The 60,948-nt window shown below is 39.4% G+C and overlaps 3 protein-coding genes and 1 long non-coding RNA gene across 5 annotated transcripts; 2 read left to right on the forward strand and 2 right to left on the reverse strand.

The window, feature by feature from the left end:
• Nucleotides 1-19,842: 19,842 nt before the first annotated feature.
• MAIP1 (matrix AAA peptidase interacting protein 1) lies at nt 19,843-26,965 on the reverse strand. Its single transcript, XM_005519916.3, has 5 exons — nt 26,654-26,965; nt 24,582-24,653; nt 22,680-22,806; nt 21,555-21,705; nt 19,843-20,268 (listed from the first exon to the last, which is right to left on the reverse strand). The coding sequence occupies exons 1-5, from the start codon at nt 26,963-26,965 to the stop codon at nt 20,190-20,192; spliced, it is 741 nt and encodes a 246-aa protein (XP_005519973.1). The 3' UTR covers nt 19,843-20,189.
• A 108-nt stretch (nt 26,966-27,073) lies between these two features.
• Nucleotides 27,074-36,792, forward strand: TYW5 (tRNA-yW synthesizing protein 5). Its single transcript, XM_005519917.3, has 8 exons — nt 27,074-27,841; nt 28,719-28,873; nt 31,847-31,916; nt 32,797-32,841; nt 33,328-33,465; nt 34,064-34,151; nt 34,624-34,740; nt 36,438-36,792. The coding sequence occupies exons 1-8, from the start codon at nt 27,755-27,757 to the stop codon at nt 36,692-36,694; spliced, it is 957 nt and encodes a 318-aa protein (XP_005519974.1). The 5' UTR covers nt 27,074-27,754; the 3' UTR covers nt 36,695-36,792.
• Nucleotides 36,793-42,413: 5,621 nt separating this feature from the next.
• On the reverse strand, nt 42,414-47,875 carry C8H2orf69 (chromosome 8 C2orf69 homolog). Its single transcript, XM_005519918.3, has 2 exons — nt 47,573-47,875; nt 42,414-45,880 (listed from the first exon to the last, which is right to left on the reverse strand). Exons 1-2 carry the CDS (start codon nt 47,873-47,875, stop codon nt 45,041-45,043), a joined length of 1,143 nt encoding a protein of 380 aa, XP_005519975.2. The 3' UTR covers nt 42,414-45,040.
• Nucleotides 47,876-48,071: 196 nt separating this feature from the next.
• Nucleotides 48,072-60,586, forward strand: LOC148183867 (uncharacterized). Of its 2 annotated transcripts, none has more exons than XR_015773122.1 (4): nt 48,072-48,255; nt 48,874-48,973; nt 57,949-58,318; nt 58,871-60,586. It is a non-coding gene; the product is annotated as an uncharacterized LOC148183867 (long non-coding RNA). The 2 variants fall into 2 exon arrangements; XR_015773121.1 differs by having other exon boundaries at nt 57,972-58,318.
• The last annotated feature ends 362 nt before the right edge of the window (nt 60,587-60,948 follow it).

The raw sequence follows: 60,948 nt of genomic DNA on the forward strand, positions 1-60,948 counted from the left end.
CATGAAATTTTTTTCAAGTAGTACAGCAAGCACTTTGTCCTAAAGACAGCAAAAGTCACATCAACTATTCTACTTAAATACCAGTTGAGATCACTACTGGGAGGAGCTATGATCCATGCAGACAAACAAGTGGCCCTGAGTGGAAGTGATGTATCAGTGGGACACTGTCCTTAAAACAGGACACATAACACAAAGAAGTTTGCAAACAGCTGGCGTTTTACATACTTGTAGGCACATACTTGTGGGCAGAACAAGCCCACACAATCTTGGACCAGTACTGTCAAACCACTTCTTCTGCAAAACAAGTTTTGGGCATATGGCCATGTGACTAAATACAGGGATGAGTCAATCCTAAAACTAGAGATGCTCAATAAACTAAACAATCAAAGGGCTTACACACTAGTGAATTCAGATAAACACATCTATAACAATTTAAACTTTGTAGGGCTTAAGATCCAACACCTCTATAAAAATACTTCTTACTCTGTTTACTCCTGTGTAATTGCAGGTTTGGTAGGAATCCTAAACACCTTGGTTGAGAAAGGGGAAAAGGTACAGCAACTGACATGGAAAAAACTGACCACCATTATCAGCTATACCTGGTATAGAGATCATTGCAGGAAAACACAGGCTTCAGTTGCTCAACAAGCAAATTACTTCCCACTTTTGAAAGTGTATTTCTGGCCTCAAAAATATATAGAATATAAGATAAGTATTCAAAAATCTTAGATATATATATAAAAGCTTAAAGAAAAGTATATAAGCCATATACGAAATTATCAATTTGTCCAGTATAAAACACTATGCCCAAGGCAGGGGGGGAAGTCTCCCATGTTTGATCACTTGAAAGCCAGGATATTTGCTTTGTCCAAAATGGGCTGGTTAATATGAATTGATGATTTCCACTACTATAGCTTAGCTACCCATCTTGTCTGCTTTTATGTGCTGTGCAGTCTATCAAGATTCAGCTAAGTACCTTCTTCTTTCTGGCAACTTAAATGAGGATAGGACTGGAAGACAAAGATAGAAGCTTGATTTTTTTAATTACTTTCTGGTGCACATCAAGCAAGTGTCCCAATTATACTAAACTTACACCATCTGTGACTCACAAACATCAGTGTTTTCACAAAGGTGCACAAGTACATCTCAAGTAGACAGACTCATTCTTGTACTGTGGGGTCCAAGGTGCAGTAGGCAGTGAAAAAAAGGTGATGCCACAAAAGTGTCAGCAAAGCAATATTTATGCTTGACATAGGCAATGTCTAAAGACCTGGAACAACCTCCTGTTAGTATTATTTGGGGGGGAAAAAAAAGTGCCAAAACCCACTCCCCTCTCTCGACTCGTTTAAGAAGAGAGTCCCATAAGGTTATAAGACCTACCCTTAGCTGGTGCCAGAGACTAAGTGATTATTCAGGGGACAACTTCCAGCTCCAGGTCAATAATCTAAGCCATCCCCTCAGTGTCCTGAATGTCTCTGGGATGAAGATTAATTCTGGGAGCACATTTGGCAACTCACTTAGCACAGGTTGTGCCACAGCTGCTCTCTGCACAGCTTTGTCACTGAAGCTGGGAGATGCCCACACAGCGCTCTCCAGTGCTCTCCTGCATGACAAGGCAGTCACAGCAGCCAGCCCAGCTAACCTGCACCGGTCTTTAGAGCACAGGCACTACAAACAGGATAGCCAGAACCACATCCTGGACATCTGTACTTTCCCCTTGCTACCTCATCTCCATCATGTGCTCTACCATCAGTCTTGAGCTCCCATTACTACCCCTGTTTCATTTAACAGCTTAGAGCAGAGATCAGAAAGGAAAAAATCCCTGTAGGGAGTATTACTAATTTAGTGAGATCCTGCAGGGACTGAAAAAAATCTGCACTAAAATGAAGCATGCCCTGGAGTTTTCAGAAGACGAGCAGAGTTTGAGAGAAAACAGGTACTCTCAAGCTGTCACTGCTTTTCTTTGCAGAGATCCAGCTTTGTGGAAAAATGCAACATTTTGATTTGTGAATCTGATCCAATTTTTTTAACTGGCTGCTGTTCAAAGTAATGTATTAAAGAACTTCCTCACTTCAAATTATTTTCCCATTTTAGTTTTCTGGAAGTATATGCTCTCCACTGACCAGATTTGTTATTTTGGTTATTCACTGTTTCCAAAAGTAATGACATGTTATACATTTAAGGGGTTTAGTTCTCAACTCACTATTATGCAGTCATGGTTAAATCAGTCGATCATTGATGTGAACTTGAAAACCTCAATTTTATTTTTAAAATGCTGTTCCAAACTGCAGTGTATGCAGTTTTTAGTGTGTAACAGGACATTGCATTGGAAGTATGGCAGAATTTAGTCAGAAGCTTTTTGGCACAGAGCCTCTCACACCTCTTGCCCTTTTCCTGGACTAGGCAGTTTTCCTGGAGGATCATTAGGCACATATAACTAATCTCAGTGACTTTCTATCAAGAACTGAAAAAACTGAGCTAGCTGATATACATAGATTACTTCATAAATCACACCAGTCTCAAAGGCATTGCTTGCTGAGCAGTTTTAGAAAATACATCCTGAATGGCTTTTGGAAGCTAATGCAGTATTTACAAAACTGAATTAATAAGACTAACAGCTTCACTTTGTGCATCAAAATGTTGAAAACTGGCACATCAATTCTCAAAATAAAAGCTTTAGGAAAAAAAAAAAAGACACTTCACAGAGGCTAAACTCTGAAATCCCAGATGACATCATGACATCTCCTGAAGGCAATGCCCAGGATCACAGAGTACAGAAGCACAAGACCCTTCTGCCCTACCCAAAGATCAGGGGCTTGGACATGTAGAGTTATTCAGATATCTTTTGAGACTTCCAAGAGCATCTAGCCCAGTTTTGTACTTAGGTGAAAAAAAAAAGAATTTTAAGATGCCACCCTGTTTGAGCACATCTGAAATATTTGCTAGCAATTATCAGCTTTAGTGACCTGTACTGTGTACGACCAATTTCTGGTCTCACAGCTAAAAGCTGATCTGAGTATTGATAAATGTTTCTGTCCAAAACAGGTGACAGACAACCACACTTTATTTTCCAGCATGGGCCAGCCATATAGAGTCTGAGGGTCTGAGCACCTATTTGGTGCAGAGAAAGCCTATTATTTTTTTACTGATTTTCACTGTATATAATATGGACAGAGATCATATTGAAGAACAATTGTATGTCAGAAGCAATATAGACTCAAATCCTAGCATTTACCCTGGAAACCTCATAGATATGATCAGAAGAACCTCTTAGGAAATGGCCTCACCGGCCTGCCCCTGGTAACTTCAGAAGACTTAGCTTGTGGGAGCTCTTCCCTGTTCTGGTACAGCAGCTCACATATGGACATGCTTTGTGCTTGTAGCAACACAGCTTTAAAAGACATTAAGTTAATGTATTGAGGATTTATGTACCTCCAAAAGAGCCAGGACTAAAAGCAGAAAGAAGAAACGATGGTCCAAAACACTTGTGTTTTTTTCCAAAGCCTAAACCTGCAACTCAGCTACAATTTCTCTGAGGAGGTAATATCATGTTTGCACTGCAAGTTTTGTCAAGAAGAGATAAGTGATGGTTACGCAACAGTGTGAGAAACATTTCTAATCTACCTGATGCCTTTAAAATTGCTTCCCCTGCAGCCAGCCACCAAGACAAAAATAAACACTGTTGCCACAACCATCAAGAGAAAAAAGTGCTGCAGCATTAGTTACAGAGGGTTGGAAATCCCTTTGAAGGTCTCAAACCTCTGTCCCATGCCCAAGCTGCTCTTCAGGCTCTGTGTGGGGGCCATGGGCTACTGCTCAGAGCGCATCACAGCCCACTTGCTCTGTGCTGCTCACACTACACAAACAGTGTGAGAGAGCTGGTGCTGCATAAAGTAACTGCTTTCATGCTGAGTAGGCAAAGGAAGAGCTTGCTTTGTGCTTAAAGAAACAAAATTTGGTATTATTATGTTACTAGGGTTAACTGTGCTTTCAGTGAGCCACTGTCCAGTTTCTTGTAAAACACAGCAAAAAACATAACCAGAAAAAGAGAACCCAGCAAAAAATATAACCAGAACAAGAGAACCCTCTTCTTCAGAATGGCATTATGTGATTTTATGCTTTTAAAAAGGCACATTGCTAGAGATATAAAATATATAAACACAGCCATAAAACCCTTTCTCTGTTTGTACCTCTAAACCTTTCTCTGGGTTTTAAAATGAAGGACTCCTCCTTTGTTTAGAGAACATTTCCTCTGCATTTCATGAGGTGGGGGCTCCCTCTTGCTTGAGAAGGTTCTTTTATAGAAAGTTAAACAATGAGTTTGGAAAAGTTTTGATTGATAATAGCTTACATATGGAGCTACAGAAAAGGAGTCTATTTTAAGTATCCTTCTACTCCAAGAAGGGATTCTAAAGAGGCACCACGTGTTCCAAACTTGCTGGCAACGTTTAAGCCTGCTCTCAGAGCCTGCCTCTGGAACTGCTCAGTGGCTTGTGATGGAAACCATAATCCTAAGAGCAGTGGAAGTACATTTTATCTCCTGTGCTTGTGAGGCTTTGAGAATACAGCAGGACTAGTGTGTAACACACGCCGTTCTGGAGGGGATTGCTAAGAAACGTTCATACACTGGTCTCAGGTATATGAATACAGAGCCACAGATGTATGTCTTCCACACATAAACCCTGAGAAAAGGAAGGGACACTTGGCTGTCTACTTTCCTCCCTAGTGTTTACATTTTAAAAAAATATTTAGTGTATATTATTACAAGGAAATGCATTTTGGCTAAAGAGACATTTTGCAATCTATTTGACCCAACTATCTGAGGAATGAAACTGCATGAAACCATTTGTATTAAGATGAGTCTTCAGGTCTTTCTCACTTCTCATCAATATCTAATCCTAAAACATAACGTAAAGGGCATCAGACAGGGTGGTTTTCAGATAAGAAGCTTGTGTTTCTGGCCATAGTCAAGAATTCCAGGAATTCTTCTTTCAGCAAATAACAGGCAGGAAGGACATAGTGACCTTGCAACATTCAACCTGCATCAAGAGCTGTCTGCCAACTTAAATCTTGCCTATGATTTCTGTGATTACACAGCATTTCCTTTTCTAAACAGTTCCATTGCTTTGTGCAACCATTTAGGATATTATTTACAGAAGGGTGAAATAATCCCTATCAACTTCAGTGAGTACAAAACTTGCCTAGAATGAAGTAAGATTATCCTCATCAAATTTTGTAAGAAAAGAAGTACTAGATTATAGTCATTTAAAAACACTTTTGCAATGTCTACAGCTATGACAAGTCACTTGGAACTAAACTGAAAAACATGCAGAAGGAGGTTTTTGCTTATGAATTCTCTGAAGTAAATATGCTATACTAAATGCTAATATTTTTATAATATACTATTATTATACTATAATATATATACTTTTATTATATACTATTACTATTTCTATAATAAACTAATGCTAAATATTTCTATCAATACATTATCAGCATTGTTTATGTACAAAACCATTTGATCATGGCAAAAAGAGTCCTAACAATTATCTGTCAGCTGTGATATGTCACTTGACAATGCAGATCTTAGTGTTTCTGTTTTCTGGGTATCTGCAGCTATGTATAATGGAAGCAGAACTATGAATACAAAGAGTTAAAGTTTAAAATATTATCTGAGCTACACTTTTCCATTTTCAGTATAAGCTGAGAAGTAAGAAAAAAAAGTTGTCTGCTTTACTTACCCCAAAAGGCTTTTGACATAACGATCATCAAATGTCAGAGGTTCATAAGATGACTTTCACTGTGATGGAAAAAGATGGTGGTTATCAAAACAGCAAACCATGTGCCTGGTTTTGGTTAAACTACCTCAGTGCTTGCATACTTCTTCCTAGCAGCAGCATGAATTAACTACCATGGAATTTCATAAATATACAAGGCCAAAGTTATCTCTAAGGTACAACAAAAATTATTTTGGTCTAAATTTAAACCACCTGAATTTTAATGCAAAATAATGAAAGTGTCATGTGCAAATCCACTCATCCAAAGTTCAATATTTTTGAAATTTCAAATCAAAGACTGTATTGGAGCCCTCTGTCTGACTCAAAGAAATATTTTACTAAGGATATTAACTTCATTGACCTCATAATGCATGAAAGTGAACAAGACAACTTGGAATTGGGCAGTTTGTAATGCCAGCACCACTGTTCATATTTGTAACTAGAGATATTCATGTTCCTCAGTCCTTTAAGTGATGGATGACTGTACAGTATTCATAGCAATAGCTTGTACTGGGAACATCAAATGCATTAGGCAACATTTTAAGCTTGGCAGAAGGGCAACCTTCACATCATAATCCCGTGCAATTAATCCTGCCATTGTGAAGGATTGTGAGATTAATGGCTCTCTGCCAGGTCTTCTCATTTTTGAGATATTTAACATTGTGATATTGTTCCCACCCTCGTGAGAGCTTGTCCTGGTTAAACCATGACAGAGCTCTTCCTCATCCCTCAGTAAAGCTTTCCTTTTCCCTTGTGGCACAAAGGTAGTTTACAGATCCAGGCAATATCTAGGCACCCACCCACAACTCCTTTCCCTTGATATTTCCAGCTCCAGGAATGGTGTTTGCTGGAAAAGCAATTCATCTCCCTAGAAGAAAACAGGGAGTGGATAAATGCTACCATTAGGGAGCATTTCACACTCTTCAAAAATAGTTAATTCTAGCTAGTGCATGCAGACTCACAAAATACAACTGCTAAGGAAGAACATGTGCTTTGCATACACAAACAATAAAAACTTTCCAAAACTGTCTTTCAAGACTGTCCTTCTTCTTCAGCCTGAGCCAATGCATTCTAATCAGGGAGTTGTCTGCCTCAAGTGATGCTGCATTGTTCCTTGCAGCCTTCTGAAGCAGTTTCCTTTTCTGTGAGCTATGCTTATCGCATCCTGTGCTCCATTATGTTTCCAGGAAAGGTTCCCTAGCACAAGCCAGTTTCTCTGGAGCCGTTTTGCTCCATTCCTTTCCTCTGCTGCTTCATCATGTGAAGGAAGTACAATCACCTCAGGGAGAAGAGATACACCATGGCTGCTCTGCCCCCCTTTATTACAACCCCAGCTGGTAGAGAGGCCAGAAGAGAGTCTGGGTATTGCATAACTTGAAACTTAACATCTCAAAACCTAGGACTGCAACTGACGATAGCTTCAAACCAACACTTCCATCCACTGTTTCCCTGCAACATCCTTCTTAAAGCACTTTAAATGTGTAATTCATGTACATAAAAACCCCCTGTGGCTGCCTTGCAGGAAATAGGAAGTTTTATTTTTTAAGGAAATAAAGACAGTAGGGTAGCTTTCAAAAAGAGACACCAAACAGATTTGTCACCTGAGAGAGAAGCACATGGAGCTCCAGACAGGGATGTTTACTTAGGCAGCCAGGAGCACAGCACTATGGTCATCAAGATAAACCCCTTCCAGATCTTCTAGCAGTCATGTTAACAAACAATAACATTCCTAACAATTTGATCCCAGTCACCTTAAGCTATTTAAAATACACAACTTTTCAGTTTGGAGCCTGCCTCTCTCAGTCAAAACTCCAGAAGTGCTAAAAAATTCCAGGTAACTGGAATAATAACTGGAATAACATGGCTGAGGGTTAGGAATTTATTCTTGAAAATTCCCTAGATTACTTGTTAATTCCTCCAGCCTTCCACAGATGTATGCAAGCATGTATGAATAGAGGTAAAGCACACAGATTATATTCTAGGGCAGGAACTAAACTGGTCAAGAGGATTTCCTGTTCATTGAAAAGAGGTGATCCAGTTTCATTGTGTAGCTACTTCTTTGTCTAGTGAAAAGTAAATTTCATAATTGTCATTAAAAGTGTTATATTATAGACAGGGAAATACAAACTGGGTTAAGTTAAATACAAAGGCATCCTTTTTTCATTTGGACACAGATCAAACATTCTGAAGAACAGTCTGCCATACAGGAACACCCTTCTACACTCCTTTTTTCCTAACACAAAAAGTAATGGTTGGGTACTACTTATACTCGAGACTATTATGAATTTTGGCCCTGCCTTATGGAAGATGCAGTTTTAGTAAAAAGTAGGGAGATTTGTTAGTAGTTAGGTTTTTTTTTTAATATACATATATATAAAATACATATTGAAGGGAATACTGAGAGACTGTCACTGTTCCCAGTGCATTAAAATTCTCCTGAGCTGGAAGATTAGAAACACTTTGCCTTCCTAAGACTGAAAAATGCACACAGGATAAACTACTTTCAATACTGTAAAACAGAAAAGGTGAAAAAGTTTAAGCCTCAGGAGACAGCAACCTGTAGAACTGCATTTAGATGGTTTTTGACTTACAAAGTACAGTTTGGGCAAGAATGTCACCGTGTCCTTGAAGCAATGTATGTGCCACTCAGGAAAAGAGGATCTCAGAGGCCAATGCACAGATGAAAAAATCTGAGCATGTTTTTTTGGTTTCCACAGGCAGGGCTGGGTCAGCTGGTTCATGCTTATGTATTGTCCCCATCTGCAAACACAAGTAAACCCTGCTTTCAGGTCCTGGGATTCTTATCATGCCTCACATGGAGCCTAAATCCTGATTTCCTACAAGCATATGAACTGGGGACAGTCTTGGTGGTACTGGAATACCATACTTGTCTTCAATACCACAGAGAAAAGCTTTCCAAAATGTGGCTTTAATGAGCATATAAACTCAGAAAATCAGAATAAAACAAACCAAAAGCAGTCATATCTCAGAGTTTAATTCATTTAACAAATACTAAGCCTACTGTCATTTTTGACTGTTTTTGTTCAAGAACTGGCTCAGAATAACCACAAAAAAACTAAGGGGGAAGATGAGTATGTAATTTAAGATGCCAGCAACTATACAGGTGATGGTCTGATGTAACAAGACTCATTTGGGGACAGGAGGTTGCCTAAGCACTGGCTGAACTGCAGGGATCAGGCTCCACAAGGGAGAACCACTGCTGAAAGAAGGCAATCCGGTACTGCAGGGCTGATCACGTGCAGAGATGCAATAAAACTGGTTTCTCACACTTTCACAACACTCACAACTGCTGAGACATGGCAATATCTGAGCTAAGAACCCAATAACCTCTGAGCATTTGTACTTCCCTTGAAGCCCAGCCTAGGAGTTTTTTAAAAATTAAAAACAACAAAGAAGTAATAGAGGGAATAAGGTAGCCAACAGTGGGGCAAGGAGGATGAGTAAAGCTTTCTTTGCCCACAATAGAACTGTTTTCAGTAAGCTTCACTTGAGAGTGCTGTGGTGAGTGCTGCTACGTGAGGATCCTGGGGAGAGGCAGCTCACACTGCAGCAGTGCTCCCTATGAGGGCGAGCAGGGTGAGTTTTTATCACTACTGGCTATTCTCTCCTTCCTCTGAGAGGCACAGCTGTTAACCAGATACATGAAGCAGGAAGTACTTTCTTTTTCTAGTGCTTTGGGAACAGTTAATGAGAAGTCTGGGTCAGGTCTTATAAATAATATGAAACTTAAAGTAAGCTAACAAATTCCTGCAGAAGAGAGCTTTCAAGGGAAGAAGTGCTGTGTTTCTTCTTTTTTGGCAAATAGTACAGTACACAATTTGATTGCTGAACCAAAATACTCTGTGAGTTGCATGGCAATTCAAGCTCTGCCTCTTTTCATAAATGTCCTTCATGTGCTTTTTCCCTTCCCCTCATCCTGGCTGCTACGAAGGCCTGACTATGGCCCTCTGCATTTCCCAGAGAACTGTTAAATAAGAAAGAGAATGATAATGTAAAAAAATAAGCCACTGATGCTTAAGTCTTAATATTAGAACAGGAAGCTTTAGTCTAGAGTATAGGTCAGGGTAGTATTTGAAATACGAACACTGGACAGCTTAGTTCATGGAGAGGGCTGGCTCAGAGAGCTCTGCTGCCCTGAGGAAATCAGGATACAGCTCTGCTCCAGGCTGTCCCTCACAGAACACCAGAGAGACTATTTCACTACTCCAAGACTATGACGGGGTAGAACAGGCCAAGTTTCATGCAAAGTTGAGGTCTGGACTGCACTCAGAGAAAAGAGGAAAATCATTGCTCCTGTTTTGAGACAAAAGCCACATGGACAGTAAGGCTCAAAACCATGTTCCTAGCAGTACTTAAGAAAACTTATCAAACTGGGAAACTGAAGCTCAGATTTCTGAAATAAATCTAAAACTGAAATTATAAAGTCTGCAATGTGACAGCGCTGTGGTCATAATTTTGATCCAAAAAACCCAAACAAAAAACTGAACCCTACACAAACAACAAATTCCTAGGAAACCAAAGAATTGCAGCACCAGTGAATATTCTGAAGCACATTGAAATCAAAGAGTCATTTATAAGAAGTTTTGAGTCATTTTTTTTGCGAGCTGACTTCAGTGAATAGTGTTAGGCAGCTGCACTGCTGAAGTCACTGCAAAACTTCAGGTACTGAGGCTTTTGGAAACAGAGTCCTCAGGCATCAAACAAGCAAAATGTGCACTTTAAAAGCACAAATACTGTCAGGGAGGCTTTGACCCCACAGAAATTGTATTCTCCCATTGACTTTGGCAAGTGAACCTGGATATAGCCAAGAACTTGTCCACCCAACCCCATTTCCATCTATAAATGAGCATAATAAAATGCTCTGAAAGCTGCATGCAAAACAGGTTTTTCATTTCTTAGTGGTTTAGAATGACCAGTTACCATGGTTGGCATATAGGGCAGACATACATAAACAGTTCTGTATGAATACACCACCTTTTCAGTGGTGATGTATGTTTGGTGTCTGCACCTTGTCCTCACTGCAAATGCACTAAAGAGTTAGTGCATGAGATGTACCACTCTCTGTGATCTGGTTAAACAGCCATAACCAGGAAAACATCAGGCTGTGTAGCAAGCAAAATGGACAATTCTTCTCATTACACCCAAGAGCTAAGCATGAGGAAGATGAGCAAAACTGAATCAATACTTTAAACACCAGGATTATTGTGCCACCATGTCATATATTTACATGTGCTTTCTGACCCCTCTGAAGTGTTTATGCCTTATGCCACATGGAGACTTACTTTGGTACCTTTGATTTTAAAAACTGCCTAAGGATGCCCACACACAGCTCTACAGTCCATGGTTTAAGAATTCAGGCAGACTCATCCCAGGATAATCCTAACTGTGCAGTAGCTTGTACAGTGCCTGAAGACTCCATGCAGCACAGTCTGCTCCTTCCTGGGAAGACAAAACAAAACAAATCCCTATCTCTCATCAGTGCTCTCTGACCAAGGACAGTGTTTCTACACTTCCAAAGTGACTTTTCTTCCACGTTTATTTGGTTTTGCTTGTTTGCATTGGTAGAAATCACCTTTAAGTATATTAGGATGGAATATGGCATCGAGAATAACAGGATGTGAACAACAGAAAGCTATTCAAGTAAATTATAATAACCATGCTACATTTAATCCCCTAACACATACAGTGTATTCTTTTCAGGAATTTTGATCTGTATTTAGGGCCAGACATACAAATATCTACTGACTAGACAATCTTTCTAGACAATTTCTAGGGGGAAAAACAAAAACAGAAGAGTAGGAAGTGAAGCACGGAAAACACAGAAGCTGAAACTCAAAACCAGAGCTGTTTCACAAACTAACAAGCATAAGAAATTAATCCAAGTTAAGCTGCTACAGCAGACTGTAGGACTAACATGCAAGTGTTTGATGCATACCAGAGAACCTTGAAAGAGAAAAGGCATGTGAATAAAATATGATTCAATAAAATAATTCATGCTGAAATGACAAGATTTTAATTATATGCAACTTCAGCCTTTTGAATATGAAACAGGAAGTACCTCAGGCATTCAAGGCTCTAATGACAGAAGTTACAAATTTATTCAGTGATTTGCTTTATGAAACATTAAGTTGGATACAGCATTTGGGAAAAAAAAGAAAAAAAATCATAACCAGCAAACCCAAACCCAAACATAAAAACCAATACACAAGCAAACCTACAAAGATCATAAATTTAGATGTGGTCTTCATCAATAATCAGGACTACCAGTTTAAGAATAACTGAAGTGACAGCATAAAGCCACTTTCCTCAGATACCTGTGTGTTCCAAACAGCTGTGGCTTCAGCACAGACACTGCAATAGTGCTGTCAAGACTCTACAAGTAAATGTAACAGAAAGGCAGGCAAGAAAAAACAAAATACATGAAAGTGCATATGTGGATTTCAAAACAGACTTGTTCAGGACTAAACTGGGAACATAAGAGAGCGCATACACTAGGGAGAGGGATGTATATCTGGATAAAGGCTCCAAAATAGTTCCCAAATCATTCAGGAAGAAAGCAAGAATGGTAAAACAATTACATATGGTGATGTTCACAAAGAAAACAGGAAATATAGTCCACTGGGGAGAAATACAGAAGACTACTAAAACAGGCAGCCTGTTGTGAATGCAAACACGAAATTAGAAGAGAAAGTGATTCAAAACTCTCCCACAACAGCTCTTATAAGCCACAAAGCCCAGCAAACCAGCTAAGAAGCAAGCAGGCAACACTATGTATCTAAATGAATCCTTTTAAAATCCTCTTTGCTTTGTAGCTCATTCTACACCCAAATGGTATGGGGAGGGTTTTTTAAGTAAATGTCTAGTGAAAGTTCAAGAAAAATTTAAGCAAAAAGGAAAGATCGTGTAAATATAAGTTAAAGGGTCACTGTTTTAGTAAAGCAGCAGGGAAGCTAAAGCAAACAATTAGGTCTTTTGTGCTCAAACAATTGGCTGGATTAGGGCTTGAATGGACACAGAAATTTTATGTATCACATAAACTGCACTGAGAGTTGGGGTATCCACTTACATATGAAGAATATGACTAGAGATCAGTGCAGGAGGGGGTACACAACTGTGACATGGTACACTGGCCAATTCTCAGAATCACTGGCATCTAGACAGGCCTTGACTTCAAGTGACACAGCTCTGCCTGTCCCAGCAGAGACATGCATGCAGACAGGCAGCAAGATAAGAGCTCATGAAAATCTGAGTACAGGAAACTAAAGCTGGCCTTTCTCTGGCATTTTTTGAATGTCTGAATCAGCAAATCTTTTTATAAGTAGCTTTGGGCATAATCTTTGAAACACAGATTTTATCTTTTTTTCTGGGCACAGGATGAAAGAAATAATCACTTAATGCACCATAAAGAAAGCAAAAGGAACAAGAAAGAAGGGAGAGCATACTGAATATAGTAAAAAGAGTAGGAATGTGCAAGGTTAAAAACAAGGGGAGAAAAAAACCTATGGTGGTAATGTGTGATTGGACAAAAGAACCCCAGTTAAACAAGGAAAGAAATCCCTACTGGTCACACACAGGGGCAGAAATAATGCTGGGGAGAAATCTCAAGTACTCTGTTACCATGCTTAACAGAAGAAATGAGATCCTGCAAACAAAGCCTGAGAATTCTTAAATATGAAATTAGAATAAATTATTCTAACACACTGGATAAATACAGCAGGCTCATCTGCAGCAGCATGCTCAGCTCTGGTTAGGCTGTTAGAGACACTGAGATTTTTGAGAAAAGACAATCAACTGATTCTGAGACTGCAATGGGATTAATGCATCATCAGCTCATCTTCTCAAATACCCACTGCTAGATCTGCAAGGTTAGGAAAGAAGAGGGTTGTGTGACAGTAAATAAAGTCACAAACACCATTTGCCTGCAGACTGAATATATCAGACAGTCTCATGAGAAGGCACTGACTATGGCTGGAGAGAAGCAATCCCTGGCTCTTGCAAGTGAAGGTTTCAGCACATGTGTCTTCATTTTATGAAGTGTTCCAAAGACCTTGCTCACAACAGAGGCAAGTCACTGTAAATCCTCTAGAATTTGCTTCTTCCTGATTTCCAGGATACCACTTCAGAATACTACAAGAAATTCTCCTTGCCTCAGAAGAGAGGGAGTTCTCCAGCCTTTTATCTCAGAAAACATCCCCCAGTCAGAACATCAACCTTCTCACAATTTATTTTTCTCAAGTTTTCTAAATTTACTTTCATTTCATGGGTGCTTCAGCTTCTGCTCTAGAGACAGAATACATAGAGCTTCCCCTTTATGTGAATCCTGCATTACCACCCACCTTTGATCCCCTTCCTCTCTCTACTTCTGCTATTATAATTTCACAGATTTTGCCAGGAGGAACCATTAAATCACTTAAGCAGATCTCCAGTATAATGCAGGCACTAACTTTCACCCAGCTACCCCTGCTGAAACCCAAACACTTCAGTGAAATGAAAGCAAGAGATTAAATTGTACACTGAAGGAGACCCTGCAGCATGAGCTGCACTGGCAGAAAACTGGGCAAAAACACATGCAAATGATTCCATCAGGAAACAACAGCCTCCACTGCAGAAAAAGCCAGTGAATGTTACCAACTCAGCATTAAAACCCCAGTTCTTTCCAACACAGAGTCTAAAAGTAGAACATGAAATATGTTCTACTTAAACATACAAACGAATGATAATCTAATTTTCCCTTAGATGTCTATGCTATGTCTTATGCAATGAACACTTTCCCTAGCCTTGACTAACTGCTGGTGTTTAGGACAGAATAAAAAACAAAACACAAACAAAAACCACCACAGAACAATGTGAAAAAAGGAAAAAGCCCTCCCTTACTCACAGCAGAAATTATGCTAAGATTTTATTGTAGTTACTGTCTTCATGCAGCTGATACAAATTCAGACTTAACATCTGATCCATATATTTGCTTCTGAAACTTTTAAGTATATACACAGTAAGTTTACAATTCAAGCCACAGTGGTCCTACCATCTTTACAAGTACTGGTACAAACCCTTTACTGCCTTCTCAAATGGAGGGCTGGGACCTCATGGCAGATGGAAATCACACAGTTTAATTCCCACACCACTAGGTTTGCACAGTGCTTTCACAGGCAGAGACTGCTTCACAACAGCAAGAATGATGCCTTCCAAGAGCACATCCCAGCAGAAGTCCAAGCAGGATTCCTACACCAACAAGCAAGGCACACTGCACCCAGAGGATTAGCAATCTCTCTACTGTTCTACCTTATGAAAAATATCTAAGAAAAAAAAAAAGTAACTTAATGACACTAATGACAAAAATGTAGGAAACAGTCTAACAGCTAAGAAGGTTCTGCTATAGGGAGCTGAACCTGAGGTAGGCCTAAGGGACAGTGACCCCACTGATAATTAAAAAGGACAAAGTACTTGACTAAGCTGATTACAGACTTTAATAATGTATGCACTTTGAAAATACAAGGTAAGAGATTTCAGGCAGCTTCCAATGACCTTTTAATGACAATTTCTATCCCAATCATAACAATAGTAATTAGATGTTCACCTAGTTAATGGTCAATGCCTTGCATGACATGAGTTCTGGACTACAAAAATTCATTTTCACTAGCTTGTTTGTCACTTTATATTGCAATCTCTCAATCCTGTTCCATTTGAAAGTATCTTTAAAAATATCCCTCAAAGAATTATTTATATTCATCTGTTCTCAGTTTATGAAATGAAATACACATTACAAAAAAATAACATTACAAGTAATGACCCTGTCTGGCTGTAGTGCAGATGAGCAGTGTGAAGCTCCTCGAACAGCATTAACACCTTAAGTGAGCACAGAACCCAACACTGTGTTCCAGCCCCACAGGCTGGAACAAGCTACCCACTTAATCCCAACTGCACCACTGAAACTCCCACTTCCAGACTTGGCAAATGGCACTGACTTTAATGTCACCTGCCAGCTGGTTCCAGAGAGTCCAGAAGAGAGGAATTTACCAAGGCATTTTCCCTGTGCCTCTCCTTTTTCACTCTAGAAAAACTTTTTCTTTCATTTCTAGGGATGTGCCAGCGGCTAATTAGCATAAGGCAGAAATAGCCTTTAGTTGCTCTGATGTACCCCACCTTTACCTGGTAGCTTCTCTCACAGCTCCCCAGTCAGACTAGGAAATCTCTGCAGACTTAAGGCAGGAGCTTAGCTCTAACCTTGAAAAGTCAGACTCCTTCCCCATACACAAGCAGAGCTTTTTATACGAAAGGTTAGTGTCAACTGCAAAATATAATTTAGAGGAATATTCAAGCCACCACTTTTTTCCAAACACCCCATGTCCTTAAGGCAAAGGGCTGCATCCTTGGTGAAATGCTACCTCCTCTGCACTTCTCTTTGCTGTCCTGCTTCTTTGCCTCATAGTGCCTCTTGGCACTACAGTACCAAGCTCACTATGAAAAGCCTTGTTCTGTGACAGCAGAGGAGGGATGAAATGGCACACAAGAAAATACAGCATGTCTAACTTTAGCTTCCCTCTATTTCTGATGAAGTAACTTCAAAGGCAGCGAAGAAGTTGCAGTCTGCTCCCATTAAAATGCAGAACAGATTCCCCTGAACAACTTCAATAGGAAAACTTTATATTAGGAAAAGCACATACCACTGAAATCAGACAAAATACATGTAAGAGAAACATTGTGATGGAGTGTTTCCAACAGTGCTGCACAAGTTCACAGTGACTTACCCAACCTCTATACTATGATAATACTATAAAAATCCACTGCTGGCACACCAGCAATGGAAAAGGAAGGTAAAATACAAGGAGGGGAATTCCTGAATTCCTACGACATAGGGTGGTCAGTACTCACTGTGCAACAGCTTTTCCCTTAGAAGAACAAAAGCACAGCTGTATAGGCAATGCTGGCTTTTTTAACAGCTAAATACCTCTTCCTGTGTCTACATGTGATCCAGTGCCTAGAGATCAGCTAGGACACTTAAGAGGGAGAAATGAAACTGAAAGCACTACACAGTCTTGTATCCCATCTCTTAGAAGCTGTGAGCCATCATGTGACTACAGCCTGTGAGGAATCTCAAAGCCCCCACCTGCACCCAGTAGGGCACATGGGGCAGAAATCAAGTTTAACCACCCAACAAACAAAAAAAGCAGGGGAGCTGTGAAGTTTTGAAGGAGTATGATCACTACTGTGATAAACAGTATGACTTTTACTACTAAACAGATTTCCAGCCGTAGGACCTCAAAATAATTAACTAAATATAACCTGAAGTGATGATAAGGTCAACTTTGAACACGCCTTAAAAACTAGAGAAAGCTGAATGTGTCCCTTGAAGTAATCAGATAATGCTGAGACAGGAGGGAAAGGAGCCACAGTCAACATGATAAACGTATTTTAAAAAGTGAATATTAAAAATTAACTTTGCTACTGTCAGACACAGAGGTGCCTGTGTGAATTCACACGTACAGCACATCTTTCCCACATTAAGAATGCAGATAAATTGCGACTTCAAAATGGGCAGGCACTGCAGAGAGAACACAAGACACTATCGTTGACTCACAATGAAAGCCAGGAAAAATACAGACTTTTTAATAAGACAAATCTAAATTATTTAAATAGCACTTAATGCTTCTACCATTTTATCCTTTACCCCACTTACATTCTCATTAATATCAGTTACTTCCCAGACACAATAGCTTTGTGGCCAAGGCCATCTACTGGTGAGTGGGGTGTGTGAAATAACGGGAGGTTTGTTGACCAGATTTAATTAGAGCTTGTAGAGATTTAGGCACATGTATTGAAATCCTGCCAGGCAGCTGTCAGGAATTACTAAATACGATTACAGTTTTGGATGAACAAATAAAAAATTAAGGCTTCCCAACTCCACATGGACCTAAAGAGCCTTGATGTTGCCAAGGGGAGAAGAGTGTGGTACTTGGAATCTGCATCCTGTTGTAGACCAGACACCACGTCACCTCACTGCTCTGTGTAAAATGAATCAAACATGTCAGTGTCACTAATAGAGATATGAATTTTACCCCTAAAACCACTACAAACCTGATAACATTGTTTTCAAGAATTAATGGGGTATGAATGGAAACATTTGCAGGCTAAAACTGCAAACATTTTAAATGGGGATTTTAGATGGGGATTTAGTGGCTGCACACCATAGTTACAATTGTACTTGTCCCTGATGGCAACAGAAATGGACACCAGGCAAGGAAATGGAAGGGAAATTAAGCACACCCACATCCTTACACACTGCCATTTCCAAGGTGATGTCTGAGACTAATCAGCAAGGGAAACTGGGAGCAATAGCATGCTATGACACAGAGATCCCCACACTGTTCTACTGTTACCTGCTGAGCATCATTATTCCCAAATCACGAAGATGTTTTTAATAAGACACTTCCTTTAGCTCTTTTTTAAATTCTATAACACTTAAGTTAGCATTATGATTTTTAGAGTAAAGTATTTGAAAATCCCCAAATTATAAGACAGTATTTTCTCCATCTTTGAGATGAAGTAAAGTTAACCCTTACTCATCTTTTTTGCCGCAAGAATTTCAGGCAATCTTGACAGCATAGAGAAATATATTCTCTAGAAACAAGCTTGAAGGAAGTAAAATAATTTCTTCTTGCTACTTTTGGATGGCAACACAGAAACCAGAACTTCTTGTTTTGCTTGAACAAATGACACAGAAGAAAAATATTTCCACAAGAGAAAATGTGGATGCTGGAGAATGACAAATGCCCTTCAGTGGCCATCACTTCAATCTGATTAATTGCTATGATGATCAGATTCATGACAGGGAATTTATGGATAGCAGGTAAAAGGAGTCAAACCTTCCACATTTTTCCATTACAAGTTGGGTTTGGGGCTGATTTGCGAGGGTTTTTCTGGGGTGGGGTAGTGTTTTTTCTTCTGAACTATAAATCCAGTTCAATTACACTGGTTTTATTCAATGCAGGAGATTGCCATCTTCCAGTACAGCAAGCTTAGTAATTTATATGCCTTTCTATTTATTTATGGTGCAATAAATCCATAGGCAGTTCTGTATCTGTTGGAGATCTGCAGTCTCCAGTATAATTTTTTAATTGAAGATCAGAAGCGCGGAAAAAACCCCAAACATCAAACTGCTGCCCCCTTTGGCTCCAACTCACAAGACATAAACAACTTCGAAAGAATAAAACAGTGTATGTAAATTTCCAATCACACCTTTTGCAGCAAAAGTGTTATCAACTAGTTGATAAGCTTTAGATGTTCCTCTCGTTTAGTCATTGGATCAAAAGTGCTAAACTATGGAAATTTAATTTATACCTTCAATTACAACTACTGTGAATCACAGTAATTACACTTTACACTTTCAAAATACTGCACTAATGTTTACAACATGCCTTGGTAGAAAGTTAGCTTTATATTTGAAGCTAATATAGAGGATGAAGAAACTTGTTATGATCTCCTGTTGATTTGCATAGAAAAGCCTCCAGCTACTTACACCAGGATTCTCATGTTCCAGAAACCAGAGATAAAGTGACAACTAGGAAATTGTTCAGTTGCAACATCTAATTGTAAGGATTTGGTCATTTCGTTAACACACATTCCAAACAGAGGACTTCCTTTAATTTCACTGTCAGATCCTCTTTTATATTCATGTTTTCAACTGATTTTTCTTCCATAATTCTCTAAACTTGGAATTGCCTATATATTACTGAATTGAAAGGAATGGCTTGTTGTTTTTTTTTTTTTAATTTTCCAGAACATATATATCTGTTTGATCCATTTTCCCAGTGCAATGTTAAAAGCTTTTTCTTTCTCCAATCCTATAGCAAATACTAATAGCAGCTCCAACTTTCTTAACCTCAAATATATCCAAAAAGCAATATTACCTCAAAATGAACTGCTGAGGCTAGACAAGCTAAGAAGTCCATCTACCTCTATTTCATCTTGCATATTATTCAGTTATATATTGTACAGTCTCTAGGGAAAAAAAGAAACACAGTAAAGTAACTCAGAAGGGCCAACAATCATTTAAGTGTTGTTTATTTTCAAACAGTATCATTTCTCCTCAGAATATAAGAAAATGACACATCCATTACACCTGCCTGAATGAAACTGTGCTGTCTAAATGCCTTGGATGAGCACTGGAACCAATTCAATTTCTACCAGTCTGTTCCAGGGCAAAGGCTTTGCTTTAACACTGCAGCACAGTGCAAGCTTCAGAAAGAATTTTTGGAAATCATACGTAGAAAATTCATTTTCAAATTTCCTCTTTTGGACAAAAGGGCAGGAAGGGAAAAAAAGACCCAATAAAGCCTAGTATTTGTTACAACAAAACAATTACAGTGGTACATAAAAGGCTGTAGAAGGCATTTATTCTAAGAGCCTTGGATGTTCAATCCGTGTAATAGTCCAGTCTGGTTTTGCTCCTTCTGTAAATTCCCTTTGGAACCTGAAAAAGGAAAGATAATACGTGAAGAACTGTTAAAACTGCCTTTACCTTAAGAAGCCACTAATACAACAAGAAATCATGAAGAAATATTTTACTTCAAACTTATTGATGTAAAAGCTACTTAAAATTTAATGCTTATACCCCAAAATTGAAGATAAATAACATTTCTACAGTAAGAAACAAAATGCACTGACTTCAGTGTTTTGGTTCAGATCCCAAAGACAGGACCAAGCAGCAACAGTAAAGACCCTGATATCAAGAGAACTTTTCACAGCAAGAATATGAATAAAGCTTTATGGGAGATCTTGATCTGTAAATAAAGGGTTGCATTTAATGGGATGATAAGTGAAGGGAAATCATGTGCTCCATATTTTACTTGAAAATTTTCATCTTTCCTGAAGTGTAGTTTAAAAAATAATGTATTTTCAGAACTATATCAAAGATGAAGTTAACAGCAGTACTGAGTCTCCCTTTATCTAAAGATAAGTCTGAGCTTCAAGCTGAATTCTCATGTTATCAAATAACCTGCACGTCATGGACAAGAGCAGTATATCATTGCTTTGTAATCATGTGCAAATCCACGCCTGCAAAGTGGGACTGGGAAGATATTTAAGCTTTAAGGGAAGGCTCTCAAAGTTAATGGAACCTTAGAAGCCTCTAACTCTAAGGAAGATGCTGAATTCAGCTAAGGGATGGATACACAACAATCTATCCAGGAAAAAAAGTACTGGTCTCCTCATGAGTGTTACCTTTGTTTCAGAGCTCCTCATCACCTAGACTCCATATTTTCAATTTCAAATGTGGGTGCAGAAATCCTTGATCATACTGCATTTATCACACAAAAATCCTCACTTCTCCCAGCTTCTGAGAATCTTATTTTCAATACATTTTGCCAACCGTGTAGATATTTTCTGCACTGCTCTGACATCAGTACACCAACACAGACATTATTTATAAGCATTCCTATGAAAATCCATCTTCCTAATGTGTGCTTTGAGGATCAGGAACCTCATTCAGTGCTCCAAATACTGCTCTTCCTTATAGAAAAAGAGTTTCCATTAATGTCAACACAGAACCAAGGAAATAACATAATGATCTTAGGGGTATTTAAAAAATCTGGTCCTAAAATCAAAACTGGAAAGCTGAATGAGAATTAACTTAGATTAGAATCAAGGTAAATTAAAACCACTGGGTTCTGCAGTGGCACTTTGGGGGAGTGCTTGCAGAACTGCCTACCCCACAGGAACCTCATGGGCACGGGAAAAGAAAGGGACAAGCAAGCTTACTCATAGTTTGCCGTTAAAAGATGTTTCTTTTCTTTTGTGTTTTCATCTCCAAACACAATCTGGAAGACTTTGGCTTCACCTGGTACTTCATCAGGTAGATTAGCACCATTCAGATACCAGAAGCACATCAGGATGCTAACAAACTTTCTTCCTGTTGGAAATAATCAAAACTTAAATTAGATCTCATGTTTCTCATTGGTCAAATAATCCTATTTGCTACCTAGCATTCTAGCGAGAGCCTGGAAGGTAAGATGACTTTGGCCATAAAGAATACAGTATAGAATAATGAGTGATAAAGATATTTTATGCCATACTCATGCTGTTTAGCAATAAAAATGCACTCTGTAAAAAAATATGTATTTTACTGTGAGTGTGCTGTGACAGTGTATATAATGAAATTGTATAAAAAGTTAGTTCCCACAAATTCCAAAGCTAACTACTCATACAACAAATACATGTAGAGTAGTACAAACATGGGAGCAATCTAAGAGGGGAAAAAGAAATTCCTATATCCCAAACCAGGAAAAATGCTTACTGGATCTGACAACTTGAAATGCTCAACTGAAGATCCAGGGTTAGGCCCACATATCATCTCCACTGTGTCTGACAGTGAACAGAGCACACAATGCTGGTATCCAACCAAAAGAAAAACTTGCTTGAGCTCATCACTAGCTTTAAAAAAACCCAAATCAATCAATGAGTCCTAGAACAAAGTGTATTTCATGATGGAAAGACTAAACCAGCAACATTTATTTCATTATCCAGCCTTCACTATTCTTCTTGCAGGATGCATTTTCATTGTTGAAGCAAACAGCTTTCAGCATATATTAGAATAATTGTTTTTGAGTGGTTTCACATTGCTGAGGACTAATAATACAAAAGTCTGTAAAAAAGAAGAGGAGTAAGCAAAACAGAAGTCAAAACAGTACCATGATCTATAAACAATAATCTCTGTCTCTGGTTTAAAAGGAAATCAAGAAATTTTATATGGGTGAATGACAAACAGAGAAACAAGGAATGAGAAACAGGACCCAAAACCACATCTGCATGGAAAATGTCTGTTTAGTAGCAAAACCAGGAAATAAGACTGCTCATTGCTGAAATGTTTTAGGATTCTAAACATACCATCATCATCATAGTAAATGCGAACATCTCCTTCTGTTGTGTACATGATTGCATCAATGTCAGCTGCTAAAGCATCCCTGTGGCTGTCAGGGAGCAAAGAAATCTTTTCCTTCAGCACCTGAAGTACCTAAATTCAGAAAAACTGTCACTTAGTTTTTTATTAAGAAATTTAAGTAACAATCTATTTCTTCTGCAGTTAATAAAATGAGCAGTATTGCTAAAACATTCATCTAAGACATGTAACAGCTGAAGGGAACAAGCACTGGGAAACTTGGGCATTCCTAAACCCTAATTCAGCAGCATTGAAGAAGGTCCATTTACTGCTCAAAACAAATAAAAACCAAGCATCTTAAAAAATGTTTAGAAAAGGTACTGTCAGCAGCAGCAACACAAGCCATGTCAGCCCAGAACAGCCCAGAGAAGCTCGCTCCCACAATCACTCCCTGCCTCCTCACCACTGAATTCTCACTGTGTGCAGGTTCCTAAGCTGTTGATTCAGCATCTTTTAGCTATCTTTCACAAATTTCTTTGAAAAATTTGTGATAATTTTCATTACTAATGAGTTTATCTTTGCCATTTTGTGATCCACGCTCTATTTAGAAAAAGTTTAAACACTTGCAAATCAGAACAGACTAAAAAATTGTTCCCCTGGTACTTAATGTCCTTATGACACTCACGTAATACTCACATTATCTATAATCCACACAGCTGTGTTAAATAGAAAATGGTGGGGTGCAAAAACTGCACAGAGGTAGCACCTCAAACACCACATGAGAAAGTCACGAGGAAGGATGAAACTGCAGAACTTGTTTTTAACTAATACTCTTTTTACCCTAACTTGATCTATCATTTTTGAATAATGAACAAATGCAGAGGTTACATGGAAGCAAGAGTCAATCTTCACAAGGAGACATTGGTTTCTAATACATTTTGCAGGTACAAAATTCACTGACCAAAGAAATGACGAAGTAGTGTGGGATCATAGACTCATCTACTACATCCTTGACTTACATGAGGTCTCTGCATCATTGTAAACCTGAAAGATTTACAGCAAGTTCTTTGAAGAGGAAGCAGAGGAGATGCCCTTTCAAAACAACTGCAAGAAACAAACTCACGTTTTATTGCTATCTCTGTTCAGAGAGAGGAGGCAAGACTGTTCAGAGGGGATGCACTAGAACAGCACCAGAGTTTTTGCTGCAAAGGCATGGCTGGCAATAGGACAGGCCACGCTGACATCCTGTAACAAGGCAGACATAGACCTGGAGTGTCTCCTCCACTTGACTCTGATGCATCTGCTACCTCCATTCCCTGGGAAGGCCAAGACAACTTCAGCAATTAAAAATTCATAAAAACACAGAAAACACAGCACTGATGTTTAACCAGGTCAGTCATATCCCTGAGACCATGACACAAGACTGAGGCCTTCCAGCCAAAATCGATAATCAGCCGTATGATCTGATGGGGGTGGGAATGTATTAGTGCAGCAGGGACAAGCACAAACCAGTTTATTTCTTCAAAGGAATTCTGGTACACAGAGTCAGCCTGACTCAACTTCAGCCACCTGCCTACACCTAAAGACACACAATTCCACCTGCCCTCTGCCTTTCCATCCTTCCTGGTACACCAGCAATCTTTCTGGCATTTGGTCCTTATGCTCAACAGCTAGAATGCATTTTATTTTGCTTTAAATACAATACAATAACTTTGAATTAAGTTTTGTGCTTTGAAAATAAACAGAAATAAAAGCTGTAGGACAAAAAATTGCCCACCCTATGTCGCATTACGCTGTTTTTCCCAAATTAAACCGAACTGGCAACTTGCAGATAACGACAGGCTGAATGCATCCACGTTACCTTATGACAGACAGTCAATTGTTAAGAGTAGGAGATGGAAAGCATTTACCTCTGCTGATACAAGTTCTTCCAGCAGGTCAAGTTTACGTTGAGACAGCAGCTTTGAAACAACAGAAAAGGCCTACCAAATTAAAACAGAAACAAAACCCAAACATGAACAAGTAACTCGAGGTTGGCTTGTTTTACAGACAAATCCATAAGTATATGACAAGTTACCCAAATATTCCATGATTTAAGATTTCAATACTTGCAGAGGGTTTCACTATTGAAATGTAATCCCTCCAGCATTACAAGAGTGATTTCATAAACTGATAAAAATACATTATTTCTTTTCAATCTCTTGTTTAAAACATCAAAGCTTCCAAGAGGTAAGTGAATTCATAGTTTACAAAAGAAAAAAAAAAAAGCTTTGCAGTATTCTGTATGTTTCTTTTACTCTTTCTGATAATTCAAACAGTCTGTGTCTTCCCCTGTAAGTATTTTGTTCCCCTGACCTCTTTTGCAACTTATCTTCTGGTTTCAGTCAAAATTGATGCTGCAATTTACAAATTTTCTTTAGAAATCTGATTTAGTCTCTAGACTTCAGGAAGCTCAACTCTCCTTTCTCCCCTTATGTAAACATACATAATTGTATGTACATTTACATCCAATTATGCCTCTACATATTCAAGTCGTGCACTTGTGAAGGGCAGTGTATTTAAGATTCTACACCAAGTAAAAACAAGCAAACACCAAAACAAAACCCACAAAAAACCAGGACAAGGTAAAACAGGTGGTTTTGCACATGCATCAAATTATTTGTTGTAGGTTGTGGGTTTTTCCTCTCTTGAATTGATAATTTTAACATTCTGTCCTCTGATGTGTTATTTTGAGCTGTTTTTTTTTTTTTTGTTAAAAGTAAACATAATAATAAAAAGTTTCCCAAGAGATAACAGACTGTACTTTTCATATGACTAACTTTGAGATACTTACCTCTTTGACACATTCTGTTGACAAAGCTTACTGGCCTCATAAATTTGGAGAAATAAATATATACACCAGCTCTATGTCTGACTAAACTTTATCATTCCAGGAAAACCTGCTAAAAGGAGACACACTTCTCCTTAAAATCTCTGTAACATTTGGAAGCACCTTCCTTCACACTGCTATGGGGAATGGCTTAACCAGTTCATTTTAATTGTGGAATCTGGGAAAACAAGAATTTCCTGAAGAAAAGTACAGCTCTGCTTACATCATTTGCCTCAAAGTGTGGTGCTTGGAGCCAGCAGTGGGGAACTCTGTGTGTTTTACACACAGGAGTGCATTAGTGCTACGATGCCCACATGCAGTAACATCAGGCTGGACATCAGGAGGAATTCCTTCATGGAAAGGGTTGTCAAACATTGAAATGAGCTGCCCAGGGAGGAGGTGGAGTCATCATCCCTGGAGGTGTTTAAGGAATGACTGGACATGACACTGATGCCAGAAATTGGTCGACAAAGTGGTGTTTGGTCATAGGTTGGACTGAACGTACAACACAGACACGGAGCTCCTGGAGTAGGTCCAGCAGCAAGGACTGGGGGACTGGAGCATCTCTCCTACAAGAAAAGCTTATGGGACTGGAGCTGTTCAGCCTCCAGATGAAAAAAAAAAAGAGAGATGGCTGAAAGGGGTTTCAGCAATGTGCATAAATATTTAAAATGGGGGAGTGCCAAGAGTATGGACCAGGTTCTGCTCGGTGCAACGGGACAAGAGGCAACAATCAGAAACTGATGTACAGGAAGTTCCACAAGGAAGGATTTCTTTACTGTGAGCATGACCAAGCAGTGGAACAGAATGCCAGAGGTTGTGGAGTCTCCCTCACCTCGAGTATTCCAGACCCGTCTGGACACAATCCAGTGCCATGTGCTCTAGGACGGCCCTGCTGGAGCAGGGAGGATGGAGCAGATGACCCACTGTGATCCATTCCTACCTCACTTGTTCCGTGAATCTGTGATTGTCTACGAAGTCTTCTCCTAGCCTAACTGGCTCTATAACTCCACGGCAATAACCGCGAGCACCGGCAGCTCCTGGGGAGGGTCAGCAGGACCTTTCCCCTCAGGCCGGCCGCTCTCCTCGCCCCAAGGTCCCAGGCCCGCTCACCTGCTTGGCCCCCCGCGTGAACTCCTCGATGCTGAATTCCTGGTCGAAGTAGAGGCGGATGAGCAGGTAGTAGAAGCGGGTGCGGAGCCAGGCGAAGGGGCTAGTGATCCTCACTACTACTACACGCCGCTGAGGGCCCTCGGTCCCAGATCCGGCGCTGCTGGCGAACCGAGAGCCGGGCTGGGGCGGGCGGGTCCGGGCGGGGCCCGGAGGGCCCGCTGCGGCCGCGGCCGGCGGCAGGAGCCGGGCGGAGCCCGCCAGCGCCCGCGCCAGCCAGCGGACACGGCCCGGAGCCGCGCAGCGCAGCGCCATGACAGCCCGGCCCCGCCCTGTCCGCCCGCAACTCCCGCTCCCCGGAAACACGGCCGCGGCCGCCGCTGGTTCCGGCGCAGGCGCGAGCGGTCCGGGCGGCCGGCGGCTCCGACCGCGCCGGGTCAGGGGAGGCGAGCCCCGGTCACCTCCGGAGAGGGGCGGCGTCCCCTCTGCTGGGCTTGGGGACGCCGCGTCTGGTGTACGGTGTCCAGTTCTGGGCTTCTCAGTGCAAGAGAGATAAGGAGCTGCTGGAGAGGGAGCAGTGGAGGCCACAGAGGTGATTAAGGGCCCGGAGCATCTCTCGTTATGAGGAGAGACTGCGGGAGCTGGGCCTGTTCAGTCTGGAGGAGATTGCGAGGGGATCTCATGAGTGCATCTAAATACCTCAAAGGCGGTGCCAAGAGGATGGTGCCAGACACTTCTGAGTGGTGCTCGGTGACAGGAGGAGTGATGGCCATAAACTAAAACATAGTAAGTTCCAGCTCAGCTTGAGAAAGAACTACTTTACGTTGAGGGTGGCCGAGCACTGGAACAGGCTGCCCAGAAAGTCACGGAGTCTCCCTCTCTGGAGACAATCAAACTCCACCTGGACGTTTTCCTGTGGCACCTGCTCCAGCTGACCCTGATGTGGCAGGGGTTGGACTCGATGGTCTCCAGAGATCCCTTCCAGACCTGACAATTCCGTGATCCGCGAGCTCCAGGACGTTTCCCAGAAGGAGAGGCAGGAACGCTTCTGCGCGGACTCTTCTTTCCGGGGGAAGCGGCGGGGCGGACGCGGCGGATGCGGCCATGGAGCGGCGGGAGCGGCCGGCGGTGCCCGTGGAGCGGCTGGAGCGGGTGACGCGGGAGCGCTTCCTGCGGGACATCTACCCGCGGGTACGGCGCGCTCGGAGCAGGACCCTCCGGAGCGGTTGGGGCTCCGCGGGGACACAGGACAAGGCAGGAGGTGTCCGGGGACCCCTCAGCGGGCACAGCTGGGGCAGACAAACCTCAGGTCTGGGTTCGTGTGTTCCCGGAAAGGTGCCCTGATCCATTGAGTGGCATGGAAGTTTAGGAGCTTCTGTAGGCAGATCCTGTCTGAGCTGCTGGCAAATTCCGACAGGTGATCTCTGTAAGAGTCCATTTCCTTCGGCAGTGGCTAAGACGTATGATAGTTAATTTTGTTGCTTTGTCATCTTTTGTTTTATTCCCCCTCTCCTTACCCCCCCACCCTCCGAGGTCCCAATTAAAAGGAAAAGTGTTTTTGTTTCTTATACTTTTTGTGTGTGGCCTGCATCAAACCTGTTTGTGGTTGTGAGCAAGAAGGAGCCTTGAAATAGGCAGAATGAGCTTCTCTTGTGAGAAAATAACAGCATCACCACAGCTCACAGTCTGCACCTTAACTGTTTTTAAATGTTTTGTGCTAAGCCTTGGCTAGAAAGATTAAATCTATTCATTCATCTGGCTGGATTCCCCAACGGCCCCAGCACAAAGTGTGGGCTATAATTGTCTTTGCCTCTCCATATCCTTCCTTACCCAACTAGGCAAGAACACATAGTTAATAGAGAAATAGTTCCATAATTTACTGCATTTTGTTTCAGCATTCAGCATTTGTTTCACATTGCTTGTGAACAGATCAGTTGTGACCTTGTGCAGTGGGTCCTGGCATTCAACTGACTTGTTTGCTTTTATGTAATTTGAAAATTCATTCTGTTTTGTTTTCCATTGGATGCTGTGATCATTCACTACTGAATATTTTGTTGTTGCTCCTTAGAGAAAGCCAGTAGTGCTGACAGGACTGGAACTGGGCACTTGCACCACCAAATGGACAATAGATTACCTGAGCCAAGCTGAAGGACCCAAAGAAGTAAAAATTCATGTTTCTGCAGTGCCACAGATGGATTTCCTCCGTAAGAACTTTGTGTATAGGTACTTCACTCCAAGGCCTCTTGTATTTTAAAGGCATGTGCTTGTAACTTACAGACATACAGTGCATCTGTTTGAAGCTGAGGGTGGGGATAGGAAGATGTTTGTGAAAACATTACATTATGTATCAAAGGGTTGTCCTACATTTCTCCCTCTTCTATTAATTCTACACACTGAATTAATACAATGAGAGTGAAATGAAGGGCCAAACAGCACCTTAAAAGTGATATCATGAAGAAGTGTTGTGAAGGTATTTTGTCAGAGCATTCTTGTAGGAAATTTGAGCCTGGCACTTGCAGCTGTTAGTTAAAAACAAACCGGAACACCCTTGATATCTACAGTCGATGACCTGCTATTTTGTTCTAGTTATATAGTGCATTCTCAGTGTTACTGAGTAGTGATAATTTCTGACTCACTGTGTGTCTGATCCCCTTTGAATGCTGGTGTGTGTGTGTGCCAGCCATGGCATTCCACTCCAGAAAGGGTGTAACTAATTAAAACCAAGCACTTATCAAAGTTAGAATGTGCTGCTTTCAGAATGTTCAAACCACTGGACCACACATTTCACCAGCTCTTTAATCTTGATGTGGGGCACAAAAACCCTTGATCTCCTCTGGAGCTTCTCTTATGTAACTGCCAAAACATTTCTTCAGAGTTCATCTAATCTCAGTCATCGTGTTGTCCTTCAAGGGTAAATGCCTTTATTTCAGCAGTCCTTTGTTTTCCTCAAGTGGGAACAGGATGTGCTCAGACTGTTAAACTTCTAAGCAGGTGGGAGTCTCTGCTGTAGGTGTAAACAAGCTACAGGTCTCTGAGTGGAACCTGTTGTTCTGGGGATAAGCACAAGTTACAATCATGATGCATTCTGCTCACTGCATAGTGAATTTTTGAGTCTCTGAAATTATGTTGTACTTGACTAACTTTGTCTTATCTCCATACTTCATTTTCCCTGCTCTGTTTTGGGGTTTTTTTAGTGTCTCTTGCTGTGAGTTCACATACAGTTGTTCTGGAGTCTTAGTTTTAGCAGGTTAGTAGACAGCCATACGGACTCTCTGATGCTCTGATGGTGTTTCATTATAGCAGGTGTCAGGACTTTCACGTACTTCACTTGAAATTCAGGAAGCTTTGACCTTTTCCACAGCAAGCACCTCATTCTAATCTGAAGGGACTATAAGTAGAAACAAAAGGATAGAAACTCTGAGGACTTAACATGCAATTCCATTAATTTAAACTGGTGAACATTAGTAGTACTGCAGCTCTGTTTTAAGTTGCATGCTCCTACCCCTTTTTTTGTGCTGGTTCTGGAACTCATTCAGCCAGGTTGTGACGTGCTGCAGAAATCTGAATGTTTTTCTGCTGTTTTAGCTTTGTAAGCAGGTTCACAGAGAGGTCAGATGAGTGCCAGTGCCACTGTAAGGGGGGAGATAGGGTGATTTGGGCAGATAGCATGGGCAGAGCTGTGGTAGCACCAGAATGCATCTGTTAAGCTGTAGTAGAGCTGTGCTTTCTCTTCAGCAGCAAATGCAAGTGGAAATGATAGAACAGTTTGGCTGAAGTCAGAGCATTGGGTTTTGTTTGGTTTTCCATTGACTTCAGTGGGTTTTGTATATGCCTATTCCAAACAAGCCTAAAATGTTTAGAGAATTGGTTTAAGTACTGTCAGATGCAGATTCACATTCTAGTAAAAAAGATAACAGGTTTGCTTGAGAGGCTTCATCTTAACCCTGGGTACTTGGTGGTTGCTCTGAAATGTGATGTTTACATGCTTAATTGTGTTTAATTCATTAATTCATTATCCAGTGACACTTAGTGTGAGATGGTGAGCTGCATGAATGTAACATTGAATTCATCATAATGAATACATGATTGTGCTTGGTTTGCCATTCAGCTGTCATCTGATACCAAAATCTGTAATGGGTATGAAAAGCTCCTGTCATGTAGATAAATATGTAACACTCTTACTGACTTTGGAGGGACCAGCTCGAATTCCCAGTGACTCTTCTTGAAACTCTGGAAGTTGTGTTTAGTAAATTTAAGGAAAACTTCAAATAAACATTTGAAAATATCAAAATTCCTGTGTTTTGAGGAGCTGAGAAAGTATATATTTTTTCCAGAAATCCATATAACTGAAATAAATTTTATAGATGTACAAATGAAGGTAGTTATCTGTGTTCCTGCACTAATTCATAGCAGAAAATGCATAGATATTTACATGTGCATCTTCCCTGTTGAAGTTTTCTTGGTGCTGAGCTTTTCTGCAAATTTATAAAAATGTACAGTAAACAAGCCTAAAAATGACACATTTAAAGAAACAGTCAAGCAAGTATCACCACAGTTTGACTCTTAATTTGACTGGGAAAAATGTTTTGTTCTGTGACTCAGACTATTCAGAACTCCTGAGCTTAAGAGGGGGATCTTAACAAAGTGTTAACAGTTGATGAGCTGGATTCTCAGTGGTTTATGGTGTCAGGACAAGAGGCAATGGGCACAAGCTTGAATACAGGAAATTCTGCTAACCGCTTTATGACACACAGACACACACTCTTTTACAGTGAGGATAGTCAAACAGTGGAACAAATGGAACAGGTTGCCTAGGGAGATTATGGGGTCTCCATCCTTGGAGAGACACTGAACTGGATTCTGTCCTATGCAAGCTGCTGTAGTGAACCCTGTTCTTGGCACGGGGCTTGGATCTCCAGAGGTGCTTCCAGCCTCAGCTAACACAGGTTTCTGTTTGGTTTTATATTGGAACAATTCACTAAAGTAGAGAAGTTTCTAAGTGTAGGATTTCTGTCTTGGGAGAACTCAAACATCTGCTGCAAAGCCTGATTAGTCACCATGTTAAGTTAAAAAGAGAGCAGCCTATTGCATCTTCCATTATACCTGATATGTTAAGGGAGCTTATTATAAATCTAGAGTTTAGACCATGTGTTGTTACACTGATTCATGGTAGAAATTCGAATATTTGTATTTCAGAACTCTGCCTTTTGATGTATTTGTGCGAAGAGCAGCTGAAGTCAAGCACAAGGAGTACTTTCTTACTGAGGTAATTTCCTTAGTGTCACAGTTTCTTCTGTTGGTTATTTTGCTGGTATATGGAGAGGAAAGTGATGAATTGTAATTTAAAGTCTTACTTCAGTAAAAGACTTGATCTTTAATTTAACCTTCCTGTTGCTTGATGCCAAAGGAAAAAATGTGAGAAGTAATTCTTCTCAGAAGTTTTTTTGTATGTGTACAGTGTGGTTAACTTCAGTTGTCCTGTTTCTCTTAAAAAAAACTGCTTACATGAGCAAAAATTCCAGTATAAAATTTAGAAATCAAACCTTGCTTTAGAATAACAACCTTATCATTTGTGTGTTTTGCAAGAAAACGTCATGAAGATATTTTAGCATTTCATGACTATCAAAATACAAATCCAAATATATGGTAACATAATCTGTGAGTAGAAAATGCGTGGTTATCTTCACATATCAGTGTTCAGGCTAGGGATTTTTCAGATAACTGTGATTGGCAAGCAAATAATTTTGAATGTAGACATGCTTTTTTCCTTTTATGCTGCATAGAATGCTGTAAGTTTTGAAGCCAATCAAAATAGTTTTCTGCATCAATATACTGAAGAACTTAAATTATAATCTGCATTTGCTTTGAGTCTGTTCAGTAACAGCAATGCTGAAGTAGTTGACCAGTCTCCCCACACTTTACTCTTCTCCATTCAGTTAACTTATTTTTCCCATTTCTCAAGATGAGCTGCAGGGATCAGTAAAGGGCAGTATAACAAAGTAGCTGAATTTGTAGGTGCCCTTTATTTGTATCATATTTTAATGAAACTGCATTAGATAAATGAGAAAATACAAGCTCTTTGTTTAAGTGTTTTGGTAATTCTTATTTAAAAACCCCAAACAATTCTCTTTTTGTGTTCACTTCAGGATGAAAAGTACTATTTGCGATCAGTGGGTGAAGATGTTAGGAAGGTAAGTTACTGGAGATTACAGTTCTAATTCTGTAAAGTTGCAGTTTAGAAGTGTTTTTTAAAGCCTGTTGTCATGCAACTTGCTTAGGGTCACATGGTTTGTGAATCTGACTGGATTTAGGTCAGAGTACTTCAATGTGTCTAAAACAGTTGTTGTTGCATGGGAGCTTAGCTGATCACTGAAGAGTACATTGCTAAACTCCCATTCTTTAACTTCTGTTGTAAACTAATCTAAAAAAGATTTATGCTGATCTCGTGCTCCTTCAGTGTGATTCCTAGCAGCCATGGTTAAGAACAGCTCTCTGGCTGTTCTTATTGAACAAGTAAATGCTGAAAAGCATTGCTGATTTCAGGTGTTTGCCAATTCTGAAGTTGTAACCCATGTTACACATGTTTCACATAATTGGAAATGACTGTGAAGTGCTCCCCCATTTTAAATGTGCATAGATGGTTCTCTAAGAACAGACTTTTGCCCTTTCTGTTTCAGGATATTGCAGATATCAGGAAGCAGTTTCCTGTTTTAGCAGAAGACGTTCATATTCCAGAGTATTTTGAGAAGGAACAGTTTTTCTCTAGTGTCTTCCGCATCAGCTCAGCTGGATTACAGTTATGGACACATTATGATGTAAGTAATATGTGGGTTTAAAATGTTGCAGATGGCATTACAGAGTTGAGATAATAAGGTGCAAATCTCTGTCAAAGATTAGAGAATAATAACAAACTTCACATATTTTTAAATAGTGAAATGAACCACATTCAGTGGTACAGTGATTTTTAAATGTTACATTGCTTGGGCATAATATCTTAACTGGGTTTATGTCTAATTCCAGATTTGTATAGATTGAAGGATGTTTAATTTTGTTTCCCTTTTTTTAACTGTTTAGAGTTTCAGTTAAAAATCTGAAACACAGTAACTTTCAATATTTTTGTCTTCAATTTTTTTTTTCTTTCTAATGGCCATATTTGGATAAATTCTAGTTGTGCAATACACTGCCAGCTGTGCAATGATTGTAGTGGTTTCTGGCTGCAATGCAACAGATTCCAAATAAGGTTGTCTTCTAACATTGTGCAGTGAGTTCTGAACAAATTTATTTATAAGATAATTCTTAACATATGAGGGTTTTATTAATTTCCTTTTTTAAGCTAATAATTAGATTGGTTGAAGTCTATATATTTATTCACTCAACTTTTGGCTGATATTTCTATTATTACACTCATCCCAGGTAATGGACAACTTCTTAATCCAAGTCACAGGGAAAAAACAAGTTGTTTTGTACAGTCCTCGAGATGCACCATATTTATATTTATCAGGTATGCATGTCATAGGTGACTAGTTCTGAGTCTGGTGATCTTGGCTTTTCAGCTCACAAGTGTTGCACTATAGAAAATAATCACTAACAGGTGACTTGGTATAAGAGAAGTCATTTGTTCCTTTGGTTCTGTGTGTTTTAGTCAAAGTAAGGAGAACAGCAGCTTTGCCTGATTATTTGCCTGATTACACTTAACTGAAGGAGTACAATGTTCTGTCTGTGTTCAAAATGTTTTTTCAAATGTCAGGAAAAGTGGTTTTTAATAATATAATATATAATAATAAGGTTGCAGTTACAGAACAAATACAACAGGAGAACATCTCTTCAGTAAATGAAGTGTGCCATCAGGTTTCCCTGGTTTTGAGAAATAAAGCAGTGCTAAATTTCATTCAAGAACTGCCATTTCCAGCAATATGATAAAGCTTTGTTACTATTAGAAGAATGGGAGTATTTATTCACTGAAGTTTTCCTAGGTACTAAATCAGAGGTGCTGGATGTGGATAACCCAGACTTGGAGAAATATCCTCTTTTTGTGAAAGCCAAACGCTATCAATGTGTTTTGGAAGCAGGAGATGTGTTATTTATTCCAGGTAAGTAGTAAATGGTTCCTGACCATGGCATGGTATTAAACAGTCTTGTTTCTAATTTATGATTTCTGGAGATGGTTAGCAGTTACTAAAGCATTTCTGTGTTGTAAGCAGGAGCATTGAAAGATGCTGGCAAAACTTTTTTTTTTCCAACTGTACAATTAACCTGGAAAACAGTATTATTTTATCTACTACAAATTTTACTTTCCCTCAAGTGGACACTGTATGCTCCTGAATTTCTGTCTTAATAGATTAATACTATAAACTTACCTTCTGAAATCTGAAATTACTTCAGTGACCTGAGTTTTTTAATGACAGAATTTAAGTGAAATACCATTTCTGTTTTTCTGTAGTCTGGCACTTAAGCACTGTGAGGCACATGGTCTGATGAGAATTATGGATGGTAGAGTTATTGGACCTTCTAAAGATTTATAATCATCTTTGGGGAATGGAAAGAGAAGTCCTAATAATTTTTCTGCACAAGCAGAAAGCTGCTTCCTGAGCTGACATGACAAATTCTGGTAGTCAGGGAAAGGCATTTGAATTACTCCTATTGAACTACCCCTCCTTGTGACTGATTTTAACTCATTGTGAGCTTGCAGCAGATAGGACTGTCTGATATCCTGTCACTTCTACATTATCTGGGCAATATAAACAGGTCAGTAAACAGGTTTTTTAGGAAGATATTCTATAATAGTTTCTTAGCCTTGGACTTGTTACTTAATTTTGAATTTACCTTTATGTTTTTTCCTAAATAAACTTTTGGTTGCAGTTAGATAGTTGTCACTGCTGCTGATGTCAGCATCCCTGTTTTCTGTTTATGAAGTCCAGATAATTTTTTGTCTTTGCCAGTGGGTGAGCAGAGTCAAACTTGAGACATGCTCAGCTCTCTTAAGACTTACTGGGGAGTGCAGGGATTTTTGAGTCCAGAGAATTGTGCTTTGTCAGCATCCTACAGTGCATATCACTGAAAAAAAAGATGTTTTTTGAGGAATGCGTGTGGTTATTATGAAGAAGGTAGAAGCAGCCTCTCTTCCTAACCTGAAAGGAACTTCATGTTGATTTCTCAGAATAAACTTTTCTATGTCTTCAGCACCTACAGGCAAATAAGATGCAATAAACATAACATTCAGACTTTTAGCTTAAAATTCAAATATCCTAAATATACCATATTAAACTGATTCTTTAAATGTACTCAATGAAACAAAGATGTCTTGGCTTCCTTACCACAGTCATGATGATTCAGCTGAAAAACCTCATGCCTTCATCATGAAGAGATTAGCAGCTTGCCTGAGTGACCTGGCTGATGGCTGGTGGTTTACATTAATGCCTGGACAGTATGTGCAAGGTTAGGGACTAAGTGAAAGTAGATATCTGCATTTAGAGTTGAGGTGAGCAAGGGAAGGTGTCTTTCTTTCATCCTACACATGCTTATCCTTTGCTTACATTTGAGTACCTCTACACTTCAGCAACTTTTAATTTTATGAGAAGTTATGGATCAGCGTAAATGTCTTGAAAAACTTTGGTTTTTCAAATTTTGGTAAAATGCAGTATATTCATATGAATATTTATAAATAAACAAAAATACAGTAGTTGAGGCTTTTCCTCAATTAGATTTGGTTTGGGCATTCTGACACTTGCTTAAGTCACACGGAAGTTTTGGACAGTAATTTTTACTTTAGACACTGTTCTTTCTACAGCTTTGTGGTTCCATAATGTAATTTCTGAGGAATTTGGAGTGGCACTGAATGTCTTTTGGAAGCACCTTCCTGCTGAGAGCTATGATAAGACTGACACTTATGGAAATAAAGATCCCATGGCGGCCTCCAGAGCTATACAAATCTTGGACAAAGCTCTGAAAACACTTGAAGAACTACCTGAGGAATATAGAGATTTTTATGCTCGGAGAATGGTGTTACGTATCCAAGAAAAAGCTTATAGGAATGATTATGGATAAAGTAACACATTGTAATTCAGCATGGTCTCTTGCAAGTAGAAAATTGTATGTTAGTATGGAAACTGTCCATAGGCACATACACTTTCTGTGAGACCAATAAAAACTGTCAATAAACATTTGTCTATAACAAAGTTGATCTTGGAGATTTTCTTTCTAGTTTTTAGTGAGGCCTGGAGTCTGCTTGATCTGGAGATGGTCTTTTTTCTATAATGAGACTGACATTTGCAGTGCCTCCACTTAAAACTATTTTTTTGCAATGTTCTACTTAAATTTTTCTGAACAAAAGTTTTGGTATGTGAGCTGACAGCATGTATGCTTAGAAGTAACTGCACATCTTTGTGAATGCAATCTCATTAAATTTTTGGAAAGCCATAGTGGTTTCCCAGGAGGTCAAAGTAAGCCATTGGTGGTAGCTGTAATGATCATGGTTTCTTTTTAAGTAATAACCTGGCAATTAGTGTAGGGAGTTTCTTCTCCCCCTTGTAGTGAGACAGACTGGGAATGGGAAAAAAAGCAAAAACTTTCCATGCCAGGTTACACTTAGAATTGTGCAGCAGCTTGACTGCAAGGTAAGTGATTTACCCTTTTCCTAGCTCATAATGTTTTACTGGGGGGAGAAATCTCTTTTGTTACTGCCCCAGTGCAGTCAGACAGCATTGCTGTTCCTGCAGCTGTGGAACACTTGCAGCTAATGTGCTCACAAATCCATTCAGATACAGTCCTGGTATCTGCAGTGGAGTTCATAGTTGTGGAGTAGACACAGAATCTGTTAGGAGCTGTATTTGATGTGCTCTTTGTTTCCATATGAAAGGGGGTTTGCACAACACCTTTTGGGATGGAGCCTGTTGTTTAGGCATTGTAGGTTACTTTTTCAGCAGATTGTGGTGCTTACAAAAGCCCTGTGAAAGGTGGGGATCTAACAAAAAGGATAGGCTAGTCATTGTCTCTTTGAAATGCCTCTGCTGTTACTACTTGTGCTGTTTGGGGAATGCAGCATTTATCTGACTTGGGTCAGTCTGTTACTTCTAGCAATGTTTTTTGAGAATTGTAACTTGTCAAAAGCTCTTAGACTAAATAAATGTGTAGTGTTAAAAAAGTTCTGGAAAAAAGCTTTCCTCAGAAGAGCAGGAGCTTGAACACTGTGCAGATTATTCTTCTAAACCTGTTCTTCTTGGCAGTTCAACACAGTGAAAATAGTTGGGTACCATGTGAATGGGCACCCAGCCACCTCAATGAATAAGCATGAATGGAATCAGCCAAGCGATTCTGCCGGGCATCATTGTACGTTCTGAGGGTAGAATTTAAATTTGGGATCACAAATAGGTCTCCCAAAATTTTTGTTCAGAAAGGAACAAGGATTGTTTGTGCATACTGCTGAGACAGAATGTCTTTGCCCATTAGGCTGGGGTAACCTCTTGGCTTTGTTGGACTGGTAATGTCAAGGGCCCAGTCTGAATTGGAGAGGTGAACAGAGCATATTCTTTGTGTGTTAGGACTGAATGGAGAGGTTCAGAGAGCCTGCAGGGCTCACCAAAGCTGTGTGTCCAGCATTGTGCCTGCACAGCCATCACTATAACTGCCAGCAGCTTCTCAAGATCCTGGTACAGAGAAGCACTCTGCTGATGCCTCCTTCTGCCATTCCTTGGGTCTCCATTCATAAAAGGGTGGTGTTAGCTTGGTATCCTCAGGCCCCCTCAACACTCAAGTGTAAATTTTATCTTCATGCTGCCAACTTTCAAATGAAGCCTTTATTTCCCTTCCAAAGAGTTTCTTAAATTTTTTATTTAGTAACTTCTCTAAAACAGTTTCTGAAATGCTACAAAACAATAATACAAGCATTTAAAAATGTATTTTCTTAATTTGAGTATAATTGGACTAGTGATAAAAATCTGGAAGTTACTGTGTTAAAAATATTAAGTTACTTAGTGCTTTGTAGCCACTGTGCAACATGGTGTGAAGCAGGCAATAAAGTGATGAATGAATGGTGAAAGCATTAAAGGAATAACTTTCAGATAATATAGTAAAAGATTACAACTAGGCACACTTAGAAATCCATTACTGAAATCACACAAAGAATTAGAGCCACTGACATTTTGTGGACTTTTGTCTGTTAGAGATCCTGCCACAATAAAACAGATGAAGTTATGTTAACAGGTATTAGAAAAATAAACACTGATCATCTTGAGCATTCAAAGCAGCCATTTCAAACAGTGTATTTGTAGGAGCTGGGTGATGCAGACTGTCCAGGACTGAAAGATGAGTTGACATTTACATAAAGACAATGTCTGAAATCAGAAGTTTAAACTTGGCCTACCCCAAACCTTGAATTACTCTAAAAATCTGGTGACTGAGGCATTTAAAATAGAAATTCATTGCAAGTCAACACCTGGAAAGTATTATTTATTCTTAGCCATATGAAATATAAAGGATGACAAATTATTTCAAATTCCATTTTTTATTACATGTGCTTGCTGTGGAAACATTCAAATGAAAGAAATTGATGTAAAAATATTTTTCTTGTCAAACAAACATATAATTAAAAATCTGCCTGTCATGTTTGTGCTGACAATTTGATGTACTTAGAACAGCTTCCTCTCCAGTAGCTACACAGGGTCTAGGTTAAGTGTCAAGTCAAACGACTACTGAGAAAGGGTTTGACTTGGATCACAAAGGATCAGAAATACATTTGTAATTGTTTTTAAAATATGCAGGATGAAACTATTTGTCTCATTCATACTGTTGCTTTCACAAGACTGAGTTGACTAAGAAGAGAATGATTTTACCACAGTAGAGGTAAATTACAACTGATGTGATCCCAATATACCTTCCTTCACAGCTTCAGAGAAATTCTTGTATGCCCTCGATTTTTTCCTCTCACCAAAACGTATCTTCCCAAACCTGATGATGATACAGGTGTTGAAGATACACATTCTGAGACAGTAGCTTTTGCAAGGGATTCTCTAAGTGTTGGTATCTCTCAATAACCAAAGAGTCTGGTGTTATTTGAAGGATGGATGAAGTTTTACATTTTCTTAGAGAGTTACCCAAGTTTACAGTTAATGTGCAGTAGAACTGTACACTAAGATTTCCTGTTTTACTTTGGATCAGACTCTACAGTGGGGATAGATTCTGAACTCTGTATGTAGGAATTTCTGGGAGCAAGAATCTCTCTTAAGTGGCAATTCCTGAGAGCAACAAGAGCAGATGACTTGGTTTCCAACTGTTCAGGTCTGTTCCTTGTCACAGATTGAAGCCATTAAAAGAACTGCTCAACCATGTCACACACGCAGCTCCACGTGCGGTGCTGCATTCATACAAAAATGCTCAGAAGCTCTTGCTTACAGTAATAACACAGATCATAGCAATGGACAATTTCTGCTGTGAAAACATTTATACTTCAGCTGTCAAGCAAGACATGAATTGCTTTAAACTTCCACCACAAAACCCTAGTGTATTTCTCATGAATGGGAATGGGAAAGAAGAGCTAAGCACGCGGTCTGTAAGAGATAAAACAGCTTTGTCTGACACCCAGGCTTGGGAGTTTTGCTCAGAGCATAAACTCTGCTGTGGCAGAAGAGCCTTGTCTTGCCCTTCAGCACTAGTCTGTCTCCTGACTATTTCTTATGTCTTGCAGCAGTGCTTTCTTTAGAAACAACTCAGCTCTGAAATGCCAAGTTTAACAAAAGAAACTAGCAATCATGACTGAAAGTGTTCTTTTGAGAGCCTACTGAAAGAAAGAAAATTTATTCTGAACCTTGAAATAATGGCACTCTGTTCCTTTTCAAGTACATAAGGTGTTTATACACATGAATTAAAACCAGGTAATTTATTTTTCCCTTTTTTATTCCCAGGTGCTTTTCTGGTTATTTGCTAAGTAGAATTTGTCACTTCTTGTGTCACTTGGAAACATGTAATCAAGTCCTAATGACAGAAAACAACAAAGCCATCACTACCTTATAACCCAAACTCCACTATTCAAAAAGACTGCCTGAATCAGTCTTCCACGGTTTCCACGGTGATGTAGAACAGCTAATCTGGTGCAAGTGGGTTTTTTTGTCAGCAGGAGTGAATTACGCTGTTAATACCAACAGAATGAAGTTAGTCAGGAACAGTATGTCTGGCACTGGAACAGGCAGTGCCTGTCTGATGCACAGGGGTGTTATATGATTTTGCATTACTGGCTTCATGACTTCATGTTGCTTTATTCCACTTAAAACCAGTCACCCTACATCTGAACTGAGTTAAGAGATCAACACCACCAACAGAAAGCCAGCTTTGGTCTTAGCTTCTCCATCTGCAATATTTAAATGTGTCTAAATTTTCATCAGGTTATGACCATTAGAAGTTAAACTTTTTTTTTTTAATCTACCATCCTTACAAAAATGAAATGAGATTTCAATATAAGATTTAAAAAGATTGTGAATTAACTTTGAAGGTGATTTAAAGATGCTCTCTCTTATGGATTGCAGTCTTGAGTCACCTGCCTTTGTATTGCACAAGGGCACCAGACACATATTTGTGTTTGTGGATTCTGCTAGGCTGCAATGTACCTAAAGGTGTCACAACAGAGCACACACATAGCAAAATTTTCATTGTTAATAATTCTTTCTTGTATTAACAGATAAGACCCCATGTAATTTAAAATAAGCATTCAAGGTAAATGAATGGGTATATGATTAACCTCAGTGCTTTGAATTTCATTCTGCACAAGACAACAAGTATTGGTTATGTGCAGAGATGAACTGTTACAGCCCAAAAAGAACCTCTGGGGAAAAATCTTGAGTGCATGCTCATTCATTATCATTTTTATCTGTGCATATCCACAGTTGTAACAGTCTAACTCCTGAACTGACTTAGCAGTCTTATTTAAAATAATTTCTATGACTATTTAAATACATAGCACTGCTGTTACTTATCTCTATCAGCAATGATGTTTGTTTAGAAAGATAGAACAGCTTATCATAAAAGTGATTGTGCAGGGGACAGAGAAAATTGCTCCTTTCAGCCACATGTTAAGGACGGGACCCTTAATCATCCAAAATTAGGGGCCACTACTGACATCAGCATTTGCAGAGATGTGATTAAATCGGCCCCAGATAGGAAGAAGTTTACCAAACTTTCTAGCATTTTAGATTCACACAAAAATCATTTAAGTCATCTGGACAATTTCACAGAATCAAGCCTTGCTTTGAAAGAATTTAGAAGTCACAGTTTAGAACATGTTAGCATGTCTTAAAATCTGAATAATGTCTTGTCTATTGTACCAGAAACAAGCATGTAATACAAAGGACACCAGCCATTACTAGGTTGTACCAAGGACTGTGTAATGTTGCTCACTCCATTAAAAACCAGACGTGTCTTGAATTACACCACTATAAGTAGGAGAGCCACCTAACTTTAGGCATTTACATCTAAGCTTATTAAGAACTGCCTTTACAGTTAATGTTGAAAAATGGGCATATGCAAACTATGATGCATTTCATCCTAACACAGAAATGTCCCACCCTTGGCTGCTTCATGCCAGCTTTCCTGTGTTTGTGAGATGCCAGTAAGCTGTTTTAAAATTATGGATGCTGACTGCACAAATACAAAGCCTTCTTGAAGAAAAGTTACCAAATAAATCGATTTTTTGAACTAGGTCTCCACAAACACCTGAAAAAGCTTAGTCCACAAAAGTGCACATTCCTTGTTTAATGGTTTTATACTCACATCAAAGTGGTTTCACCCATTAGAAATAGTTTATTTTCTACATAGTTTGCAAAATTTATTTTTAGCATGCATTGTAGTGAATGACAGAGGCACATTCCAACAGAGTACTACAGCTGTTTAAAGAATGAAAAACAATCAGTCAGTTTTCCCCCCACAACACGAGGTCTCATAACAAGATTAGTTTTACAACAAAGTGCCTATTCTTCAAAGTAATGCAGCAACACTTGAGCCTATTTAAAGCTATTGTAGGCAGCTTTCATCAAACAGGTTAGTATTATTTTCATAGGACAGCCATCCAGAAACTTTTGAAGACAATGTCAATATTTTAACAGCTATTTCCAAAAGCTTGCAACAACGTAGTCCTGTTGTTTTGGCAGGCACAGATTTGTTTAGAAATTGGTCTCTGATCTGCAGAGTTATTGGGTTGGGCAAGTGTTAGCACACCCAGCTTAGCCAAGTCAGTCTGAAACTGTGGGAGCAAAAGCAATAGAATGTTCTGGGGCTTTTGTTGGATTACTTTTTGAAATTTTATTTTGTAAGTGGATGGTTAAATACATTTCAAGCCATTTGCAGGCTTTCTATTAAAACCACTTCTTTAGGTGACTCATACTTTTACAGAAAAAAGTCCTCACATATGCTGCAAACGTTAACAAAAGGACCAAAAAGGGGAAAAAATGTTCCATGAAACACATTAAAAAGTTGTTATAAGCCTATTAAGATGGTAATCAAGAAATAGGAGTGAACGAAAACTCCAAGAAACTAAAAGAAAAAAGGAGATGGAACAAAATTACAGGTTTTTTTGAGTTTGTTTGCATGTTGCACTTTTCTTCTTCAATTAAAATAGATTTATTTTGATGAACATATCGATGAATTAGGTGTATTAATCTAATTATTAGTGATAGAGTTCTCTTTCAAATTGTAAGGTGCACACTGTATGCATAATTCTTTCTATCACCCTTAATATTTTGAGTGTTAAGAGAATTTTCTTAGGAGTACAACACACTTCTCTCATTGTTCAGTGATCACTGATGTGCACAATTTCTGCCAAAAGTTGCCTACAAGGAACCTTTTAAATTTTAATGATGACAACAAAAGGAAGATCACCCAGGACTTCCCTTCCACAGTGTAAGGGTCACAGGAAACAAGCAGCAGGGCAGAGATGTCACTAAGCCATCAAACATAGAACCAAAGTTGAATAAAACGCCTTTTTTCAAAACTTAGCCACAATTGTTTGTGTAATCTTCATGGTGTTCTGTATTCCTTTACTTGCTTTTGTATTCCTGTACTTCAGGAAATCCAAAACCATTTGGAGTTACTGGTTCATTGTTAAAAGCCGCAGTTGCCTTTAAGAATGATTCTAAGCTTTGTAGATAAGTGGGAAGTTACTTGCAACAGTAGAAAAGTTCCATTAATACCATCATTGTCTATCTTTCAGTATTTCTTTCTTAAGAACACTCAGGTTTGGTGTCTGAACCAGATAACATCTTTTGTATCAAATCTGGCTGTCTTTCTATTTAATTAGAGATTGTTTTTTTTCTGTAGGAAAAATTAGGCTCCAAAAATAAGATTTTTGGATGGCTCTAGAAGCAACTACTGCAATACATTTAAAGGAGATAATAGATCTTAAAACTGAGGCATTTTGAAAAAGCTACAGTCAACACAGTCTGAATCTTTTTTTATGCAACTTGTAATAGATTTTGTGCTTATGGCTCAGTTTAGAGCAACATCAATGCAGCAATTACCAAGAAAAACCCCAAGGTAGGGATGTCACCGCTGGATGTGATAATAAAGGTTGGTCCTTACAAAAGTTAGCAAAGCAACAGCAAGGTATGTTGAAAAAGGAACAAGCTACACCCTAATCAACATTCTTGGTTGCTTAACATAGCTACATCAAATTTTCAAGCCCCCAGGTGAAATGGCTGTTCACTAGCAGATACTACACAATTAATTAATCAAACTTTAGAGTGACAGAAATGGCAAGGAACACGTAAGGAAGAGAAATGCATTGGCACTATTATTCCAAAGGTATTTGTGACTTTGTTTCAAACAGGAAAAATGTTACAAAACTGGAATATTTAATTACCATATAAAACAGGTCTCAGCAAAATATGTAACTATGATTCTTCTTACAATCAATTTCCTTAAGCCAAAAAACTAACCTTCAATCTGTTATTGGCAAAGAGCAATATTTCTAGCCCTGGAAGCCACTCAGTTGAAGTATCCACATATGTAAAATTATCAAGTACTTTAAAGTCCCATTAAGTGCAGTCTGTGATACTAGACATCCAGGACTAAAAATTCTGCCAACAGTTTAAGAATAAACATTCACATTTAACAAAAAAAAAAAAAAAAAAAAAAGAGTATAGGATTGTTCTTCATAACACTTTTTTTCCAGGAATCAAAAAACAACGTCTGTTATAGTTATGGGGTCCCAATATGCCTTTTTTAAGTGACAGAAATTTATATATTGTATCTATGAGCAAGACAGAACTGACTTAGTATTCTGTTTAGAAAGCATCTACTCAAAGCTGAAAATCAAGTTGACAACACAGTGTTAAAAGTTTCTACAAAGAATATACTCAAATATACTCAAACATACTTTCTACAAAGAATATATATGTTCATATACATACAGTCTCAAAATACTTCATGAACTCTGAAATGGTTGTCTAAGGAGGGAACTTCATCAGCAAAATGCAGTTGATCATTTATTTCCACACCAAATCCTTCAAGTATCTGTACAAATTTCTCATGCTCTCTCCCAATCCATGACCTCATTGTGTCAAACACCTGGTATGGTGTAACATGAGCATGAACTTCAATTCCTGTCTCTGCAAGTTCTTTCAGCACTTCAGGGTAAGTAACCCAAGTATTGCTTCCTCCTGAGTGACCACCATCCAGCCAGTAAATTGCTTTTATGTTTTTTAAGAAGGTATCTGTATTCTTGTCTTTCTTGGCTTCCTTCAGCTCGTAAAGCAGCTGGTTCAAAACCACACAGCCTTTACTGAAGCCAATCAAAGTAAATGACGCTGCACCTACAGCCAACGGTACCATGAAGTTCACAGCAGAATTATCAGAGCATTCACAATCTCTCTCCCTTTCTTTGGATGAGCAGCCATTTGTTGCAGGAACAGACTGCGGCTGTGATTTACAAGCAGCTATTTTTGCATCCTTGCTGACACCATGCACACTTTTCTGGGACAGCAGAATATTCTGAGAGAATCTGAATGCGTTAACTAGCAAAGCATGGAGATGCTTGAAAGCTCCAAAGTCAGTGCTGTGCTCTGGTGCTCCAAACATGTTACTCATCACAAAATTGTCATAACAACTGAATTTGTGCAGGTGCATTCGAGAGCACTTTATGACCCAAATAAAGCTGTTGGGGAACCGGCGTGCAAGTATGGTAGCAACATTTTCAAAACTCCAGTGCTCCCACTGAAAGTTTTCTGGGTGGCAAGACATGATGTCATGATAGTTCTGAAAAATTAAAGAAAATAGAAAAGATGCATTACTACATTGTGAAAAGATTCAGCTCCAATGTACTCATATTTTTAAGAAAGGACTTTAAAGGAAAAATATGCATTAAAGGCTCTCACTTTTTAGGTTTGCAGAACAAGAAACACATTAAAGAAACTGGGATATTTCGATTTGCTTACTTTAATATCTTTTACCACGTATTTTTAGTACCCTCAAGATCAATACAATAAAATCAGCACCCAAAAATATTCATAGTTTTTGTTGACTTCACACAAAAAGAAAACTGAAATATTATTCAACTTAGTATGACAAAGAATACATAACTTTACTGTATTACCTCCATCTACAGAAATACTGATTACCTTACTACAAAACAAAAAAAGGACTTAATACTTTGTAGCAAGTTTTCTGGATTTTATACAGAAACAAAAATAACCCCTCTCATTCAGCTGCAGGAAATTTTTATTGCTTTATTCAAATCCACAGAGGGCATAGGTGGAAAGAAATTCATCCCCAAGTCATGAATGAACTTCATGTCTGAAATCTTAAGGGCAAAGAATACCAGTTCATTTATTTTACTAAGGAATAATGAAGCCACATGAAAGAATGACAATCAGACACGTCTTTGTAGGCCATCCCGATCCTTAAAATAAAAACACATAAAATTCTGCATCTTTACCTGACAGAAGGGAAAGCCTTTTCCCTTGAAGAAGGAACTACCCCTGCTTTTGAGAAGCAGTAATGACAATTGAGATTAGCTGGCTCCAGAGCATGCTATGTTAGAGAGGTCGACCACATGCTCAGGGACAGCACTTCAGAGTCTCTGCAATTTCTTGCCACCTCAGGAGACCACGAGTGCCTTTTCAGGACAGGTTGAGAAAGTGTTAGTGCCTGTCCAGTTCCCAAAGGATGGTGTGTGGGATGTCCATCCAGCTGCACAGAGACACGGTGCTCTGCCTGGAGAGGACAACCGGGCACCTCAGGGTTTCATCCTCTTGTGTCTATTGACACTTTCAGACACTGCCATCCCTGTCACAAATGTCACCCTCAGGCAGTGCTATAGGGCTGGAGTGAGTCCAGAGAAGGGCAATGGAGCTGGTGAAGGGGCTGGAGCACCAGTCCTCTGAGCAGCTGAGGGAGCTGGAGGTGTTCGGCCTGCAGAAGAGCAGGCTCAGGGGGAGCCCTTATTGCTCTCTACAGGTCCCTGAAAGGCCCTTTAGCCACATGGGGATCGGTCTCTTCTCCCGGACGACAAGAGGACATAGTTTTGGTGTCAGGGGAGGTTGAGGCTGGACATTAGGAAGCACCCTTGACAGAAAGAGTGATAAGCTATTGGAATGGATTGCCCAAGAGGTGGTGGAGTCACTGCTCCTGAAGGTGATGAAAAAAAAGACTGGATATGGCACTTAGAGCCAGGGTCTAGCCTGACGCGGTGGTGTTGGTCATAGGCTGGACGCAGCGATCTCCAACCTAAGTGATTCTGTGAAGACGACTCTCCTCCCCTCCTCTACCGCTCCAGCTCAGGTTTCCGGAGGGCCCGTTCCCGCTGCCCGTGCCCGACCGTGCGGGACAGCGAGATGCTCCGATGGCCGCGGCGGGAGCCGGGCAATGCCCCCCCCCCCCACATCCCTTCCGGGGACGCGTTCCTCCGGCGCCGCTTCCCCGCTCCCGCCCTGCGGCCGCCCGCCGTACCTGCACGTCCCCCGGGAAGTACACGACGTGGTGCTGCGGCGACGGGGCCGGGCCGCGGGGGGCCGGCGGCGGCAGTAGCAGCAGCTCGTTGCTGCGGGGCGGCTCGGCGCCCGGCACCTCGGGCAGCCGCAGCCACGGCGGGCCCAGCCGCGCCGCGGAGAACCCCCCGCCGCCGCCCGCAGGCCCCGCGGCGCAAGCGGCCGGCGCCCCGCAGAGGCTCATAGCGCTGCCCAGGCACAGCGCGGCGGGGCCGGCGAGCCCCCGCAGCAGCGCGGCGGCGGCCGAGCGGCAGCGCCGGCTCATGGGAGCGCCGCTCCGCGATCCGCGCGCCGCGCCTGCGCGCCGCCCACGCTCCACCCTCCGTGCGCCAGCCCGCCCCCTGCCCCCCGGGCCAGGGACCCGGCGGAGGGCGTCGCAGGCGTGCCCGCCCCGCGATGACGTCACGAGGCTGTTCAAACGGCGGCGGCGGGAAGCGCGCGGCCCCGAGGGAGCCGCTGCGCTCGCGCCGCCCGCGGGGCGGTGCCTGAGCCCGTAAATCCTGAGGGGAGCCGGGGGACGAGCGGCCGCGGAAGGGAAAGTCTCCTCTGCGGGGCACCAAAAGCCCGGAGTGGGCGGCTGTCGAAGCTGCGGCACCTAGAGGGATCTAGCGCTCCACGTGGAGCAGTTAATTTCCAAACCGATAGGTACGAGTCTTCGCTTGTCTCCTGAAGGTGCTGGTTGTAGTAAAAAAAGTACATAAAAAGGTAGATTTGAAGTACTGGCTTTGATTGCACTAGTTCTGCTGCATTGGAAGAAAAGTTTTCACGTGTACTGGTGATAACTCTTATTCACACGGCAAAGAAAACCTTTATTTTTAAGCATTCACAGTTCATTTTTCTAGAATTTTGATATTTCACGTCTTTATTCCTTTATTCTGTTTTCCTGGTCTACTTAAAAACATTTGTATGCGAACCTAGAAAACTACCAACTACCGAGCCTGTCTCCTGTTAACTGAGCCACTCAAGAAAGGAGAGTTAATTGAACGCTAATTGCTTAATGAAGTAATCAAACTATTGACTGGTTTCTTCTTGTTGGAAAAATTCAAAAAGCTATTAAGGGTATTAGTGTAGCAAGCTGGAAACCAGCAGAATACTTTAGAATGTGTTATTTTTTGAAGTCCTAGTCTGTGTGTTTTTGTGTGGACTGCCGTGGAGGTTCAGTTCGAGCTATGAGGTGCTCATGGTCTATTTGGCACACTGAGTATGTCTTTGGGCTCATGCTAGCCCAATCATCAATATAAATCAACAATTTTTATATTCCAGAACTCGTTCAAATGCTCTTCCATAGAGTGTATCTGCACCCTGTCATTGAGGGTCCCCTTCGAAGCACAGAAGAAATGCATACTTGAGATTTCACTGTTTGGTGTGTAAGCAATTCATGTTTTTCTTCAGTTGTAGTTAAAATAGCTTTTTTTAAAAGCTTAACACTACTAGGTTTTTCTTGTATGAAAATTATCTTTGATATGGTTGTAGCTTTTTTTCTCAGACTAGGGAAAAAAATTCCAATTTTTGGTCACCTGAAGATGGCGCTGTGCGGCGCGATTTGAAAAGTCCGTCTCAGACCAGCCAGAAACATTCAGGTGCTCACTTTCGAATTTTCCCAGGCACATCCTCTTTCTCCTGGTTTGAATTTTTGAGATATAATAGTAGAATGTCCTCTAGATTTTTCTCTATGGGCATGCCCTAGGGCTGTGATCCGAGTGGAAACTTTCACAATGCCTCTGCTAATGAGGCAAAATTATTTAGGAAAGCATCTCTAGCTCCTTCATTCAACTGTTTATTTCAGTTTATGCAGACAGATTTTCTCAGTCCAGTTCTGAGCAGTTCAGGTGCTGACATTAAAACTTAAATAGCTGGGCTAATGTAACCTCGCCTCTGTTCCCTATTAGGTACTGTGCTGAAGAAATACTAGATAAGATCTACTAAATGCACACACATAAGAAGAAAATAGTGCTCTGCTTCTCTTGGAAGAAGCAGATAATTTAAAAGAAAACACCTACAGAAATATAGAAAAATGTCTGTGCTCTGAAAATATGGATATTTGGACCTTAATTGCTAAGGTTTGCTTGCACAGGCACAGCTCTATCATCGGTTAGGATTATTGATACCAGACAAAGAGGCAGGGATCTATTGAAGAGAAGTGGTCAGACAAAAGAAAGTTTTAATTTTAGTAGTTATTGTTGAGAAACACGAATAATTTCTGTCAGTACTGTGGAAGAAATAAAAGTGCTCTCCTCCTCTTGTGGACTATATTCTCTCCAGTGGTTTCTGCAGATGAGAGATGAGTTTTCCCAGAAGGGTTTACAGGCATTATTCACATTGCAGGGATTGTTACAGTAACCAAAGGGGATGCTGGTACTTCTGCTCTGAAATACTTATTTAACCATAGTGTGTTCATGGTGCAACTGGTACCAGGTAACTAAGGCTAACACATAAGGTTGTAGACAGGCTTTTGTCTTCATCCAAAATGCTGCATGGGCCTTAGGGGAGAGCATGGAAATCAATCCATATCTTAGTCAGAATTCAGACACATGCCATGACCAAAACTGTGAAATGGACTTTCTTTTGATTTTAGGAAATAACAATACAATACACCATAATAATGGTGTACATGACTTGCTTTTCCCACTTAAAATAGAAAGCACCAATTTATTCCTATTCTCAAGAAGATCCAAGAAATCTTCTGTGACATACTATAAATTTTAATGGAGACTGATTGCTCTGAGTTTGCTTCCAATCTTTGTCATGTGGCTCCTGCAATATGTAAGTAGATTCAATAATTGAGTGTATTAATCCTTATATGTATCACCCAATGGAGGCACAAAATACTGCATTTTTGAGAGGCCTTTGTCAGCCTTTGTGTTTGTCCTTTTCTCTGTGATGCCTCACGTCTCCATTCTTCTATTTTTTGCTTGCTATGCTCTCTATTATTGGAAAAGGAAAGACCTTTTCTTTTTACAAGCTGCTTCTCTTACCCAATTTGCTCTTCTTTCCCCACAGAAGCCCTAACATATATATACCATATATATATGTACACACACACACATATATACAAGATCATATACCAGATCAGTCATGAGCTGACCTCTGAGCTGCCAGTAATACAGGCTGTCCTGCATGTGATTTTCCCCTCCTTCTGTAGGCTGGACAGGGAAGTGAAGTGTATAGCATTTTTTCAAACTTTGTGGATGTTTACCCATACATCTTGGGGAGTTTGGCAGAAAGAATGTGTATCGTGGTTGATTAGCAGTGATGAGAGATATGCACATAAAAACTAATTCCTCTGGAGAGAACCAATGGCTTATTCACCTCTTCAGTGTCTGAGTTTCCATATAGACCTTTGGGGATGCCTGAAGGGTGGTTAATTAGTTTAATCTGTCAGAGGCAGCCAAATCTGCAGTTTCTGAGTAGAAAGGGTACCTCAGCAAAAGTCATCTCTGTTACACTCAAAACACTTTTTATGAAATTTGCTATGTTTTATTGCCTTTAAAGGACATATGCTAGTCCTGAGCTTCCATTCAGGGCATATATAAATGCCATAGAATAGAATTCAGGTTGTATGCATTTTCTTAGACTGAGAGAACAATCTGTAGTTTGTTTTAATTATGGCACTTAAACTAAAGCATTTTAATTGGTGCTTCACCAAAAGTCTAGGTGATGAACAACTATCTACTGATGTGATATCTTTAGCCAAGTATTTAATGTATTTGAATTTCTCTTCATTTTGTAGCAGCTGTAATATTTCAGAAGAACACACTCCAGAAAAACACGCTTCCTGCTCAATTAATGTGCAGTGTACATATACACATCTTTGCATCTGTATATTATGTATATTTTAGCCTCCTTTTAAACATTTTTCAACTCATATGCATTGAAATTCCTAGTTTGCATTTTGGCAGAGGATCGGGATAGCTGTGAAAACACCTGTTAAATACTGATGGGAAACTCCTTAGCAGTTGATATGCACCTGTGTCTTTCACTATTGAGAGAAAGTGCCAGGCCTGGCTTGTCATTCTTTCAGGTATAGTAACACTTCCAGGACTGAGCTACCTACATCTGTGATGAAGTGTGCCCAGAGAAATTCCCAGTGGCTGCACAGTGATGAACGCCTAGGTCTTGGCTTGTAGTTTCATTAATGGTAACAGTTCAAATGAAATTACAGCTATTGTGCTGTATTTTAAGTACTAAACAATTTAATTCTGCTGAAATTCCTACTGACAGCTCTGCCTGCCAGCATCCATCTTTTGTGTGGGTAGAAGATATTCAGGAGATCATAGCAGAGAATAAATCACTCTCTGGGCAATTTACTGAGTTGTATGAAAGTGGGAATAAAAGCTTTTCTGCATGAAAAGTAAATCCATGTTTCTTCTATGTCAGCTGTGTGTAGAAGCTGCTAAAAAACAGAGTATAGGATCTCATTTTGTTTTTTTTTAATGCTGAAAAAATCAGAGTGTATAAAGTATTTGGAACTACTGTACTGTTTAAAACACCTTTTTCTCTCCTCTATTTCCCTGTGGAAATTTGTTCTGTTTAATCTTGATTCTGTCTACCTTTCTAATACCTTTCTATCAGTCATTTTAAATGTCTCTGTTGGCTGCTTTAAATGACAAGTAGGACTTCAGAGGAAATAATCTGGAAGGATTGGGAAAACTGCTGAATTAATAGATTGGGATGATTCAAATGAATGCCTCTCCTGAAGGAAAGCTGGGGAGAATTCAGCTTTCGTACAGTGTGTTTGAATGTGATAGGCTGAAGTGTGGTAGCTCTGCATGCTGGAGCCTGCATGTGCGGTCTCAGTCCTGCTCAAGTGCTCAGAAGACATGGTGGATAGAAAGGGCTGGAATTACTTTAATAGAAAAATTAAGAGCAAAGGGCAGGAGTCCCTAAAAAAAATTGGTAGTTCTGCTCTTTGTGAAATGCATACTTCAATGACGAGTTTCTGTGCTTTGCAGTTTGTCTAAGTGTACAAGAAACTTAGGACTTAAGGAAGCTCTGTGTTGCCTGGTGTAAGTCAATATAAATTAGGAAAACTGGTATTTGAAAGAATGCACAGTGGCCCAAGGAGTGTAATAAAAGGGTTTTTTTTTTGCTTAAAGAATTAGGCAAAGCTAAGCCCCCTAATCATTTCTGCAGTCTGAGGTCTGGCACTGAAATTTTGGCTTGTGTGTACTTGTATCACAATTTCCCTTCTGTCTTCTTTTCCTTAGAATATTCTGGCTTTGTAGATGTGTATATTGCAATGTATTCAGCATGAGACTAATTCTGCCATTCCTTTTTTTAACTTGGATTGCCTCATGCACAAAAATAGGTCAGAATTTGGCCAAAGACAGTATCTGTGCACCATGGGTTTCTGGAATTTATACCACATCCACTCTAGTTTTTCCTTCCAAAAGTGGTTTGAGATGCTGCTTGCATGGTACATTACACAAATAGTAGGCAAATAGGTCCTCAACTTGAAATTACTTGTTTCACAGAACAGTATTTTCTAAGGATGGGCACTGCATAAGGTCAGGACTCTGTGCTAGCTCATTTGTTTATGAGATGCTAATCTAAAAAAAAAAAAAAATCAACTAGAATTTGTTTATATGAAATAAGGGACAGACTTAGCCGTATCCAGTGGATACAGATTCTTCAGCTGTCAGTTATATTCTCTTATATGTAATGACAAAGGAAAGTATGTAACAGGCAATGTTTGTTACTTTACAGTATAAGGCAGTTCTTTGTTGCTCTTAACGCAAATAATCCTGTCACAGTCAGTGCTTCATGTGGATGAGGAATATCCCTTTTATTTGCAGATAGACTTTGAAGATTTTAGCACATATAATACATATAAGGCTGTAAGAAAGGTGTCTCTAGTTTAAATTATTATTAGTCAAAGTATTTAAGCACCTGCTTCTGTTTGGCTTTATCAAAAGGCTCGTTTTTAAGTGCAGGCAGAAAATTATGCACATGCTCATGCAATATGGAGATTTGAAGTTTTTGCTTGTTGCTGAATACTAGAAATCTCAAATTTTAACGTCCTCTAAAGCACAAAAGTAGTCAAGTAGCAGTGGTAAGTACATCTCCAGATGATGCCCATAACAATCTGTTTTAATTAAAGAAGCTCTGTTTGATATGTTAAGAACATATCAAATTTTTTTATGCTCCTAAAGAATTTTTAACTCTTGTCCCAAAAGGAACTTCTGTGATTAGAGGATGAGTCTTATTTCCCACTTATCTGATGTAGAAGAAGCTATATTTCATATAAGGAAATATTTCTTTCCTGTAAATGTGATGAAACACTGAGCCGGGTCTCCATACTTGGAGATATTCAGATGTCCTGAGCCATCTGCCCAAAGTGAACCTGCTATCAGAAGGTGACTTAGTCTAGATGTCTCAGGATGTCCCTTCCAACTTTATCAAGATTTATTTGGTGCCACCTTGGGAAAACTTGTTTTTGTTTAATCTACCAGTGGAAGCAATGTGACTGATAGCAACATGATGTCTTGGGTTGCAATGCAAGATGTAACCAAGAGTATGTATTCTATTACCATCTGTTAAAACCAGGTGGGGCAATGTTCTTCATCCCTTCCATGACCCATCCTCCCTCAAGGGGAATCTCTTCTGTTAATGGGTCATTGAGTCTCACTTCGTGTCTGATAATATCATCCCAGTGTGAGATGCTCCACCCAGGGGGAGGAGCCAAGCATTCCTACCTGGATATAATCTGCGATTTAGAACATCACAGTCAGCCTTTGTCCACTGGATTCCCAGAGGAAGACCAGACCCATCTATACCACCACTGGACCTTTGGAGGAAAACTACACCCTGCTACAGGATCATTGCTTCAACAGAACAATGTCTGTCACTCCAGGAGGACTGCAGCCACCATTTAATCTGATTGCTACCAACACCCTGACCAATAGGGTGTCAGGTTGTATTCTGTTAGTGGGGTTTTTTGTACTACTGTATTTTTATTTAAATTTTCTTATTAAAGAACTGTTATTCCTATTCCCATATCTTTACCTGAGAGACCCTTGATTTTAAGATTATAAAAATTGGAGGGTGGGGCTGTTTTATTTGCATTTTTCCATTCAAGAGAGGTTCCTGCCTTCCTCAGCAGACACCTGTCCTTTCAAACCAAGACACATGAATTGACAAATTTTGGCAGGATGCTTTGGCAGAAGTGGCTGCCAAAAACACCCACACAGTGAGACAGTAACAGGGTGGATGTTTTTCTGCCTACCTGGATCATGGTTTTCCAAAGACTCTGGTTGTGTTCAGCATTATATGGCCTTAAAAGTTCAGAACAATAATCACCAGAGCATTTCTGTGTGCATGTCTCACAAAAAAGACTAAGTTGTAGGACTGATTTTATACAGCATTAGCAATCACTACGGAACACTTCAATAGAACAGGCAAGAGAACATTTTCTATAATCCTACTACAGCCACTTGCAACAGACAGCTGAAATCCATGCATCCTCAGTGAAAGGATACACCTTCAGATACTGATTTAGAGCCAGAGATCATTCTGGTAGACTGTCTAGTAAATGGATGCCTCAGTTTAGTATGATATGCTTCTTTAAGCTGTTTTCATTGTGTCCCTTGTTGAACTGAAGAAGCCTCAGTTCTGCAATGCATTATTTTAAGATATAAATTCTTAAACCTGAGTTAATAAATGAAGCCATAAATGCATCTAGATTCCTGGACTGTTTAGTACCAATTTATTTAACCATAAACATAAAAAAATAAATACAAAAATTTAGACATTTAGGAAAATTCCTCAAAAATTGAGGAAAATAAACAAGAAGTGTACTGAACTGTATTTCTCCCTTTTAATAAAACAAGGATTTGCATATACTTTAAAAATGCATCCTCTCAGAAATTTAGCTTTTATTGAGAATGGCAGTGTTTGGATCCATTTAAAAAATGTGATACATAAATAACTTTCTGAGAGGACAATACATGATTTTCTTCTGTAATCACTGTTTTTAATTTTCTTAATGCACTTTTCACTGTTGCTTTGTCTGAATACATTTTATTTTTGTTCCTCTAGACAGGATTCTGCCACAAGCATTTTTAAATTAGACATTAATAGCATAGTTCACAGTTGTTACTGCCAGTGCTCAAACACAAATACTGCATTTGTGTTTGGAGGAAAAAGCAAACATCAGATCTTAATTATGTGCATTTGTGCTTCTGTGCTTAAGCAAGCTGGCATAAGGAGTTTACATCACTATCAGTTAACTGTAGTCTGTAGCTATCAGGATTACCAGCTGGATGGTTTGCAGTGGTGTGGGGGGGTTTGTCCTATTTCCCTATTTTTAAATGGCAGGATTTCCAGGAAAGTCTGAAGTTTTGTGTTTACTTTATCCATAAGGAAATTAGTAGGACTTTAGTACTGAATGCCGAACTAAAATAATTTGATTTGCAGACTGTTTTTGGGTTTCTCTGTGAGATTTATTAAGAGTGAGTAGGCCAAGCATTAGAGCAGAGATCAGAATTGTGTCAATCTGGAATATAACAACTTATGTTTTTCATGAACAGGCAAATGGGTTGATCATCAGCCCTCTGGAACATGGATTACATTTGTCTGTCACAATAGGACTCTCCTCCTGGCATTTTTAGGCACATTTCTAGTGATAAGCTTTAAAACTTGAAAAATGTACATAGGTCATTCAGGCTTTGTATTGCTGGTCAGTTATTAAAAAAGATTGTTGTGATTCATTAGTCTATGATGGATCACTAGAATAACATAATAATTTTTCCTTCTTCCATTTTGTAAGTTGTGGGAGGTGCTGAATGTCAGCATAAGTGAACTTTCATATAAAGACATTTATTCTTTGCAAAGCAATAGAAACACAAAATCTTTATATTCTGTAAGAAAAGTTACACAAGAGGTTCTGTTGTAGATCTTGGCCATATGTCATTCATAGAATAATAATAGAATTGGGTTTAGTAAGAGTTAAGTACCAGGGCATGCTTAGAGAACCTCCAACAAGGATTCTGATCAAACCACTGCTCAGAGCAAAAGTAATGTCAGCTAAACCTAGGAAGGATTACATGCCACGCAGAACCACAGGCCTTTATCAATAGAATTGTGTCAAATCAGGAATGCTGTCACCTGAGGTTCCGAGTATTTGCAAATTGTACCACTGTACAAATTAAAACTTCAGTGTATGCTTTGGATCTATATAACTCCACTTTTTCTGTCATTTTAAAATTTGGTCTTCTAATGTACTAGTATTTTGCTTTGGATTAATATTGTAAACAGTTGAAAATATTTTAATTATTTTTTTATCTCTTTAACTAAGAATATGAATTTGATGTAGTTGTAGTGAACAGCAGAACATTTAGAATTGGTTGAATTACCCCCCTTTTTCATATAAATGGGAGTCAGCATTTATTCTTTCAGTTAGAAACTTGATTATAATCTGGAGACTCTTGTTAAAATGCTTTTTTTGCTATTGCTAAAAGGAATGTTACAAGCAAGATGTTTTCATTTTGTGTGCAGCTAGGAAAGTTTTGTTAAATGTGTTGTCCCAAAGCCATAGGAATAGTTGCTTTTTTTCCTGCAATGTGAAGTCGAGTCCAGCAGACTGAACTTTAATATCTTTTTCTTGAGCAACAGGCAATGGTGACTTAGAGAGAGAAGTGTTAATTAATTGTATTTCAAAGTTTTTAAGCTAGACTCTTGAACATGGATATTCAGTTTTGATCATTCTAAAACACACTGATACATCAATTTTATTTTTCTTGCCTGAAGAAAAGTATATGCCAGTCATTACTTGCTGCTGAAAGAAATTTGTGTAGATATCTCTCAGGCTCCATTTTTGAGCAGTGGAAAGTTTAGTCTTTCTGAAATCAGCTCATTTTTCTTGCTCTTTCATGCGGAACACTCAACAGGAAAGCCAAGAGGCCCATCTTTGGAACAGGAATTATTATTTAGGTGTTACTTTGTAAGATGGACAATGAATCTGATGTGGGTGGATAAAAGGGGACTAATGAAGTATGTCTTGTCTGTTTTCAATAAAGACCTTTGTATATGCAAAAGACCTTCATTTTTAGCACAGTGCAATAAAGGAACAGGAAAAGTAACAAAGTAAAAGAAATTAAGCATGTACATATTGAATATTTGTGATTAAGAAGTCACCTGGAGACAAGGAACTTTGAGAAAGTAATAAAAACTGAACATAAATACTAATGGGGCAAGTGGATGCAGTCAGTCCGGAAACTTTTAAAGTCAGATGGGTTGCCAACAGGATAGGTTTGGAAAAGCTAGGAACTTCTCTTCATTTTTTTTTTTTAATAAAGATGCAAGAAAATGTGTAACTGATGATGATTTTTGTTCTTACAGATCTGCTTTTCTAATGATTACAGATATTGGAGCCAGCTCATATGTATGAGGTGCAATATGGCTATGGATGCTGAGGAACTGGCTTCACGAAGAGGAGATAGCAAGTGCTATCCAAGGCAGCAGGACAGGTGGTGTGAAGGACCTGTGGAAGACTTTTTGCCCACAGTGTGAAAACTGAACAAATGTGTGGCATGAAAAATTTTAAGATTAATATGCTGACTTTGCATGAAGACTGAATATTTTTAATACTACGTTCTTGAAAATACCTCCCATGTGTCTGTCCTCAGTCAGCGGAGGTGTGCTTTGAAGACTTGGCCCCATGGAAAGAAGACTGCTTGGATGGCACTAGCTGGAATCACTCTGAAGGACTGTAAGCTTTGTGTGCCTTAATGAAAGGCACTAGGTAATTTTGCAAAAGGGAAGGCAATTTCCATCTCACTTTATAAGATGCATATATGTATAATCATGTGTCTTAAGCATATGGATTTTAAATCTTGGCATTGAAAGCTTTCCTGTATTGAATTGTGAAGTGTATGAACATAAATAGTCCTAAATTGCTGTGTTCGTGGAAGCACAAATGAACAGTGTGAATCTAGAATGATTTCATGTTAATTACTGTGTTTTATTCCAATGGTTTAATTAGGGAATGGTGTCACATATTGCTACAGAATATCACAATTTACCTGCCCCCACCTGACAATCTCTTGGCTTTAGTAACAAATGAAAGTGTAGTCCTTTTTGGAATGGCTTTGAAGATCTGAGATGAAAATCTTATTTAAAGATGGATAAAATGAATATATCCTTTTGGAAATTCACACAATGAAGTTAAGTGACCTTCTCAAGATAGATTAGCAAAGTGTGTCAGTAGTCAAGAGCATTTAAATTCCTGACTGTGTCCCTCTTTTTTAATCATTCTTTCCAGATCAGTCTACAGAATGGTGCTCTCACCAGTGTCTGAGGCAGTCAACAGAACTGAATTACTGGGTACATATTTTTCCTACAATGAGCTTTCTTCTTGTAAGTAACCTACCTCTTCAGAGTTTTCTGGTTTGCTTTTTTTTTTTCTGAGAGGAAGAGGAATGGGGTAGATGAAAAAGGTAGAAAGCTAAATCTGAAAGAAAATGTTTGGATTTCTTATTGGTGCTTATACTTCAGGAGGAAATGGACATCACTGCAAATTAACAAAATGGAAATGTATGTATATTAAAAGGATTTTTTTGTTCTTGCCAGGAATAGAATGCCTTTACTAATCATAACTGGTTTCATGTCTTGGAATTAGGGTCAGTGGCCAGGAAGAGTTCTTATAAGAGATTTGTAATAAATTCAGTATTTCTTCTAAGTGTCTAAAGCAGAAGATCATGTATTACACTTTCTTTAAATAAGCTCCGTTGATGATTTACTTTGTGGGATGAAAGATTGTCGGTCTGTGCCTTAAATCCATGCTTTTTGAAGATGTTTTTGAACCTTTGTTAGTTACAGTTTATGTAGCAGTGCTGGATTCTCTGCTGCACCGCAAATTCAAGTTGCTGTCTAAAAATTAAGCTTTGAATTCTGGATGAATATCTGTGAAAGTAGGCCCCATATGACCTGAGATACTTTCAAAAGAATCTCATTTGCCTAGAATTGCATTCAAGAATATAGTTTTGCTTTAGGGACTCTATGCTTTGTTGCTGTCATTTACCCATTGCAGGAGATGTTCTTGAGTGTACTGCTGAAAAAAAAACTGTTATAAATAATCCTGTGTTTAGTAGCCCTCTAAACCAGAGAGGGATTACAGTTAGTCAGGTGAACTGGATGCTGTATTAGCAAGGATACAATGACCCAAATTACATTTTCTATTGAAATACTGTTAAAGATTCCTATGTTTTCACCTCCAGCCAACTTCAGACTCATTGAATTTGTAGGTACCAATTCCAGTAGTACAAAACCACAATTTGCAGCATGGCTGGGAATTCTGCTGACTTTTCCTCTGAGTACCTGTTCTGCTTTTTAGCAATCCTGCTATTGATTACTTCAGTTTCTTTTGGTTGTGAATGTTTAACCTACTTTTGTGTACTTGTTATGTTTATTTTGATATTAAACACATCCTTTTTGCAGCTACTTTTTAGCAAGCATTCAGCAGACAAACATCAAGTGGAACTAGTCCTCGTAACAGCCATGTAGCAAACATCCCAACATAACTCGGTGTCTGGCAAAGTTCATGCACGTCACAGCACAGGCACAGAATTCTTGAGGCCACTCATACTGATCTCTGTGACGCTGTACCTCATGTGGGGCACTACAATTCCTTACCATTTAACAGTTAATATTTCCTGCTTCAGTATTGTTTCTACAACAATTCTTCTGTTGTTCCACAGGTATTAACTCAATTTTATTTTTTTACTTGTCTGTTTTTTTGCAATAAGAACCATATAAAGCCTAAAGTAAGAGACATGTTTACTAACCTGATTTTGGCTTGCAGTTTGCTCTTGTTTTGTCAGATCTGACACAAGTATTTTTCCTGAAGTCCGTTTGTTTAAATGTAGCCATTACTCATATTTTCCACTGTAAACTTGGATAGCCACTGTGGAACAAGCCACAAAAAATGTGGGTTTCATGACAAAATTGTAGACCAAGAATTTTATAGTTCAGGAGTCATCTTGCGTGCTTAACTAGCATTAATTGAGGAGCCGGATTTCCAAATATTACTCTATTGTCTGGTAACTCAGGCACTTCTCATATAGTATGATATGTTTGCTCCACAACTGATCTGTGAACAAGTATCTGAAAAATTGGAAAGCTGGGGTTGTAAAATGGATCTGAGTTATGGAATCTAAGTTTTACTTCAGAATTCAAAATCCATTGAGGCAAATATAATCTTCTCAGGACAAATAAACCTCTTAGTGGAATCATGCTTTTTAGAAGAGCACTTCCTTGAACAATATTATGCAGCTTCATGTACTTCATGGTTTTCATCTCCATGTGTTTAATAGTTAACAAGTTAACACAGATGAACAAAGG

This window comes from Pseudopodoces humilis, chromosome 8, assembly GCF_049639895.1.
Source record: "Pseudopodoces humilis isolate 2021_Gansu_Grassland_sample_001 chromosome 8, ASM4963989v1, whole genome shotgun sequence".
NCBI lineage: Eukaryota > Metazoa > Chordata > Aves > Passeriformes > Paridae > Pseudopodoces > Pseudopodoces humilis.

Coding starts and splice junctions, on each gene's coding strand:
- MAIP1 (XM_005519916.3), bottom strand. CDS start 26,965: ATGGCGCTGCGCTGCGCGGCTCCGGGCCGTGTCCGCTGGCTGGCGCGG. Junction 22,807..24,581: donor AAGAACTTGTATCAGCAGAG/GTAAATGCTTTC, acceptor TTCTGAATTTAG/GTACTTCAGGTGCTGAAGGA. Junction 21,706..22,679: donor CATTTACTATGATGATGATG/GTATGTTTAGAA, acceptor TATTTCCAACAG/GAAGAAAGTTTGTTAGCATC.
- TYW5 (XM_005519917.3), top strand. CDS start 27,755: ATGGAGCGGCGGGAGCGGCCGGCGGTGCCCGTGGAGCGGCTGGAGCGG. Junction 31,917..32,796: donor AGGAGTACTTTCTTACTGAG/GTAATTTCCTTA, acceptor TGTTCACTTCAG/GATGAAAAGTACTATTTGCG. Junction 34,152..34,623: donor ACCATATTTATATTTATCAG/GTATGCATGTCA, acceptor AAGTTTTCCTAG/GTACTAAATCAGAGGTGCTG.
- C8H2orf69 (XM_005519918.3), bottom strand. CDS start 47,875: ATGAGCCGGCGCTGCCGCTCGGCCGCCGCCGCGCTGCTGCGGGGGCTC. Junction 45,881..47,572: donor ACTTCCCGGGGGACGTGCAG/GTACGGCGGGCG, acceptor TTAATTTTTCAG/AACTATCATGACATCATGTC.